Source organism: Hibiscus syriacus, unplaced genomic scaffold (genome assembly GCF_006381635.1).
Source record: "Hibiscus syriacus cultivar Baekdansim isolate YM2019G1 unplaced genomic scaffold, ASM638163v2 tig00110575_pilon, whole genome shotgun sequence".
NCBI lineage: Eukaryota > Viridiplantae > Streptophyta > Magnoliopsida > Malvales > Malvaceae > Hibiscus > Hibiscus syriacus.
In genome coordinates, this window is record NW_024062786.1 from 49,117 (window position 1) to 121,205 (window position 72,089).

Below are 72,089 nucleotides of genomic sequence, written 5' to 3' on the forward strand. Positions count from 1 at the left end.
TAAACGATTTTCTATAGTTATATAAAATATATTAATATAATATACATATATCATACAAACGTGAGATACCAGACTAAAACCATATACATATATCATTTAAGTTGTTTTAAACCAGTAAAGGCTTTGCTTTTACTTTTTTTCAAGTTGCATGGGGGAGACAGTAACATAGAGAAAGCTGCAAATGCTTTTGTCTACTGAGTCAGAAAGTTCTACAATCAACAAATACAAGCCATAGAAGCTCTTCCTTTGCACCTTTGTTTTGCTTTATATGGTTCAGAATTTTTCCCTTTTCTCGATTCAGACACAGAATTCACTTGCTGTACCTAAAGTTTACTTAAAACATTACGACCTTTTTTCAACTGTGCTCTCTTATAGCAAGAGCACGTGACCATGCAGATGGAGAAGAGTACCTGACCTGAATTTAAAGCAGCTGAAACTTTTTCATATATATTATATTGAAGAATCCATGCACTACTGCAAAGGGTCATTATTATTTATATAAAAATTGAAGAAGGGTGGACAAGCTGTGGTGGACAGACGCAGGATTTGACGTTTACGTGTTGTTTCTCTCCACCTATTTGACACAAATTTCAAGACTGTAAAGTGTTGAAATCTGGAGCTAGTTTCGTCCTCTCCGTTTGTCCACTCCGCTGTACAGTTTTGAAAGATGAAGAGAGAAAACAAAAACGATGGAAGCTTTGCTTTGATTTGCATGGCAGCATATCTTCCGGGCAACTCCCTCTAAATACAAAACAAAAATTCTGTTCAATCAAGCTGAAATCTCATTTTGCATGAACTAGAATTCCATTTATATAAATTTACTGGTTTTGTATTATATGGTTGGTATTTAAAGTGGAAATGTTAAAAGAATCATTACTGATTACTGTCATATATGGCACCTAGATTTCCCGCAATGACTTGATTATTAATTATGAGAGCAGTGTTTCATAAATAAAACACTGCAACAGAGAAACAGTAAATGGAGCAACAGGTGCAAGTTTCAGCAGTATGTACCATAACTTTCTTATACAGTATCCCTTCAGTTCTTCAGCATCAGAAATTTTCAAACTGGTTAACCTATCTATGGAAATATAGTGAGATTTTGAAATGAAAGAGATTGATGAAAGAAATGGGGGTGGCAGAACAACAGAAGGCATTAGTTGAAGGACCTGCATGCACTGTAGAATGATACTCATTTCGTTAAGTCTTTATCCTGACACCCTCAAAAGTAGTCTTTTTTTTTTTCAAAATCCACAACAATCATAACCTAATGAAAGCCACTATTATTTCTTACCAAAATGACAAGAGAGTAGTAATAGTTTTGCAAGGAGTGTAGCCCTTAGGCTATTTTGTTCTATATTTGCAAATTAAGATTGGTTCAAGTTCAAAATTTGAAATTATTATAAAGTTTTAACATAATCATTTATAAGAAAGAAAACAACCCAACGCTGAAAAGTTTTTCATATTAAATGTGTCTTCCATTATCGGGCAGATAAAAAACTCAACCACTCCATTCGCTTTTGAGTCCTTATTTATTTCGATTCCTTTCCACTTCAATAATTTATGTCATCATTGTATTATTATGGGTTGTACAACTCCATTTTAATTGGTTAAAGGGCTTTCTTGTCCAAATACCACTTAAAACAAAAATGTTTTTCATTTTAATACTTTTATTTAATTAATTCTTAAATTGGCATTTTTTTATCACATAGGCAAATGCGCATCTTGTAAAACACAACTTCTATATAAATGGTTAGATTGCATTAAATGAAAAGAAAACTATAACTATATAAAAATATATGATATCCTAAAAAAAAATGAAACACAATCAACGTATATCCCGGTATGGACCTAGACGGGGCGGTCACTCCTCTAAAATTTTAAAATTAAAATATGTTTTAGTTTTTTTTTCAATATATTTTTTGTTAAAAATCTTTTTTCGCTCCCTCTCCAGAAATTTTATAAGTTCAAGTTCGTCCTTAACATAAATTCCTACGTCCGTTGCTGCGTATGTCAAAAACATGTAATTGCACAAGCCAAGTCAAGCAATGGCAAGAACACATATGTTTTAACCTAATGTTCAATCACTCAATAAATATATATTTAAAAGTATATATTTAAACACTTAAAAAACCGCATATGTACACAATGTAAGATTTGAGAAGCTTATGAGGTTTTTCAAATCTCATAATAATTAGATATGCATGTTTTTAATTATTTAAATATAACTTTTTAAATATATAATTATTGGTTGATTTACCATAAAATTAATACATATATGTCTTTATTGTCATTCAAAATGCTTGTGTAATTATATATCTTAAATATGCATCGGGCTTATTAGTATATCATATTTTTCAAGGATTTAATTTTTTTTATTCAAAAGATAAATGCTATTTTTTAATGAAAGTTGAAAGGATATTATTATTTTAAATAATCTCAGGAATAACATTTTTAATTAAAAAACGTAAAAGAAAGCATCCGAAAGGAGAGGAGAGTAAATGAGAAAGATATAGATTAGAGTGCATGGGGTCGTGGTCAAATCTGTAACTGAGAAATCAGGTGTCGGGTCGAGTTATGTTTTGTCGTGGCTTTTTTTTCTTTCTTTAATTTAAGGTTGATTTTGCACTCTCTTTGTACTCACTTTAAATCCCCCCCTTTTTCACTCGGATCATTCTCAGCTCCACCACTCTCCCATATCTTTCTCTTTGTCTCTGCCTTAATCCCCCTAGAAGGCAGGCGAGACTCAAGGGGGGATAAGAAATAAGACAACCAGATTTGTGTTATTATTATTACAAAACACTTTGTTTGCAAACCAAAAGATTTAATGAGAGAAAAGGTCTCTTTTGAAGATGAGTTTTTTAAACCGGGATGGTACTAAAGGAGCTTCTTTTTGAGGGGAACGTTGTCTGGCCCGAGGACACTGGTTTCGATCCTTCTTTAATGGATTGAGTTTGTTTATTAGTGTTGTCGGACCAGGCTTCATTCCCCCTAATTATTGCTCCCATGTCGAACTCCGTTCCAAAGGCAACATGTAAAGGTTTGGTTATGATTATTATTATGGGCTCATGATGGAAGGTTCTGACCCTTTTGTATTTTTCATACTCCTGTTTTTTTTTCTGTAACGCTGTGTGTTTCCCTAACTATAATCCTTTATGGTTCATCATTAGGCAGATGTGTTCCCAAGCTGGTTTCAATTATCTGACCTGTCTGATTCTGCTGTTTTTTTCAGATCTGGGTTGAACTTTGGTAAATTATGGGTTTTTTTTTTCTTTCTGTTTAATTCATCCCTTTCAATCTTCTTTTCCCATCTTCTCTAGGGTTTCAGGTGGAGTGAGCTTGGCCTAGGTGAAGAACCAAAGTTGAATGGGAAAGGACTTGCCCTTTCTTTATAATCTGTTTTCAAAGACCGAAGATTTTTTGCAACGAGTCACTAAACTCGATTCTGTAATGATGATTTAAGAGGTGTGGCAAATGGCAAGGGAAGTGTCCGATTAAAAGGCTAAACCCTAGCTTTGCCAATACATCTTATCTAAAACCCTAAATTTGATCACCAAGATGTGTCCCTTTTAAGTGCTGAAATTTAGTAAAATGACTATCCTTAATTGTTCCATCTATTGCTTTCACCTCTCCTCGATGTTTTAGAGTGTCCAACAGTTTCTCCTCCGGGGATTGAGATGTATGCTTTACATATTTAGTTTTTATTGCAACACTGGTAAATGGTAATGATTTTTCTTGGCAGATAAATCATCTCCTTTAATCAGCAAGTACTATCAGATCAGTTGAAGGAGAAGGGACTTTTCCCCTATATCCCTTCTTCTTCCCCTATATCCCTTCTTCTTCAGTACATGCATACTAGGAAATAGTGATTAAACCGATGTTTTAAAAACTTAATATTGTTTACACATCTCGTGAAATCTTTAGAAGACCATAAGGCAACACATGACTCGAATTATAATATATGATCAATGTTGAATCTAAAAATATTTTTGAAGATAGTTACATATATATTAATAAATCAAAATAGACATATACAAATTAAATCTAAGAGTAAACACATATAATAATAATGATCGTATGCAATCTACCCCTGAATATGATACCCAAAACAAATGGCTTTTGTATTGAGGTTATATAACAACAATAAAGTTCCTAGCTTCTATGGTTTTTCTTAGTGGATTTTGATATGAATCCTTTTGCTGAGTCACTTTTTGCTTATTTACCTTTTCTTTCGTGTTGATTGAAAAGCCAGTCGTATGAAATGTTGTCTCCTAAAGAACTGGTTTTTGGGGAATTGGAACTTTTTTACCTCTGCAATACATAAAGTTAAATCCTTTCTACACTGCTTTTTCTACTCTAGTTTTTTAGTTTCCTTGGATGCTCTTGCGACCCAAAAGCCATAATTTTCCCTTGAATGATCGGTAAAACTGGATGTCTCTTGTTCCCATATATAATGGGGTAAGGGGAGGTAAGATAGTAGGCTGCTCCCAATACTAGATTGAGAGCAGCTTCCGTAGAAAACCTCCGAATTATGAAATGCTCTCCGTGAGACTCGATCCAACGACCTCAAAATTAAGAACTTTGTGTTCTACCAACTGATTTGCAATAAAGAAGGTGCATGTCCTGTGGGAATTTGGGTTTTCAATGATCAAAAGGATAACAAAGGTTCACACTTTAGTTTCCCCGTTCTTTCAAGTCATAAACCTGGCAAGAAAACCAATTAGCAAAGCTCATAAAGTTGCAGAATTCAGACTTCTGCAACTGCTGTCAAATGTCAACCTATCTTCTAGTTCTGCATACAAATCTAGATTGATGATACTTTGTCCTGAAAAAGATTTGGCTTTTTTCTTCTTACATTTGTCAACGTAGTTTGTAAAAAACAAACTACACAAAGGCTTAATTAGTGATTTAGTCATCCACTTCCTAGATATCCAACGTAGAAACAAAGGTTCACCATTGATTTTTGTAAATTATACGGCAGCTCTTCAGATAAAACTATCATGTACAAGCCGGAATTGATTTTACTTCCAAATAGTTGGCTTAGATTATAACAAACGAGTTTACCATCTTCAACAAAGAACCCTTGGTCTTTTTATTCTTCCTTCCAACATTTTTTTTAAAGAAACAAAGTATGGGCTAACATTGTTGTTGGATTTTATTTTTCTTGGTTGTTATACCGATGGATAAACGAGAAATGGAAAGAAAAGTTGAAAGAGCTTTCATTTACACCTTTCTCACCAACAAGCAATGGATGTGTCAAATGTTAGAAAAAAACGCGCACACATTAATTCGAGAATGATATAAAAACATAATAATGAATAAATATCATTATAAAATATCAAAAGTACAAAGTGACAAAGAGAATGAACGAGCTTACTCTTATCTTGAGATTGTTATCCGAAATAACAATTTAAGAAAAAATCAATTCTGAAAAAATAAACCGAAAAGATTAAACTTCTTAGAAGATAAGATAAAAATAAATACTCATTGTATTTTATCTATTGATCGGAAACAACTGAGGCCTGTCACTACACAGTTTCTTTAAGACAGATTTTCGGCCACTCATTTGGTGTTTGAGTTCGTTGGTCGTCTGTCTCCCAAGATACAACAACTAATGATCAGCTACAGTAGCACATCTGCACAGATCACGAATGATACTTGCCTTCGACTATCACTAGAAAAACTAAGGAAGAGAAAACTTTTTCAAGATAAGAATTCTTGAAAAACTGAGTTGTGATATATGTTAAGTTGTGTAAAACCTAACATGTTTACTCGCTATTTATAGGGGATTTTCAAGAGAGATTTAATCCAACCAAATATTTTTTAATATTCAAAATTAAACAGATATCAATATATTTTCATTTGAAATATTCAAAAGATAAAACTCATTTTACCATTCAAACTTAAATAAGTATTATTTTAATTTGAAATATACAAAAGTATATAATTATCTTTAACATTCAAAGTTAAAAAGGTAACAAATACCTTTTTAAGTTGACATATTCAAAGAGTAATTATCATACTAATATTCAAATTAAATAATATATTTAATTTGCAATGGTCAAAAGATAAACTCCTTTTACTATTCAAACTTAAACATATATTATTTTAATTTGAAATATAAAAAAGTATATAATCATCTTTTAATATTCAAAATTAAAAAGATAACAAATACCTTTTCAAATTGACTTATTAAAAGAGTAATTATCATACTAATATTCAAATTAAAAATTATCTTTCAATTTACAATAGTAAAAAAGGACTATGAATTTAATATAATTATTAATTTCATCAATTAAATTAACCATTTTTCCAACAATCCCCCACATGAATGAAATTGATAATTTAATCAAAACATTTTAGCACGATGTGGTGATAGCCTCTACGATTGATAGTTGCGTAAGATAGACATGTTTCCTCTTTTGAACATTCCCTTGTGACATTATATTTATTTTATTGGCTAAACAGTAGATACGATGTCCTTGAACTGTTCTGCCGTTTGTGTAAAAGATGACATACTTCACACAACTACCCATCTGACAAGAATTTAGTTTTTATGGGTATGTCCTTAAAGCCATGGACATCTGCTTGGTTCTGCACACAATAGTCCCCTTGAAGCGGCCACACTTCACTCTCACATATGTGACTTATGTTGCTCGATTCACTGAAGCACACAATGACATTAAAAGCTTTTTGCTTAGCTTATATCACATTGATCAATGTTTACATCATAGGAATGGACTTGGGATAAGAAACCCCCACATCGACTGTACACGTATTATGCAATTAGGTTGTCCCTTTGAACCTAGATCTTGGGATCTCCAGTCAACAAGGTAAGGTTTTCCTTCACATAACACCTTTAAATTTAATGGGCTTTAGTCACATTCCTTTAGATGTTTTCTCAACTTGATCTCGATTTAACCCTTAGGTTAGCGGATATGTATTGTTATCCTTTGATCTTACAAAATCAATAGAGATAACTCAATTTGAGATCAGTTGTCTATGGTATTATGGCAACGACGCATATGTCTCGACTTATTATTATTGTAATGCCCCGAATTTTAGGTTAGTAGTTTCGGTCAATCCAAAACCCATCAGTAGAGCCCATTAGATTTTCTAAGCCAATTCTTTTCACTAATTCTTAAGAGTATTGGGATTAGGTTGGCCAAATAGTTATAAGAAAGTGGTGTTTTTAAAAGTAAGTAAATAGGAGAAAGACCTAAAATGTAGTTTACCCTTTTTGCTAAATCTGAAAACTTTTCCCCTCTTTTTATATCATTTCATGTAACCAAACTCCCCATAATATCTCACCCACTCTTCTTCTTTCTTCCATTAGTTTTCATTTATTCTTCCTTTCAAGAGCCAAGTTTCAAGTATTCTAATAGTTTGTTGTGCCAAGGTAAGAATATTTTCCTCCATCCTTCAAGCTTTGTTTTAAGCTCCATTTTGTAAGTTTTAGAATTTGTTTTCAAAAATGGGTTTTATGGAAGTTAAGGGGATCCATGAATCCAAGCTTGGTTATAGTGTATTCAAGTTACCTAGAGCATTTTAAGCTTTAATCCAAGAGCTTAGTTAGTTTAGTAAACCCTTTTTCTTATCTTTGTTTAGTAAGTGAGGTGGGAGAAACTCAAAAGAAAGAGGGAAAGAGAAGTTGCCCCTTGGTTAACTTGAGAGAGTTTCTAGCAAGCAAGAAGCAAGGTAACACACTATCAACTCTTCCATACTCGAGTGATCATTAGAAATGAGTTCTAGCTTGAGAGTAAATTATGAAGCTTAATGTTATATGTTAATGGTAGATTAAATGATTTATGTTATAAAAAAATTAGCTAACCCTTATTCCCATATGTAATAGGGGTAAGGGGGAGGTATGATAGTAGGCTGCCCCCAACACCAGGTTGAGAGCAGCTTCCGTGGGAGACCTCCGAATTATGAATTGCCCACCGTGGGACTCGATCCCACGACCCCAAGGTTAAGAGCCTTGTGCTCTACCAACTGAGCTGGACAAACAATTCTGATTTATGTTATAAGCATGATATAAATCCTTATTTATGTTCATTGTAATCATATAAGACTTTAAAGAATGTTTGGGACCTCACTAGGGTCTTTGGGTTTGAAATATAGCATTTTTGTACGTATTTAATGTCTTATGCAAGTAGAGTATCGATACTATAGAGTCTTCTTGATTTGTAATATTTGTAGTATTCTCTTAATCTTTTTCTTACTTTGAACCTATTAAACGATTTCAGTGGTAAAAATGAATGTTGTTCTCTCTGGACATCTCGATTTCAAGCAACTGCTTCCTTAAATATGTGTTGTCAATGACAAAGAAAAATTTTAAACATATCCTATCTTGTAATCACCTCCTACTATTCAAATAAAAAGCTACATTGTTTTAAATTTTTATTTCTAGAATTGAGGAGTTGCCAAATGAAGCATAAAGATTGCTTTGATTCACATACATGATAATAATTTGTAATTTTAAGTAATTTAAACTAAAGCATGATATGAATTATGCATCCATTTCCTTGTATGTCAAACAAAATTATAGATAGACATCACATTCATGGCTAAAATGGAATACGAAGCATTCATATGAAGATAAGCCTTGAAAACATTTCTTCTTTTGTTTCGTTCCCTTTGATAGAGTTTTAGCCGTCGCTATTATTGATAATTCATGGCATTAATGGTGATGTTAATATAGCAAGTATGATTAGGGCCGTCCAACTTTTTGACATAACATTGAAATCCTACCTCAATCAGGTCCAATGATCAATCAATCATATTTAAATGGATAAAAACAATCACTAAATTATATTAAAATAATTTTTTGGTCACTGAATTTTTCAAATTTATAAAATAACCATTAAACTCACCATATTATATGATCACTACACATTATAAAATAGTGAAAATTTTAAGAAAAGTTTTGCAATAGTTTGATAAATTTAATGGCAATTTTGTAATAATTTGATAAAATATAATGATCATTTTATTGTTTCTAAAACTTTTATGACCAAATATATCATTCTACTATAGTTTAATCTCTTTCTATATTTTACCCTACTTAAATAGTACATGCATGGATGATTAATAGAACAGTAAATTCTTACTGTGTAACCAAAAATATCATTTGGTTTAACACAAATTCGAATCTAAATAATCCATCACAATACCCTAGAAAATAATAAACTTGGACAAGGGGACATATTATGGCCTTTAAATTGTTTCTGATTACAACAAATTTGTGCCAAGGTCAAATTGAAGGCCCATTGATTTCAGCAAGTTTTATTATAAAAGGGCAGTTAGGCGTTCGGATGGGATTGAAAAGGAAGTTGCATCTTCTAGTTATCGTGCACATTTGGATAATTGGATAACATAATTTTTAAACTTGATCCAAATTTGGTTCAATTTTCACTCTCACCCCTACTGGTTATTGTGCAAATAACTTGACCCCTGAGCTTTACTTTACCCCGACGGTAATCCCAAGCTCTCGGTTGCAGGGTCCAAGCAATTGTCCATCTAATCTAAAGCAAAAATTTTGGAAGCTAACATAATGTACAATTAAGTACACTATTAGTGAAAAGGAAGATTGGCTTTGGTTATTTTTTTAAGATCCACATCACTTAGCGAATCAAGAATCCAAACATCAACATAGAACGTACAGAATCGGTGAAGCAAAAGGGAAGGAAAATCCTTCAACAAGGTTTGTTGGATGGAGATAACGTTTACTCCAAGGCATCCCATTCTCGGGTGCAGAAATGAACAGATGGTGACTTTATTCACAACCCAAAGTAGAACAGTGGTACTCAAGTCATCCACTGAGGTGTCGAAGATCGTCCAAAATTGCCGAGTCCGCAGAGGAAGGTTGGCTTCAAGTCAAACATCCCTACAACAAATCAAAAAACAGAAAAATAAAATGGAGAGCCGACCACCACCGAATCAACGCAACCGCCCTAGCACAAGCCTTGATCCAGGGACCCTGAAGAGCAACGGCCATCTCATAACCATCAAAAGTCCACAAAGGTCTTCGACGCAGAGGAAAGAGAGACACCATAAAAACCATCCCCCAAAACCCACAACAAAAAGAAGGGAAAATCAAGTTCACGACGATGGCAGGATGGGGAGGCACACAATCTTCGTCGACCACTCGTCCACATGGAAATCCATCAATCCATCACAAAACAAGCCAAAGAGATCCAAAAAGAGGCAGCAGAGAGAGGTTGCAAAATCCAGAGGAGAGGTTATTTTGCCACGAGCGACAAAGGAGGAAAGGGGGCGGTCATCAGATGGAGACCAAACAGCCACCCACATAGGCTTAGATCTGGTTTTGGGTCAAGAAACTAGGGAGATGTCGAAGAATGGAACTAGCTTTGGCAATAACGTGTCTGGCTCAAATCCACTTACATATGCACGATAAGTAAACAAGGAACAAGCAAAAACCATATTCTCACTGTAAATTTTCCTCAACATCTCACTAACAATATTCACTTATGCACATTTTTTCCCCTAACGCAAAAATAATTTCTGAATTTTTTTTATCACAAGTCATTCTAAATACCATGAATTTTGTACGACTATATATCAAAGGCAATAGATTAATGATGCCTTGTATTTGAGCTACGAAGCGTCACACCATGTAAAAATTTTGTATATCCAAGTAAACTTAGCTTTCCATCTGAGGCTCTTATCCAGTCTTTGAGGAATGAATAAGCTGAAGGACCAATATTCAACTCCTGAAATCAAATCAAAAGAAGACAACTGTATAATAATAATAATATTATAAGACAGAACAAGGTAGTGAGATGCATGGAAGCAACATACCCTTGCCAATTCTTCAATTGAGATTACCCTGTTTCCCTCTTGTACGAAATGTTCAAAAGCAGTGGAGGCAATCTGCTCCCAACCTTCAACTGCTTCTAATTGATATGTGCTAATTGCAGCAGCACAAAACTCTTCAAAGTACATCTTCCTATGCAAGTGTCCCCAACTGGGCAGAAAGGCACCAATGGTGAGGAACTGAAATTCAGATGGCAAATGAAAATAAAACTAGGAGGGATGGGGACATTGTCTTGTGGGATTCCAAGAAAAAAACAACCGCTAAAAGGCAAATTTTTTTTTAGATAAATCTTGGGTAAATACAAGGTAGTATATGTTCAAAGACTTTCAACCATTTAACAATGAACGCTCATACCCCTAGTAGCATTTGCGGTGCTCAATCCCGGGACCTCAAGGGATAACAACAAATCCCTTAACCACTGAGGTCGGTTGATTCATGCCTAAAAGATGGAATTTTAAAAGTTTAAACATTTAACAATGCAATTTTAAATGAAAACCATTTTCTTCAACGCCAAATGACACGGATAGAATGTCTAACCAAAAAGACTAAGAGAGAAGAAAGCATAATATAAGTTTCTATCAAGGATATCTTGTACTAAAAGCCTTACATTATTAAGAATGTCAGGTACCCTTGATTCAACCATTGCGTCAGTGGCATTTCGAGCAAGTGCCTGAAAAATTGATAAGCTGACGTCATATATTTTATAGGTTATATAAAATACTAACAAAAAGGAAAACCAGTGCAATCAAAGATGAGGGTCAATTAAGTTAACATGAGATGCCATAGAACTGGACTGATGAGTTTTATAGGAGTCGATAACCATTTTAAAATTTTCAAGAGACACACTCCCATCTCTATTTGGTTCCAACAGCCTGAATTGTGCTCTGAGATAAACCAGCTGATCTTCAGTCAATGCTTTGAAAGAGCCTACGTTTGTAACAATTGCAGAAACACAAGTTACAGACTGACAGAAAGCAAAATACACGTGCATGCACACACATACAAACACACACATACATACATATATACTTCTACAAGCTTTACAAAGTTAAAAGCAATCATATTTATATGGATATCATGTTTAACTGCTTCAGGTGAAAAGATTCTCACAATTTCTCTTGCAGTCAAACATTCCAGCAAAATTAATGAAAGACTTGCATGGCATAAGAAATGCAAGAGTTTGTTTTTACCCAGGAAAGACAAAAACTTAACTTCTGCTGAAATGTTTCCAGTATAATGTAACACTGATCTTAATTAAGCTAAAGTGTTCGCCTGAAAACACCAATTATAAATTATAACTTCCACATGCATATGCCAATGCCATCCACAAAAAAGTTTACAGTTGAAAAAGATGTTTGACAGTTTTACATAATTGGATAGTAGAAAATCACAGTATCAATTCATCATAGCTATTTTCTATAATCATCTTAGCTTTAGCTAGGGTTTTTACAACTTGCTGCAAAGCATTTTTGGCAACCTAGAGTAAGAAATACCCTTGCAGATGTCCTAAGAAAGAGGTAAAGAGCTGGAAGCAGGGGGGGAAGCAAAGGTCCAAATGTTGATGTCAGTGTTTCTATCATGAAAAATAACCGAGAAAAAACATACCTTTAGAGCAGCACGTTTGAATGGTGTTGCATGCAAGTATGACTTGACTAACTTATAAACCAATATATCAAGAGGGACCAGACGACTGTCATCATGCAACCAAGGATGACCTGAAATATCATAGAAATGAATTAATTCATCTGATTTGTACCAATCCTACCAGCAAAAGTGATTGGCTACCCGGGAAAAATATAATTAATCAGTACCACAATAGGGTAAAATGTCATAAAAAGTGTATTAAATTCATCAGATATAGGCTAATCCTACTACCAAAAGTGACTAGTGTGTCAGAAAAATGTAATATACCATTTTCACAATGGGGTAAAATCTATCTGTTTACTATTTAAGTAAAAATTCCTCACTTACTTAGAGCTTGAACAGCAGTCATTCTTTTTCTGTAATCCTTGTTCAGGAGTCTCTTAACAAAATCTTTGGCCTCTGTTGAGACAGATGGCCAGGGCAAATCTTCAAAATTGGGATCAGATCTTAACACAGAGCGAAAAATTCCAGATTCAGTACGCGCCCAGAAAGGCCGGCTTCCGCATAACAAGATGTAGGTGATTACTCCGATGCTCCACATATCAGCTTCCAGACTATAAGATCTATGCAGAACTTCAGGAGCAACATAATAAGCACTTCCAACAATATCATTGAGCCTTTCATCTGTTACAAGCATATACGACACAAAAGTTAAATAAAGAAAACAGACTACTAGCTTTGGGTAGACATTCAGTATAATGATATGAGACCATCATATAATGAAGTGGGAAAAGGATATTGATAGACATCGAACATAACTTTATCCGCATCATATTAAATTATTTCTTAATTAGTAACCCATTAAACATGTACAGTTATACCTAAATGACAATTGTAATACCCCACAACATTTTGCTTCAATAGTGCTTAGGGATTTAAGGTTTTATATGTCTGAAAACAGCTTAATTTCTTCTCTAATTTACAGCCAAATCGAGGTGCTATTACATTACAGCAAATTTGCAGGTTTAAACTCAATTCTCCTATAAGAATCTAAGAACATTACTTATCTAGAAAGAAGCCAATAAAAAAAATAAGCAGTTGATTATCATCACTGATTATAGTCTTTCATTTGATAGCATTACAGGAGTAATGAGGTATGTTCTTTTGTGAACCAAGCTAAAGTTTAAGGTATGACCAGACATTACCTGGTCTAATGAAGTCAGAAAGACCAAAATCTATTAGTTTCATGTCAGCATCTTCACCACCAGAAGTGAAAAGGAAGTTCTGTAGCTCAAGCAAGAAAGTGTAGAATCAGAGATGTGATAAAAAGCTAGAATATATACTTTCTAGCTTCACAATCCATAAAAATTAAATGAAAAGGAAAAAACCTCTGGCTTTAAGTCCCGGTGCACAACTCCCTGAAGATGACAAAATGAAACCACACTTAAAATTTGTACAACTATAGCTTTTGCATCTTCCTCAGTGTACCTTCCTCCCCTGTAATAGAGAAATTTTCATCTCAGTGCCCCATATAACTAACTAGTCACATTAGGGACCTTTAATCTTCTTTATAATCATGTCAAATATTTTTTTTTGGGGGGGGAGGGTAGTGAACTAAATTGGGATAGGGCCTGTTTAATAGTCACAAACAATGACATTTATCTAACCTTCTATTTTCTACAAAGATAACAATATTGAAACACTATCTTTAAAAACTCAGACTAAATAACAGAAATTAAAAAAAAAACAACTTACCTCGCCAAAATTCTGTCCAATAACTCTCCACCTTCACACAATCTGATATGATACAGAGTTCCAAAACTGTCAGACCAAAATTTTAAAAATGCAATGCAATTTTTTATGATGCTGGAATTTGAACATCCCATGAATTTCTACAAAACAAATTTGGGCTGCTACTATTTTCTAAATTCAGCATGCAGGACAGCTCAAAATGTTATGAAAGTAAACCTATTAAAAATGGGAATGGAACTAACTTGAGTATAAAAAGAATAGTAATATGCAACTAGAAAAAATAATTCAAGATCAAGCGTTTTAACAAAATCGAGAGAAGACATACTCCATGACTATGTACACATTATTGGCATCCTCACATGCATCATAAAATTGGACCAGATGCTTATGTCCTGATAGTGCTTTTAATATTTTGACCTCCCTTCGAACATCTTCAATTGATATCGCTGTTGTCATCTGTCAAACAAACCTGGTTAAAACACAGCCATGCAATCAACAGTTCATACTTTATAATTTTTTCCTTCGAGGCAAAAGGGCATAGTCCATAGGGATACAGGACCTGGAATTTGACCCTAGTCCTATTAAAGACCCAACCCCAGTAAAGGGATGGGAGAAGTGACCAGGCCAAACCCTGTGGTCAATCAAACATATTTGATCTTTTTTTTAGAACTTAGCTGTGAAAAGGAAATCAAAAAGAGAAAGATAAACGAATTATATAGGAAAGTTAACTGCAAGTATAATGCACGCAAGAGAACAATTCTCTTCTTAAATTATGAGAATGAAGAAAACTGGAATGATCCTAAGTCAGAAATTTAGAAGAGTTACTTTGATACAAAATAAGGTAAAACAGGGTAGTCAGCAACAGACACAATCACCTGCAATGCCATTGTGTAGGCAGAAAATACCTGCTGATTTAGAGGATATGAAATGGATATTACACCAAAAATCTATCATTGAAGAAACAAAGTTTGCATTCCAACCTAATTCTATTGGGCTTGATGCGGCTACAATTTGCATTACCATTTTAGACTTTAGATGCAAAAGATCTCAAGTAGCCCCATATTATTGCTACACTAAAGGATCGTCAAATAAAGACAAATCCGCCTTTGTCGTCTTTCGGTCTTCCAGAATTATAATTGCGATCGCACTTCCTCCAAACCGACAAAAAAGATTCGGCTAATCAAAGCAAGAGGTATCCTTTAAACCTACGTATATCCTATACAGCTCATGTAATTTCCAAAATACCAATGATGATGATCATTCCATAATTAGTATAGCTTATGTAACTTATATTCTTCAACTAAGAACAACTCCGGCTAAGTTTACTTGAATCAAGAAGACAAACATCTATCTAATGTTCCGAATAGATATCAATACCATCATAACCAAAGGACCTTCTCTTAAGATATTTTAATGAAAACCAATTTAAGATAATACCTTCAAATGCATCAAGAAAATAATCTAAATATCTCAAGGATATATAAACTTAGCTAAAATTATTGAGCATAAATAGTGAAAAACGGAGAAATTAGGAGAAGAGGGAGCAGTGTACCTTAGCTTTTGAGATGATCTTAACAGCAACAGGTTGATCCTTGAGCTCACCCTTTTTAACTCTAGCAGAGCAAGTGTGGCCAAAATGTCCCCTCCCGACTTCTTTTCCAAGCTCATACTTAGCTCCAAATTTCTTTCCATAACCAAAGTTCTTATCTAACGCTTGCTCCTGCTCAGTTCCGCGATCCTCAGGGATCGGCCCTTCTTTCGGCTTACCGCCAAGCCGCTTAACCAGCGACGCCTTTATGTGTTTCGCCGGAGAAGGCGGCGGAAACGGCCGCCGGAAGAATCTACTTGGCGTCGAACCCTTTGAAGCCCTCGCCGGAGAAGGCGATACTCCAGGAGGAAGCGGACTTGCAGACACCCCGTGCGGGTACGGACTGGGCCATGGACTCTGGCTCGAAGACCTAGCTGGAGTCTTCTTCACTGAGTGAACATTAGCAGCGCCATTAGCCGATTGTACCGAGGTTTCGTCCCGATCAGCTGAAACCACCACTGTGGTCGTCGTCCCTTCTTTTCCTCCCGATTGATTAACTTTGCCGTAACACTGTCCCATCCTAAATTAAACCCCCCGATCACAAGAAAGTCAAAAGTCCACACATCGGACGCCTCCAGTAACCTTCCTCCGTTCCCTACCTGATCTGACAGCAGAAACGGAAGAGCGGCGAGAAAACGATAAAAGAAAAGAATGAAATAGAAATTCGAGTCAGGCAAACAGGGAAAAAAGTGAGACAAAGACAGAGAGAGAAGGGCTCAGGAAATGAAATTATAAAGAAATTTTAGTATTTAATGTTACACTGAAGATTAAATTAAAAAAAAAGGAAAATGTCATGATTATGTTTGAGACGTTAGATTTATAAAATCTTATTTAATTTTTTGTAAGGAAAACTGAAATCACAATTTTTTTCTTTTTAAAAAATTAACGAAAATAGGGGAAGTTTCTTTTTACTTTTTTCTCTGTTACCATTTTGTCTTTTGCCGTCATATTATTATATTTCATCAGGAAAAAAAAAGGGAGTTTTGATTCTATGCTTGTTCGAAACAACAGAAAGGGTATTTTCGGAGTTTTAGTGGGAAATGTTGGGATAAGTAAATTACTAAAAATGGCTGAAATCGACAGGTGGCTTGTTTGGGTTGGTGGAAGAGTATCCGCGTCGTGGTAAATTGTGGATTCGTAAAATATGGAAAGTGGTCCAAAGAGGGTATCAAGAGCTGACGCAACGCAGGCCGAAGGTTCGAAATACGCGACATTTTACTTCGGTTATAGTCGGATGAGAAATTTATAGTCCCATGTCACATTACCTTTATATTCAATTTCCTTTTCTAACCTTGAAATAAATTTCTCCTCCTAATTCAAAAGATTTAATTTTCTCGATTGACTTAAAACACAACGTAAGAATATCTTAAAGAAACATATATTCTAAGCAATATCCCAAATAATATAAAGAAATTGATCAACCACCTCCAATTATATCTATATTTTTAATGAGTTCGATCCTCATCAATTCCCCTTGAAAGAAACTAGAATCTTTCTTCCACTTCAAATAACACGATAAAAATTCTCTTATTCTTTTCTTATCAAGTGAAATATATAATGGCATTTCATATAATTTTTAAAATATAAACTAACATAGACCTACCCTCTGACCTTGCAGAAGCCTATTGCATCTCATTTCAATTAGTAACTCACCTAGCAAGTCTGCACACCCTCAAAACAGCTTTCCAAATACCCCTTAAAAATCACACCCAAAGAATAGATGATCTCTAGACTCACTTGCCACACCACAGAGACTGCAAACACCATCAGTGGTAATCCTCATTCGAACTGGTCTACCCCTTCTGACAAGCTTATCAAGAATAGCTAGTCAAACTATTATTGAATGTTGAGGTATGGTCAGGGAATCAAATCAACTTGTGCCATAACACCTTCTCATTCTTATCCTTCAGCTTATGAAATCCGCACGCAAGTGAGTAGCCCTTGAGAAGAGCACAACATCCTCCCACTAAGCTAAAACAGTTTCTTTAAAATCCAGCTTATGAAATTGTTATAAACAATTTGTCAATATTTCCATCCTCAAGGACATATGCCTTAAGCCCTAATAAGCTAGAATAAATTTGTTTTATTTAAGCAATAAACATCCTTAAGCCCTAAGTCTTAGGGTAACAAATTTTCTTCCAACTTACTTTTGTATCAGAAGTCGAAACATCTATTTCTTTTTTTTTTTTAAATATAGTATACACCTGTTTAATCCTTCTCAGCATAGATTTTGACACAATCAATTGTCTGTATTGTAGTATGAAGAGTTTAGGCAAGGATTCTAGAAGCAAGAGTTCTAGAATCACCTGTTGTACAGCTGTAAGTAAGTATGAGTGGTTAGGCGATTACGTAACTGCATGGGTGTGCATGTTAAATAGGGAATAATGAGAGGCTTCTTGTACAATCTATCTTGTATCCTTTTCATCAATAAAATACCACTGTGCTTCATAAAATCACAACATGGTATCATTCGCTATCAAGATTCTGGAGCTTTCTCTTTAAGCTGAGTGTTGCGCGTATTCTTACTGTTCTTGTTCTGCTAGCAATGACGTTGCATGAGTCGATCTCCGGCGAGACTGTGAGGAATGAGTCGTCTCTGTCCAAAGCGGAGAAGCTTTTTACAAACAAACATATTATAAATATTTTTCTTGGTTTGCTGCAAAATTGAAGGGCTTTAACAAATTTAATGGAGTAATAGGTTTTGTGCTTCCCCACCCTCGGTAAAAGCCGTTTATGTAACATCCCCACAAATTATATTTAAACCATAGTTTATAATACGGTTAATATTCAATACAATATAATATATTATTTTATGGAGTTAATTGTGTCATACATCCTCAAACTATGACTCTTATTTTAAAGTGGCCCTTAGTCTTTTAAACATTTTAAATTCATCCCAAAACTACAACCCTCATTCTAAATTAATCCCCAAACTTTTGAACACCCCAATAACTTCCCCCTAAATCATTCAAAAGTTTAGAGATAAAATTAAAACATTCAAAATGTTGGGGATCAATATAGAATGAGGGTTATAGTTTGAGGATGTATTTGAAATGTTCAAAAATGTTCAGACTAATTGAGAATGAGATTCATAATTTAGGGATGAAATTAAAAAGTTTAAAAGTTTAAGGAATAATATAGAACGAGCGTCATAGTTTGAGGACATATAGTACAAGTAACTCTATTTTATGTATTCATAATGAATTGATAATATTATATTATTATCTAATTAAAGGTGATGTTTTTAGAAAAATAATCATAAATTTTAAATATAAATTAGGAAATAAAAGATAAAAGAACATACGATTTATTGATTAATAAACATTAATGCAAAAAACATAAAATGTCAAAGAAATAAATGTTTGCTATGGGCATCATAAAATTGTCAGATTACACAATTAATTTTCGTTTCTGTTTTCAACCAAATTAAATGATTTAATTTCCGAAACACATCTTGTCATTAAGAAAAAACAAATGCCGTTTTTTCTTTTGTTTTTCTCTTAAATCACTAGAAAAACAAAAGCTTTCTAAATATTTAAATATATTTTACTTGTATAGATTTGATTCAAATTTAGATAATTTCAAAAAAAAAACATGAAATGGTATGTTTTCTATATAAATTTATTATTTTTTGTAAAAAAACAACTTTATTGCAATTAAAATTAAATTAAAAATTAATTGATCAAATGGGACAAAATATTAAATCCCTTAAGTAAAATCAAAAGTTCAAATTTAACATAAAATAAATGAGATTAGAAGAATAATTGATTTTTTATTATTTAATCTGAATTAATCAACCGATAAATAAAAATATTGATAATTAAATTAAAAAATAAATTTATAAATTCTTTAATAAATGTATATGTATAATATATGTTAAATTAAATAGTTGACAAATATTAAAATTCTAAGTTAATGAATATTTAAGTTTAAATTTTACATTTTAGAAATATTTTTTAAATTTTAATTTATTTTAAATTAAATTATTAATTAGAATAGACTTTACAATAATTCTAATAAAAAGAAAAGGTTGTTAATGTAAAGAGTGAGAATTGAGGTGGATGATTTATCCGGTGAGGAATTTGATATCGTATAAGTAATAAAAATTGAGTCATTATATATATATATATATATAGAAATCCTCTGTTGAGATATTTTTTTTATTAAAATTGGATGTATGAATTGAATCGGTTGAATTAATTAAAATAAAATATTAAGAATCGAAAAGGTCAAAAGAAAAAATAAGGAGGACCTAATAGCCTAAATTCTGACAGTGTGTTCCCCCATCTACACCAAACTTGAGCTTCTTCAACCTGCCCTTATAAACCCAAGATCCTCCCACCTATTTTCCATTCGATTTCAATAAAACAATTTAAATCAACCATGGATGACATAATAATCTCCCCATCTTCATCTTCTTCACTGGTTTATTTTTCCCAGGAAACTCCACTTTCAACTCTCCAGCAGAGGCTTCAACTTATGATCCACAGCCAGCAAGATTCGTGGGAGTATGCTGTATTTTGGCAGACACTGAATGATGATCTAGGCCGTTTTGTCTAGGCCGTTTGTTCTTGGCTTGGGGAGATGGTTATCTTCAATGCACCAAAGACACGTTTCCCAAGCTGAGTTCCAATATTGTTCACAATGGTCGAAGAAAGGTGATGAAGGGAATCCAAGCGCTCACTGGGGATAACCATGACATCGATATGATCGACGGAGCCTATATAACCGGTGTTGAATGGTTTTATATGATGTCGATGGCTCAGTCTTTCTCTGCCGGCGATGGGATTCCAGGCAAGGCTCTTGGTACTGGGTCTTTGGTTTGGTTAACGGGTGCTCATGAATTGCAGTTTTACAATTGTGAAAGAGCTCGAGAAGCAGAAATGCATGGCGTTGAAACACTGGTTTGTATACCAACGATCAGGGAAAACTGGGGTTTAGTGCAGCAAGTGAAATCCCTATTCGGATCCGATCTCAATAAACAATCAAATCCGAATCTAACCCGTGGTCCGATCCAGTTCCTTGATAGAAACATCTCTTTTGTAGATATCGGTATAATTGCCGGTGTTCAAGAAGAAGATGATGCAAGCCCAGATATTAAAACAAAGCAAGAAAACAACAATCAGACCAAGAAGCATTCATCAAAACTCGGGCAACCTTATGCTGATTCAGAGCATTCAGATTCTGATTTTCCATCACTTGCCATGAATAGCGTAGAGAAGAGAGCCCCAAAGAAACGAGGAAGAAAACCCGGGCTCGGAAAAGAGACACCGTTGAACCACGTGGAAGCCGAGAGGCAACGCCGTGAGAAGCTGAACCTCGGGTTCTACGCTCTCCGAGCTGTAATCCCGAACGTGTCTCGCATGGACAAAGCATCGCTCTTATCCGACTGTCTCGTACATCAACGAGTTAAAGACGAAGATCGAAGAACTAGAGTCACAGCTTCAGAGAAAGTGTAAGAAAGTGAAGGTAGAAATGGTGGATAACACTATGGATAACCAAAGCACCACCACCAGTTCCGAGGAACAAGCAACCAGGCCAAGCGATTCATCATCCGGAACTGGAACAGGTGGATCCGGTGGGTTTGATCTCGATGTCAAGATCATGGGAAATGACGCAATGATCAGGGTTCAATCAGAGAATGTGAACTATCCAGCTGCTAGAGTAGTGGGTGTCCTTCGAGACCTGGAATTCCAGCTCCATCATGCAAGCATGTCGTGTGTTAACGATCTAATGCTTCAGGATATCGTCGTTGGGGTTCCTGGTGGGCTGAGAAGCGACGAAGTCCTAAAGTCCGCTCTTATAAGCAGCCTAGATCAGCAGTAAGGTTTAATTAAGGCCACGAGTTATATCCATTTTCAATCTTGTCTGCTATGATTTGTTTTTATCTATGATAATTTTGTATTTTTGCTTCATTGTCGATGTATTTTTTTTAATAGTTTAGACACTTATAAGGATCAAATACAAGACTAATAAATCTATATAAAAAATTATCCCTCCATCAATAATTATTTATTAAAATATTTTGGAATATATTTCTCATAGAAAATATTTTATATATTCATATCCTAGCTGTGATAAAATCTAACGTATAATTAAGTGTTTAAATATAATAAAAGATAATTAGTAATTAGGCATGCTAAGCTTAGGAATAAAATATTTATCTAACTAATTTTACTTGTTAGCATATAAGCAATTTTCACACCTTTAAAATAAAATCGTTTTCGTTTTGAAAAAAAACGTTACGAGAACGTCGCCCATATTTGATTATTTACCAATTTGAATTGTGAATGTATCCTTTGAGAATGTAATATTGATGCTTGAATACAATAATGCAATCATGAATTTTGGCATAACTTTCTTTTCAAATGTACACTTGAATTTGAAAGCTAAAACAATGCCATCTTATTTGAGGAATAAGTTTATTACATTAATTTTAATTAAAAAATAAAATAAAATTGATAGAATGTATAAGTAACGAAAATAAAATATATTATTATATAAATTAAATACTTGATTGCTATGTCGATAATTCTGTTAACAATTAACGACGTGATTTGATTGGAACCAAAATAAAAGTAAAGTGACCTAATTGATGAAATTTGTAGTCTAGTTTTAAAATAGAATCAAACAATAATTTAATGGTGTTAGGGACAATTTAACCAAAAAGAAAATAACAATGGGAAAAGTAGAAAGGAAAGGAGATCAGTAACATTCATCCATGCAAAATGGAAAACTAAAGTTATTATGTACGTCGATTATTAATACGATCGTTTGTTGTAGTTTAATTATATGGATGCATAGATTTTATTTTAAGTTTTATTCGTAATTTTTCTTGAATTTAAAATTTTAAAACTATAATGTGGAAAATTTGTATTATTTTAAAACTACGTTAGCCTCATCTCATGGATCTCTGTTTGTAAATTGATCTCTCATGGTAGGTTCCACTTTCACAACCATGACCATGATTTACCCAGGTTTTTTTAGCACAAACATAACCAGAAAGCTTTTAATTGGGATCACAATTCGGATACAGGCAGCAGAAGCTTTAAATGTTATTACATAACATCCATGGGGATAGCCACCACAAGCTTTACGCTTTCCCCCTTTTACAACTAAAACTGTCCTTGTCTAACAAGCTGCTTTCGATTCATTGGCATGCCAAGAACCCCCCAGCAGAAGTTTGCCTAAAACTGTTAAAACTGAGAGCAATAAAGAAAACTGTCGGTCTATCGAAAGATTACCGGAGCAGTACAAGTATAGTAAGAGAGACCTACTATCAACATCCAGAGTATCGGATCAAAACAACTTAAGGGGGCAATCACTTTGCCTCGTCTGCTCCATCACCATGCCCACCAGCTGTGCTGCCCTGTCCATCAACACCGGCTTCAGCACCCTCTTGCTTGTTCCCACCACGTCCATCGTTTGGGCCCAAAGCTGAAGAGGGACCACCACTGCTACCACCACCAAGATTAGCCTCGGCTTGAATGGGATGCATGCCATTATTGGAATGCCCTCCAGGTCTGATTCCCATTTGAGCTTGCATAGCTGGTTGATGCTGCAGGTGTAGCTGCTGCTGCTGTGCATCCTGCATTTGATGCGGGCTGTTGAATTGAAACGGCATCTTCTGGGGGTACATACCGGGCTGCTGTGCCATTGCAGCAGCCTGAGGATGTTGCATAAAATATCCTCCTGATTGCATTGCAGGATGTGGTGCCATCTGTAATTGTTGGAAAAACATGTAAGCCAGTAGGGTACAGCGGATAGCTAGAAGAAACAATAGCACTCACTTGCGGAGGCATTGTGGGTGTTGTTTGTGGTTGTGCATCCGCAATTGCAGCTAAGTACATCAAATTTTTTTGCAGCTGAGCTTGATACCTAAAACATCAAATCTTAGATATATTTGCTGCCAAAATGTCACACACGTATGGTTTAACCAAATGTGCTTGAGTGAATATGCAAAACCAAACACATATATGGGAAGAAAAAAGACGGTGGTTTTATAGGGAGTAATATGAATACACTACAATCCAGTATTAACATTTAAACATATTGTCCCAATTTCCAAGCTTTATAGGTTGATAATCCTCCTCTCTGGCTTCTAAAATTCACCTCTTTGGTATCATCTTGATTGAATCTAAGCTAAATGAATACCTGAGAGAGGTGTGGAGATTAGGGAAATGGAACCTCACTGCATCAGCTGTGACACCACTCATATGCTAATAACCAACAAACATTAGACATGCAAGTAAAATAATTTTTTCCCATCACGTATCCTTGATAGCTTGTTCACAACAGAAAGTTGTAGCTTCTGCTAACCACAATAATTCAAGTTATCGACTTCTCAGGATGTAATTGAGTTATGCAAGGGCCAAAAGCAGACCAGTAACCCGCAATACCAATTGAGAGCAAATAACAATGAATGTACCACCAAGACAACTAGAAAAAACTTTAAATTACTTACTGTGCACATTCAGCGAGTTTTCCAAGATTCTGATTGTCCAAAATTGCCAAGATCAACTTCTTGTTCTCATCAAGGTACTGCAATAAGAATGGGAAAGAAAAAACCATAAGAACAACTTAACATCTCTACTATCACATATTGGATTCCTTGGCATCATGTGACAAAAAACAGTCAATATGTACAACAGATGATTATTTGGGCAGAGATATATACGGACTTCTCTAAAGCCATATATTACAACATCTCAAGGTTATGCGTTTACTGAAAGATTGTATGTATCAAAAAATTTTGCATTTGGGCACTTCTTAAATTTATTGAGGTTTTCCTGAATCTTGAATTTTCGAAAAGGATCTTAACCTAGGAAATGATGATAGCCCATTCAATAGGAAGTTTAAGCATGAAAAAGGATACTACAATCTCAAGGGTATAGAGCCCTCCAAATGTATTCCCTTCAATAGAACAAATGCTGGCTTTCAAGCTTTTAGATCAATCCACAACAGACATAGTGATCATCCATGAGAGTTAGCATATAAAGCTCACATCTTATACTCAGAAGCTTCTAAAAATTAGCCAACATCTTTACTAAATCAAGCACCGACCTTGTATCAAAAATCTATTAGAGTTTATTGAAACAGAACACAATATCAATACATTCTTTACTGATATAAATGTTTTAAGATTTACAGCACAATAATGCTTCTCCTTGAAAGGAATATTACCTTTCAAGGATTATAACAGATGATTCAAAGTGAAACAGGAAGATATCATCTATCATCCTATCTTGATCAAAATTCAAAACTAAAGAATTTCTGTAAGCGAGATGAAAATCAGCATAACTAGTGAGGCATAAGAATACACGAATTGCTTTTAGTTAGTTTAACTCAAGCAAGGACATGATGAGAGCCACTTGAACGACCTTAAGAAATCATCCCTATTGGCCTTTTATTAGGAACACACCATTCGAGCTTCTGCAGCAACAGCCATGCATTTGGAACCATGTAAACAGCTTAACTGGCCTTAAAACTCCATTTGGATGCCATTTCCAACCAAGGTAACCAAAAAGGAATTCGTAACAATTAAGTATTGAAAGTATTAATATGCCAGCAAACTATCAAGCAGATCAACCATTTTTTGTTTTCATATCAAAATTCCAAATAAGATGTTTCACTGCATTAATGATTTTTCTGGCAACATCGCAGATAAATTCCAAAAGATGTTATTTGAAGACTTAGATAAGCTCGAATAGATGTTAAAAGGCTGCTTGTAATTGACGTACACACTTAGTAAAAGACAGAAACCAAAGGGGGAAAATGATTCAGGAGACAAAATGGGGAGAATCACGTTGACACAAGTAATCAGGCTAATGATTCTCCTCCGCATCAAGCACAATCACTAGATGTGGCAGATGTATCTCACCTTTTAATCTGGCAAAAGTTTCTTGCTTGTGACAACAGATTTTATAACGGCAGACAGAAAATCAAATTGATCAACCATATCGTATACGACAAAAAGAGTTAAGATCAAATCCCCTGCATTACCAAGAACTTCCAATTTAATCAACCACATCGAACACGACAAAAAGAATAATTAGATCCCCGACATGAACGACAACTTCCCATTTAATCAACCATATCGTAAGCAACAAAAAGAACAATTAGATCCCCAACATGACCAACAACTTCCAATTTAATCAACCACATCGAACACGACAAAAAGAATAATTAAATCCCCTGCATCAGCAATAACTTCCATTTACCTCTCTATGCTATTGCAATCCATCACTGTTACCATAACTTCTTAAACCAACATCACATAACCCTCAACTTTCCTCAATCATTGTTCTGTTCCAATAACTATTAAAAGGCGCAAACAATAAGCACAACTATTCCCTCTCATAAACATACATGAAAACCAGATGCACCTAACTCTCAGCAAAGCCATAAGTTCAAAGTAGTAGCAGTACTACACACAGTATATCTATAAATGTAAATACATAAATACCTTCTGAATCTGTTCAGTAGTGATGTTGTTAGGTGGGAATGAAGGCATCATAGGAATCATTTGCGGTGGCTGCTGCATCTTGAGTGAGATTAACTTTACTTCAAGAAGAAACCCTAACCCTAATCACCTTCAAAAATATCCTGCAAAAAAAAAACCCACGAAAAGAAAAGAAAAAACAAGTTGAATATCCCCAAATATTAAACACTGTGAAAAGAAATAAAGGGTATGTACTATTTCTTAGGTTTTTTATTTACCTTGGTGAGTGTGAACGAGTTTCTCTACTGCCTTCTTTGATGTCTGAAGAGGGGTTTTACTTTCATTAGGTAGCGATGACGATGAATTTAAGAAGATGGAAGTGAACGTTACAAGGAACTGAAAGAGGAAATTACAAACAAAGAATTTTGTAACCGAGGAGAAAAAAAATCAAAAGACGTTAAATTTTGGTGTGTCGTTAAGACAAAAACCTCAGACTAGTTAGTTTATTGCTTTTTTGCACGGCTGCTTACGTCATCTTTTATAGGTTACTTTAGGCTTTGGTAGGACTGGAACCCCTTTTTCATTTTTAAAAATATAAGTAAAATAATGACGTCTTGTGTTAGTATTTTTTTAAAATAAATTTATTTTAATAGTTAAAATAATAGTTGTTGTTTTTAAAATTTATAAGTTCAAGCACTAGCGAACATAAGAGTGATTGAATATTTATTATTAAATAGTTGAGAATAATTAAAATAAATATTTTTTTATAGTCGTTTTAATTTAATAAAAAAAATTAAATTTTGAACATATGGAGTTTAAAAAAAATAATAGTGAGTTGGTGATAAAAAAAAATTAGACCCTACCTCACCAGGCGCGAGTGTATATTGTATAAGGTGTCCTACCTCTAATTCACCATATGCATGTGGGGACTTATGTAATAAATAATAATACTACATATATGCTAATGAAAAATTAAAACCTACCAATATTAGATTTTTTTTACATTACCATCACACACACACATATATATATAACTTTGCCAAACAACACGACATCAGTAGAAGCATAGGGTATACAACTAATATTTCAAAAGTCATTTTCGATTTGGTGGAGCAGTGGGTGTTGGCTTTATGCTTCACTTGATTTCCAGTGTAATAAGATGAGTATAAACTCATTTAATACATCTGCATTAAAGTGTCTTATAGTAATAGGAATAAATAGTTCAATGTTTTCATTTAATTATTAAAGAGTTAATAAGAATTAAATTGAACATTTACTAAGTATCTTATAGTAATAAATTTATATTATTTGATTAAATTTACTTGGAAAAAATGCTTAGGGGAGAGGAAAAGTCACGTAATTTAGGATTAGCTTGGACGGCGTTTGTTAACAACCTCAGCCGGAGAATATCTAGGAGAACCCTTCGGGAATTTTTCAATCACCATGGGAGGGTAAGGGTTATTAGAGTTTACATTCCTGCGGTTAATAACAAGCCCGGGTATAAGGATTCAACTTTCGCTTTCGTTCAGTTCTCTGGGGAGAAGGATCTTCTCAACGTCATAAGAAGGTTCGATTGGGTGAAAATTGATGGAAGGTGCATATCTGTGAGTAAAGCAAAGTACCAGAAAAGTTGGGAAGAGTTGGTTCCGCGGACGAAGGCTTTGTGAGGCCCTCATGGGGAAGGAGATAGAGGAAGGAAGTTAAGGAGAAGTCGTGGCTCATCTTTAGGCAGTCTGAGAGATAGAAGAACGTACAAAGAAGTCATTGAAGGCAACTTGGCATCGGAACAATTGAATAAGGAGGTAAGATCAACGGGGGAGGGTGGGACGGAAGTAGGTAGCAAGAAGAAGGATCCAAACTTATTCCTTCCTCTGGAGGAAGCCGATTGGATAAAAAATTCACTTACTGGTATAGTGAAGGCCACCTTTGAGCTTGAATTTGTCCAGAGAGCTATTCTCAGCGATGGAATAAACGTTAAGGTGGTGAGTTGGGGATACGCAAGGAACTCTTGCATCGTTATAACAGTTTAAGCGCTGTTACACGCTAATTATCCTTTCCTCTTAAAGAATTCCTCTGGTCTTCAATCATAAAAGTTATGGGAAAATCCCCGGGAATTTCCAAGAAGAATACTATCTAAATCGCTAAAGAAGGCCACCAGTCAGTTTGGATACTCAAGAAAATGCTTGAAACAGTTCGTCAAGGCATTTCAGGTGGCAGTAAGATCTTAAAAGGCTAACTTTCAATAATGGTGGAAAAGAAAGAAACTTCCACGTCTAGTTAGGTTTAAAGATGTTCCTTAACATATAAATGGGTAAAGCACGCATTTAGTACCCGCCGTTAAAAATTTAACGGACGGGGTGACGTTGCATTTTTAGTTATTTTTAATTTTTTATATTATTATTTATATTATCTTTAAATTAATTATTTTCAACTAATAAGGAGGTGAGTAGAAACAAAATTAAGCATAAACTCCTAAAGGAGAGCACATAACAAGAATTGAGCCTAGATGCACAAAGGGAAGAAGAAATGGTTTAACTGTATATTTAACTATACTAAACTGCCACTATAAAATGAAAGAAATTTGTTAGATCTATGATTCCAACTTAGAATATCTCACAAAATATTCAAACAATTTTAATTTAAATTTTTATAAGTTAAATAATAATTTTGGTACAATACATGTAATTTTTAAAATAAACTAATATTGATTTTATAAAATATATAGATAATTATTTAATTATTTTTTATTTTAAATTAAAATGATAAATTATTTAGTTTTAATTTTAATTTTTTTATATGTTAAACAATAATTTTGATATGTATTAAATTATTTCTTAATCTTATTTAGTAATTAAATGCTTTAATATTTTTTTAGATATTCTAAGTTAGAATCATAGATCCAACAAATTTCTTTCATTTTATAGTGATAGTTTAGAATGAGTTAAATATATAGTTTGGCATTCAGAATCAATAGTTTGTGCTAGCTCAAATGGTAAACCATTTCTCCTTCCCCTTGTGCACCCAGGTTAGATTCCTGCTATGCTCTCCTTTGAGAGTTTATGCTTAATTTTGTTTCTAATAAGGTGGTGATTTTAGTTGAAAGTGATTAATTTATAGATAATATAAAAAATTAAAAAATGCAACATCACCCCTCGTTAAATTTTTAACGGTGAGGTACTAAAATGAAATAAAAACCGAACTTTAGGTATAATTTTATAAAAATTAAAAGTTGAGATACTAAAATAGACCAAAAGTAAAACTTTAAGTACTAAATACGTAATTTACCCTATATAAATGAACCGATATGGATTTATGTTTCAAGAAATCAAATGCGAACGGTCTGCCAGTGTTCCTAAAATGGGAAATTTATTCATTAACCCTTTTAAAAGTTATAATTTTATATATTACTACATGGTAAAATGGTATTATAACCCTCTATTCTAAATGATAAAATTTTGTTTTAATCTTTAAAGTTGTAATTTTACAAGCTAATATAATTATAAAATCTTTTTAACTTTTATAAAGAATTATAATTCAATTTCAATCTAAAAGTTTTTGACTTCGCCCATAATATCAATATCATGACTTTTGTATATAATTTCAACCTAAAACTACAACAAAAATATTTTTATTTGTTCTGTAATAAAAATTTCAGATTCAAGTTCATTTTCTCGCCTCTTATTAAAAAGAAGGAAAAAAAAATGAAAATGTTTCATTAAAATTTGTAGACCAAAGAGGATAAGGGAAATATGGGAGGAGATAAGGGTGAAGGGTGACAAAGTTCCTTGGCACAATTGCTTTCCTCTCCACATTCCTAAACATAGTAGGATTGTTTGGATGACTCTCTTGGACAGATTTCCTACTAGTGATCGGCTTCAAAGAATGGGGATTGCTACTGATGGAAATTATGTTAATTGCAATGATGCATTGGAAACAAGGGACCACTTGTTCTTAGAGTGCCCCTTGGCTTCTTCTTTATGGGAGGTCATTTTGTTCCTTAACGGGTTGAAGAGAACTCCATTTTCATGAGAGAACATGTTAGTTTGGGCTTGTGGTGTTTGGAAAAGTAAATCTCTTTTTCATTATTATTTTGAAGCTTGCTTGGAACGCACATATTTATGCCTTGTGGGAGGAATGAAATCGAAGGGTGTTTCAAGGTTGCTCCAGAACTATTGAAGAGATTCTTAAAGCTATAAAGGAGATTGTAGGTATTCAACTAAGAGGAAGAATCATAAATAGACTTGATAATGTTAATATTACTCTTTTTAATTTTTAGGTATAGACTAACCGATCAATTGTTTTGTAAGTTTGATGTACATAGGGTTTTTGTGGATGATGATTGGTTTTTGTAGCATAACTTGCTTATGTGGATAATAAAATGAAATTATCAACAAAAAAAAAAATTGTAGATCAAACATAGGCGGCTGAAATATGAAATTGGCCCAAATAGCACAAAGAAAAAGGGACCGGTCCCCTAAATGAATTAGGAGAAGGGGAAAAATGAGCATGTGGACTACGTCTCTCGTACCTTACTTGTCCATGCGAACCAAATATCCACCTCCCACTGATTTTCCAATCAACGTCTCCGCCAGTTGCCGTTTACGCCGTCAGGCAGCCGCCTCCAACCCCAAGCAAGACGATGGAAAGGCGATAAGTGGGTCAGACGTGCTATGGGCTCTGCAGAGGGCAGCCGCCCAGAAGAAGAAAGCCAACAGGAAGAAGAAGGGTTTAACATCGTCCCCAGACAGTCAACGAGAAAAGGATAGCATTGATTACAGTGATGTTAGACCCTTTGAGATAAAGAGTGAGTGGAGCCCCAAGTTGGATGAACTGGAAAAGCGTCTTCAACAGCTCCAAGAGGAAGACACCGTTTGATTCAATCTTCTTTTCATTGTTTCATCGTTTTGTAATTTACGTGTTTGATTTTACCTTCAGTCAGTTACTAAAGTTTGGGTTTTCTTTGGGTCGGTGCTTTTATTAAAGTTGATTCCTGAAACTTGAAAGTCCAGTCACCAAATTGCATGATTTTCTTGTGTCGGTAGTGAGAATTTGGTTATTGTTCAATCAGTTATAAAATAAAACTCCTTGGGTCCAGCTTTTGGTATGTTAATCGTGCAATAAATGGCAAGACCCATCCAATTCAGCCATTAAAACAATTGGTTTTCATCTATGTTTTACTCGCCATGCTCTTGTCTTCTACCAGCAGAATTTTGTTGTTTTTTAATAGGGTCAAAAAAAGAGAAGACATGCAGGTAAAAGTAACAAAAGAAGAGGGAGACCGCGCCAAAATTTCAAGTTGAGATTTAACCCAAAACCAATCCAATCAGACCATATCCATGAAACAAAGAAACCTACAAGAAAATCGACCTTAAACATGGCCTGGCGCCTGTAGAGGTATAGCCCTTGAAAGCAAAAGCCAGCCTTTTATAAGTTAACAATAAAACAGTCCACGACGTACAACTAAACAATATTAATTCAAACTACCTTTACTAAAGACGACCTTTTTAATGTTTTATGTGGTGCTCCAGTTTCCCGATTCCGCCATTGTTTTCACTCTTTCTACTATATCGCTTTATGCTCCTTGATTTTGGGTTTTTGTTAAGGCGTCCCCGTTAAACTCAACCATTAACCAACAACGTCCACTGTTTCCGAGCAAAAGCTACAGTGCACGAACTAATAGGGTCTGTACCTTCTACTGCGGTTTCCATCAGCACCACCACTATTTCCACCTCGCCCTGCTGCTCCACCCGGACCATTGCTCCGATCACCTCTTCGAGGACGTGGGGCTGGCATCTGCACTCCAGGCTGTTGGCTGCCCAAATTCAACAACAGCAAAACCAGTTGTTGAAAATGTGTTGTTATCGGAGTAAAAATATTATAATTTTAACAAAACGAGGCAACTGACTTACAGGACATATCCTATTCGGCCATCTGGTAGAACCATGGGTACCATAGCCATATTTGTTGGCATCGGCCCTCTTCCATATATCACTGGCTGTTAATGTGTATGATTATGCATTAGTTTTACCATTATGAGAACTATATCTAAGCAAAAAGAAAATACAAATCAACCCGATTACCTGCGGAAAACTAGTAGCAGCACCAAATCCAGCACTTGCAGAGCCATATGTAGTAGCTCCAGTAAAACCACCATACCCAGGATGCTGAACATGGTTTGTATGAAGCCCGGCACCATAAGGGTATGCTGCATCGGTCTTCTTATCAGCCTGAGGTTTGGCAAGGACAACCTCCAAGACTTGGCCTACATTCAAGTCAGTCTAAATATTTTTAGGGGAAAAGAAATGATTATAGCATATCCTGATGAAATAAGTTTATTTAAATAAACCAACTCTAAGCAAATCCTGATATCAATGGAAGGTTGCATTTCCAGATATATTTCACAAGACAATATGCTTACAATGACACCGACTCTATTAGATCAATAATGAATTAATTTCTCATCTTCATTTGAATCCTCAATATATTGCATACAAAAAATTGTTATAACAGCAGTTGCAACACAGTAATTTCTAAAAGAATCAAGATGTAAGTACGACCGGACAAAACAATAAGAAAATATTGTGATATTTAAGTAATATTTTTCATCCTCAGACAATCAATCTCTTTACAAAAAAAATACTTATCATTAAACTTCTGTTTCCACCGAAAAATGTCAAAATTCAACTATTCAATCCTAAGTTTAAACTAAGAGATCCGATACTAATTCCAAAGGCCAAAATTATTTCGACCAATATTTACTAGCTTGCATTTGGTGCAGCATGTTACAGAGCTTATAAAAGTGGAGCTCTTACATCAAACACAAAATGATTTTCAAAAAGTTAAAGAGGAAAATGTCCACATGATGTTCCACAGACAAAGCAATGAAGACAGGAACTTCAACGCGTCTCATAAAAGACAGAATAAACTAAAAATTGAAGAAATGTATCCAACACCATTATGCAGAATTAAATGGCATGTAGGCACTAAAAAGTAGATTACATGAGAGAACCGCTTTTTTCCTTAAATAATTTGAAGGCAGCTTGCATGATTTAAGCAGTAGCCAGACCAATCAAACCTAAATTATTTTTCCAAAAAGTGTATGGGGTAATGCAAGAGAAAAATTACCATCTATTTCATACTTCTCTGTATCTTTGACAGCCTTCAAAGCACTCGACCTTTCAGCGTAATGTATAAACCCAAAATCCCGCTTACCGGCCTTGCCAGGTGGCATAACCACTTTTGTTACTTCCCCATGGCGCTGAAATACTTCCTTTAGTTTCTCCGTGGAAGTGTTATCGGGTATGTTTTTAACATAGAGTGCTTTCACCTAGTAAATTCAAAACATGTAGCATAGTACAAGAACCATAATATAAAGATTAGATCTTCGCTTCACGGAATGCTTAAAACAGAAGGTTACATACATCCAGTTATTCGCATTTACCAATTAATGATCTAAACAAGAGCTAACAAAGAGGGCGGGGGAGCCAAAATAAGAATCCCAATTGTGGTTCCTCCATGTGCCACTTCAAAATAAACTTCAAACTTACAATTACCTGAGAAGCAGCAGAATTTTCAGGTGTACTCTTCGGGTCAGCCCAGGTGACAGTAGGGTTATTGCCATCCAGCTTAAAATTTGCACTTGCCATTTTCTGCCTTGAATAATCAGCGCATGCATTGTTATAGTACAAGACAAAAGCAAAACCACGATTACGGCTTGAATTTTGGGGGTCCTGCAATTCACAAATTAAAATGGTAAATGGATTTTCAAATATTCACTGACCATAATCCAAGAGCATCATCTAGATCAAAATTCCACCTTTATTAATTCTATATTTTCAACTCCAGGACCAGCACTCTCAACGGCTTTTCTGAACTCATCCTCAGTCAAGTCCTTGGGAACATTACCGATAAATAATCTGGTCTTAGTTTCAGAGAAAGAACACCTTATAGTTTTACCCTGAAGAGATTATTGTTGATATTAAAAAGGAACATCAAACTACATGGTCAAAAGAAGCAATGGAGGGGAAGATTGCATCAGCAAGAAAACTAAAGCAAATACAAGGGACACAAAAAATACCCTGAACTCTTTACTGTGCAGCTCTTCAACAGCCTTTTCAGCAGCCTCTTTTGTTTTAAATGCCACAAATGTGTAACCCTTGCTTTCACCAGATTCCTTATCTTTAATCAACCGTATCTGCAAAATAAATTATTGTTAACGGTTAAAGCCCAAAATTAACCCCCCACCCCACCCCTAAAAAAAGGAGCTTCAAAATCACAAGCACAGAATTGTGACCTCAACAATTTCTCCTATCGGTTCACAAAGTTCCCTCAAGTATTCTTCTGAGGTATCCTTCGGAAGCCCTCCAATGAAAATCTCAGAGCCATTAGGAGGCAAGGCAAGAAGTTGAGCCCACTTCTCCTTTTCTTCTTCACTAATAGAAGCCATGGGGTTTTCTTCATCTTCCCCATGTTCCATTTCAATGTGGCTTCTTTCTACATCCAATGATTGATCTTTTCCATCCGCCTCAGATATTGAGTCCTCATACTCCTCTTCGTCATTTTGTTCCCCATTTTCATCGCCGCCACTTTCCACTCCGTCCTCCTCTACATGTTCTTCAACATCATCATCCTCTTCCTCCATGTAATTGTCATCAAGATCCACACGCTCATCAACTTCTGCATTCTCCGCCATGTCTGCTTCTTGTCCCTGTTCAGATTATTCGATAACTGTAATTGAAACCTTATTACATACATATCTATAGTGTTTATAAAAAACATGTTCAAGTGCATAGCAACAGTATATGAATATTCATAATATTCAAAATTATCCCGGCCCAAAAAATTAAGGAAAATAGAAAATGAATGAACAAATAAACAGCTGGAAAACTGCGCCAAGGAAAGAGATAATATGAAATTTGTTACTTCCATTTTTCAGCAACCAATAGAGCTGTAACTGACATTAAACTGAAGAGTAAAAAGAATCAAATTTCCCCCAGTAAATTCCAACAGCGAGAAGAAACTTTTTAGTAAAGAAGCTACGGGAAATCAATCTGTACTAAAATTAACTGAATTTGAAACAAGGGTAAAAGTGGGTTAACAAAGAAACCAATCCCTAATTCACATAATACCTAAAACCCAGAAGCTAAAATTCAATGCCAAAAATGTAAAACCCTACTGAAGAAAAGATCGCGACCTTTTATGTTCCCTTGTACGGACATGCAAACCACAACAAATTTTGACACTAAACTATTAGCAAATTAACGTCAACGATAAAATAGATGGAACTGTGAAATCTAATCAAGACGAAGGAAAAAAGATTAAGAATTAGGGCCAGTCAAAAGGACAATAGCAGAAAAACTATTACTAAAGAAAAAAAAAATAAAAGAGATTGAAATTTGGGCTTACCTCACCAATTGATAAAATATATTGACTTTGAGAGCTAAAAACTTGATGGCTTTTTATCCGGGTAATCAAAATTGAATTTCCCAAAATCCAACAAGAAGCAGGATATTCAGCCTCAAAGAAACTTTTCTGGGTATTGCATCAGATATCAATAGAAATAGAAAATGAATGGATGGGTTTTCTTTTTCTGGGGAAATGGCGAATGAAACTATAAATTTTGTTCGAAAGTTTTTGGCTCTACGGTGGTTGGCCTTGGCCCTTGTGAGTTTTATCATCCGACAGAGGCTAATGAGCAGCGTGTGATAAACTGTGATTCACCAATCACTTTTAACCATGTAACTAGGGAAGGGTAAGATTTCGCTGCGCGCGCTTCTGCTTTTACTCGACGAATCCCTTTTGGAAACATTTATATAATTGTCACGTGGGTATTTTGCTCATTTGTGCAATGAAATTACGATCAATAAGAGAATTATTGATAACTTTAATAGTAAAATTAACAGATTAGATAGATTTATTAATCATATTGAATAGATTTATTAATCATACTTTGAATAGATGTATTAATCATACTTTGAATTTTATTCCAACATCTATAAAAAAGGTTTTATCTAAAAGCTTATGTTTGAAAGAATCATATTCTCTGAACGTCTTAATTTATTGGGCGGAGAAATCAATCTAAAACCCTTAAACTGGCGAAGAACTAGTAGTTTTTAAAGGCAAGCTAGTGCAATATCGTATCTTGTTTACAAATTAAATGCCGTTCCCTCTCATTAATAAATCATAGTTATAAACTTTATGTAACTTTGATATAAAATTAGACATTTAAATATGTTTCAACCTACAAATTTATGTTGTTATAACAATAATAACATCGATTCAGTAAATGCTTAAAAGAAATCGTTGTTTATGTTGTTATAACAATAATAATATTAACTAAATAAATGGTTAAAAAATCGTTGTTGTTCCCAAAAGTTCACTGGTTCGAGTATATTGTCAAATGATTGAAAATATTTAGAATAGATAATATTTTATAATCACCTTAACTTAATAAAAAAGAATAAGTGACCTAAACTATTGAAAAAACATTGAATCATTTAATAGATATTGAGTGGGTTCATTTTGACTAGAAAGATTATAAAATTCCAGTATCTTTATGAATCTGTGAATTGATAAAGTCTGGCAACGTGCAATGGCATAAATCGGATCGAGCACATGCTCTTTTTCAAGTTTCAACCCCCTCGTCTTCATTATTAGGACTGTCAAGCGACTTTTTCGTGGTGCGGAGAGACGGTATCTTGCCAATCAACAGCACTAGCAGCTGCTTTGGAGATGAGAAATGGTAATATGTAGACATAAAAGCTGGATTTAATGTTGTGGGTCTATTTGGAATAGACAAAGATAAGGAGAGATGGAGGGGAACAAAAGTGAAGAACAAGAAGTGAATTTTACCAGTAACTTCCAACTGATTTTATCTGTACAATTTTTATTCAAGATGATCATCACATTTACCTCACTTGTACCTTCAATTTCAAACTAAAAATGGTGAAAGAAAAAAGAGAAACAAAAATTAACAATGAAACACACTTTGATCACCCAACCTCTATGAAAATGATGAAAGCAAACTAGGACAAGGATTACCTCAACCACCTTCTAAGATCGCTAGTTGAAGACGGGGAGATTTCACCGCCATGGCTCTCGGTGTAGCAAGAAGAAAAGTTAGATTGTTGTTCCAATCCAAGATGTGATCCGGTTACACTCTTAAAACTTGAACTCCTCAAATTGTGACCATAACCTCCATATCCCCTCCGAACACCATAAGGCTCCGGGACCGGAAACGATAGCCGTTTCCTCGCCGAACCGTTTCGGTCCCTCTCTGGTGTGTATGACCTTTGCCTTGGTGCACTTTCAGACCTTATTCTAGCCTTTGCAGACTCAGTTGCTACCATGTAATTAGGCAAGATTGCAGCATTGTTGCCACTACCACAAGCATGAGTATCAGCCCTGCCCGTGTAATGGTAATTAGACCTTAAGCTTGGTGTTTGAGATGAAACCGAGCTCCTATCTCCTCTAACGCAACGATGGCTGGCTGACAGAACTTGAACAGGACGGGTTTACCACGGAGAGGGTGTCATAGGAGCATGTTGAGCTCTATGCATAGGCGAACTAGGCCTTTGGTTATGATATTGAGCTTCATGTTGGTGATATTGGTTCAAATTAGTTCTTCTACAATTAGGTGCTAATTATGATATTGAGCCTTATGGTGTTCGTATCGATAACCATCTATGGCCCAAACAGGTTGGTCACAGAAACTTACATTTTGTCCGTAGGATTGTTGTCCGTGCGAGAACTATCATCTCCTGCAGCTACGTTTGTCACATTTTTCGATAGACTGCATTGTTCTTTAGCATGGCCATAGAGACCACATTCGAAACAAACTTGTTGTAATCCCTCATATTCCAACCTTTGTAAGGAGCCATCAATACGGATACACGACAGGAGTGGCTTATTTAGATCAACAAGTACTGCAAGTCTTGCAGATTTACCTCTCTCCCCCCATCAGTATTGTAGTCAATTTTAATCACTCTTTCAATGAATGAGGCAATATGACGAAACAACGCTTTGGTACAGTAGTTATATGGGAGACCAGGAAGTTGGATCCACACAATAACATGCGATGGGTGTTTCTCAGACATTTTAAATGACCAACTCCATGGTTGCATCGTCAAATAACTCCCATAAATCATCCAAGGTCCTTTAGTAAGGACTTTAGTAAAGTCCCTTTCATCAATGAAACGGACGAGAAATTAGTTATTATCAAGATCCACAAGTTGGATTTTCCCAACTAGCTTCCAAATCGCATAGATGCGTTTGGCCATAGTGTTGTAACCAATTGTCCTTCCAAGGAGGCGAATCATGATGATATTACACATATTTTTATCAATATGTTCATGAACCGGATCAGAGAAGCAAATTAATGGAACAGGCCCGGATCTATCCATGATAATGTCCTCTTCCAGAATAACCATTTCATCCTCGGAGAAGCCTACTACACTGCTTTTACCATTATTTATGTTGTTTCCTTCAACGACAATAGCAACATAGGAAAAACTAGTTTGACCACTGACTAGAGTTACCCACTTCATTGTTCGCATTATCTTGTGCCAGTTGAGCTTTAGGGCAGGATTGTTTGGTAGCCACCGTCCGACCAACAGTATCCATTGCTACAGCAGCTACGTTTTCACCATTTGCAGTCTCCCCTGACACTTCCTAGCCCATCGCTGCACGTCTAATCGAACCAGTGAGCCCTGTCTTTCCTTGACGGGTCCTATGTGAATACTCAGGGCCGTTTTTGGTGGTCAATCGCCGGAATACTCATATATGTTTTGTCCTATCGACACACTATGGTTTTATGTAGCTGGGAGAATATTAGGGTTTCTTATTATGGTCTATTTTTTAAAATGAATATTCAAATACTTTACGATCTTTAAAGATTTTAAAAGTAATTTTGAATTAGGGTTTAATTTTTATCATAGTTCAAAATTACTTTTAAAATCTTTAAAGGTGATAAAGTATTTAAACATTCTTTTTAAAATAATGGAGAGTTATCTTTAGAATAAATACTTTTATTTTTAATCATTTTTTAAAAGTAGTAATATGATTAAAGAATATTAAATCTTATAAGGAGCATAGACATGAACCTCGTTAAAAAACCTCTCTAACGTACATAGAGGAAAAAGAGTGTTCATGTCAATGCAAAAATAAAACAAACAACATATAGTGATCAATTATCCTTATTGTGCTCGATATATCTATAATTGTCAAGCCCTATAGAAACATTCAATTCTAAAAAGGATAACACTAAACATGTCAGCGTTTAAGCAATATAATGTTGAATATTCAAGAGCCAGCATTGTTGAAAATTAGTAGCAGCCGACGACTAAATTTTGTATATGGTGGGCTGCCTAATTTTGCTGAAAAATGGGTAGCAATTGTTGAAATGTAATAGGGTTAATTACACTTTAGCCATTGCACTGTAGGGTATTTTCAAAGATTAGTCCTTAAGCTTCAACTATAAATACCCTAGCTCATTTAGCTTCGAAATTTATCTCAAATAATTTCTTTCTCCCAATACTAGAGAGCTTTCTTGTGAGTAGTAAGTGTTTTGTAAACACCTGTAAATTTTCTCTTTAGTAAAAGATCTGCAGCAGTCCGGAGACGTATGCATAATTGGCTGAACTCCGTTATCAATTTCGAGTATTATTTTTTCGCTTTTATTTCGCATCCTCACTAATCTGGTTATAGGGAAATTACTTGTACTCGAGTTTATTTCCCAAAAACTGGTAATCAGAGCTTTTGGTTGTGAATTTTGTCAATTTTTTGCGAGGTTACTATTCATTACTATTTACATGAATAGTGAATTTCGTGAATAGTAAAAAAATTTATCGGCGATACGAATTTATCGACAGAGGTGTTCTAATACACGGTGGTTCGCAAGAATTGTCAAAAACGATCCAAACGAAGCCAGATTCGAGTGGGAGCGATGACTGCAAACGAAGGGAATGTGAAAATTGAAAAGTTCGATGGTGCGGACTTTGGCTTTTGGAAGATGCAAATTGAAGATTTTCTGTATCAGAAAAATCTATATCAACCTCTCTCAAGAAAATAACCAGAGGGCATGAAGAATGAAGACTGAGCTCTTCTCGACAGACAAGCCCTTGGAGTTATCCGACTGACGTTATCCTGCAATGTTGTTTTCAACATAGCAAAGGAAAAGACCACGGCGGGTCTTATGGCGGCTCTCTCCAATATGTATGAGAAGTCATCAGCCTCAAACAATGTTCACTTGATGAGGCGATTATTCAATTTACAGATGGCGGAAGGGGCATCAGTGGCTCAACACCTAAATAAACTCAACACAATCACAACCCAGTTGAGTTCCGTGGAAAATGAATTCGATGGTGAAGTTCGAGCTTTAATTCTCTTATCATCTCTACCAGACAGTTGGAATGCTACTGTTACAACAGTCAGTAGCTCATCGAGAAATAACAAATTGAAATTCGACGATGTTCGGGATCTGGTATTGAGCGAAGAAATTCGACGGAGAGAATCGGGTGAAGCATCAACCTCCTTAGTCTTGCACACGGAGTCCAGAGGGAGAACTTCATAAAGAAATTTAAATCGTGGCAGATCGAAATCCAGAATGGGCAAATCAAGAACAGAAAATAAAGATTTTACATGTTATAATTGTGGCAAGAAGGGTCACTTTAAAAGAGATTGTCGAGCACTAAAGAAAGACACTGACGCACAGGAATCTGCCAACATGACAAAGGAGACAAGTGATGCCATGATTCTAAGCGTCAAAATTCTGATTGAATCATGGATCTTGGATTCAGGGACATCTTTTCACTCCACCCCATGCCAAGAAATCATGGAGAACTATGTCAGTGATGATTTTGGGAAGGTTCGTCTAGCTGATGATGAAACCTTGAAGATCGTCGGAAAATGAGACATCCGACTAAAGTTGCCAAACCAGACCACCTGGACGCTGAAAGGAGTGAGACATATCCCTAGCCTGAAAAGAAATCTAATTTCTGTTGGACAGCTTGATGGAGAAGAATATAGTACAACCTTTTCAGGCTGTGAATGGAAGATTACCAAAGGAGCACTCATCATTGCTCGTGGTAAGAATACTGGTACTCTCTATATAACCTCAAATTTAGAGAATATCATTGCAGTAGCAGATGTTGATGGAAAATCAAACCTACGGCACCAAAGGCTTGGCCATATGAGTGAGAAAGGGATGAAGACACTTTTGTCAAAAGGGAAGCTGTCCGATCTAAAGAATGTAAATGTCGGACTATGCAAGGATTGCATCTTTGGCAAACAAAAGAAAGTAAGTTTTGCAAAGATTGACAAGACACCCAAGGCAGAAAAGTTATAGTTGGTTCATACTAATGTATGGGGACCATCTCCAGTTCCATCTCTTGCAGGCTCATTATATTATGTCACCTTCATCGATGATTCTATGAGGAAGGTGTGGGTTTATTTTCTGAAGAATAAATCAGAAGTCTTTGATACCTTCAGAAAATGGAAGGCCATGGTCGAAAAGGAGATTGGTTTGAAAGTCAAGCGGTTGAGGTCTGACAATGGAGGAGAGTACATAAACACTAGATTCAGAGATTTCTACGCAAACAATGAGATCAAGATGGAGACAACAGTTCCCATGACACCGCAGCAGAATGGCGTAGCAGAGCGCATGAACAAAACTCTGAATGAACATGCCAGAAGTATGAGGATACATGTCGGATTGCCCAAATTTCTATGGACTAAAATTATCAACACTGCAACTTACCTGATCAACCGTGGGCCCTCAGTTCCTTTGGATGGTGGAATACCAGAGGAAGTTTAGAGCAGAAAAGAAATAAACATTTCACACTTAAGAGTGTTTGGTTGTATTTATTATGCACACATAAATTCTGTTGAAAGAAGTAAACTTGACGCCAAGTCCAACAAATGTGTTTTTGTTGGTTATGGTGGTGATGATTTTGGTAACCGGTTTTGGGACTACGAAAATCAGAAGATTATTAGAAGTAGAGATGTCATTTTCAATGAGAAAGTGATGTACAAAGACAGATCAACCATAGAATCAAGCAGCTCTATTACCGAAGCTGAAACAAAGGAATTTACTGAGTTCGAGGAGATTTCTATAAATGATGTTCAGATTAATCTTGAAGCAGTTCAAGAAGAACCAGGCACACCAGAGCAGGGACGCTCCTTCAGAATTTCCAGTGTTATTCGACTTCTTTGCACTACTTGTTGCTAACTGATAATGGTGAACCAGAGTGTTATGATAAAGCAATGCATGTGGAGGATTCAGTCAAGTGGGAGTCTTCCATGAAAGATGAGATGAACTCGCTTATGTCAAATCAGACGTGAGAATTAGCTGAATTACCACCAGGCAAGAAAACGCTCCATAACAAGTGTATTTACATGATCAAAGAAGAGCACGATGGGAGCAAACGCTACAAAGCAAGATTGGTTGTCAAAGGTTTTCATCAAAAAGAAGGTATTGGCTACAATGAAATTTTCTCTCCAGTCGTGAAATTGTCTACAATTAGACTGGTGTTGAAAATTGTAGCTGCAGAAAATCTACATCTTTAGCAGTTAGATGTAAAGACAGCTTTTCTTCATGGTGATTTAGAGGAAGAAATCTATATGAAGCAGCCAGAAGGCTTCATAGAGGTAGACAAGAAAAACCTGGTATGCAGGTTGAAGAAGAGCTTGTATGGTTTAAAACAAGCTCCTAGACAGTGGTATAAGAAGTTTGATAGCTTCATGGGTAGCAATGGTTTTACCAGATGTCAAGCAGATCATTGTTTTTATATCAAGAAGTTCGACAACAACTTCATTATTTTATTGTTGTATGTTGATGAAATGCTTGTTGCAGGTTCAAACATGCAAGAGATTATAAACTTGAAGCAAAAATTATCGAAGCAGTTTGCAATGAAAGATCTGGGCGCTGCAAAGCAGATTCTTGGGATGAGGATCAAGAGAGACACAAAGTCGGGGACTTTGATGTTATCACAAGCTGAGTACATTAACAAAGTACTCTCTAGGTTCAACATGCAAGATGCTAAACCAGTAAGTACACCTTTAGGTGTTCATTTTAGACTCTTCAAAGAACAATCACCAAAGACAGAGGAAGAACATGCACACATGGTGAAGGTGCCATATGCTTCAGCAATTGGAAGTCTGATGTATGCCATGGTTTGTACCAGACCAGATATTGCTCATGCAGTGAGAGTTGTTAGCTGGTACATGAATAATCCAAGCAAGGTACACTGGGAAGCTGTCAAATGGATCCTTAGATATCTGCGGGGTACTACAAACAAAACACTTTGTTTCAAAGGTGGAGATACGATACTGATAGGCTATGTAGATGTTGACTTAGTCGAAAATGTTGACATCAGAAGAAGCACTACAGGGTATATCTATACTCTAGGACGAACCGCAGTGAGTTGAGTTTCTCAACTACAGAAGATAGTTACTCTCTCCACAACTGAAGCAGAATATTTCGCTGTTACGGAAGCCAGCAAGGAGATGGTTTGGCTCCAAAGTTTCTTGGAAGAGTTAGGCAAGAAACAAGAAAACAATGTCTTGTAATACGACAGTCAAAGTGTTATCCATCTAGCGAAGAATCTGTCTTTTTATTCCAGGACGAAGCACATACAATTGCGATATCATTTTATCCGGTCTCTTCTGGAATATGAGATTTTGAAACTTGAAAAGATTAGTGGAGCTCAAAATCCAGCAGACATGTTGACAAAGACGGTGACTACGGACAAACTAAAGTTGTGTTCAACTTCAATTGGCATACTAGAATAACAAGACCAGAAATGTTGTTGCATCGATCGAGGTGTGAAGACATATTAAAATCAGTCTTCAAGTAGGAGATTGTTGAATATTCAAGAGCCAGCATTGTTGAAAATTAGTAGCAGCCGGCGGCTAAATTTGGTCTATTGTGGGCTGCCTAATTTTGCTGAAAAATGGGCAGCAATTGTTGAAATGTAATAGTGTTGAATTATGTTTCGATATAACAAATTTAAGGCAAAATGTTTTTGGACTTGAATTGAATTTATTCAAAGTTTTAAAAAGGTTTCAAAAATAATTCAAAGTCCATTAAATTCGAATTTGAGCAAAAATGCTAAAGGGTGTCAAAGTGCATCTATGCACCCCTGCAGTGCATCTATACACCCTTACAGTGCATCCATGCACCTCTGCAGTGCATCCATGCACCTCTGCAGTGCATCCATGCACATGCCACTAGTGCATCCATGCACCTCTGCAGTGCATCCATGCACATGCCACTAGTGCATCCATGCACTCCATTTCGAATGCACTTAGTGCATCGATGCATCCTGTTGTGCATCTATGCACGAAGGCTGCAACGGCTAGTTTATTTGAATTTAATGAAGGGGTATCGATGCACCATAATAGTGCACCGATGCACCATGTTATGGGAAGCCTTTTTTAGTAAAAAAAAAATCCCCAAACGGCTCGAAAACATCCCCAACGGTTATATACGACATCAAACACATTTCAAGCTATAAATACAAGCTAAGGACAGTTGAAGAAAAGTGAGAACAACTATCCAAGCAATCAAACACAAGAGAATAGTTTTTCATTCTTATTTCATCTTTCTCTTGTAAATATTTTGTTCTTGTGAGCTCAATCTTGTAAACGCCTACCTTTGAGAGCTTTATTTGTTTACTTCTTTTATCTTTTTGTAAAGGGGAAATGTTCTAGCTTATCTCGTGTAAAAGCTAGGGAAATGTTCTAGTTTAGCCCAGAAAAACTAGGGAGTTTGTAAGGTTACTCTTTGTCCTCAAAAGAAAGAACAAATTAGTGAATTTGTTAGAAAATCCTTGGTGAGGAGCTAAGGTAGTAGACGTAGACTTTGGTTGAGAAAGTTGAACCACTATAAATCGTTGTGCAATTCTCTATCTTTCAATCTCCTTACTCCCTAATACAAAACCGTTCTGACCCCAATTTGCAAATCATTCCGGTTGTCGATTCGAGCTTCCAAAAATCCCAACAATTGGTATCAAAGCCTAACTCGTTAATAAGGTTTAACCACCTTGAGACGATCCTCGAAGAAGCTCTACTAATTCCCGATACAACCGAGAAGATGGCTTCCACCTCCGGCTCGTTCCACATGGAAGATTCCCTATCAACCGAAAAAACTCCATACTTCAATGGAGTCAACTTTTATCATTGGAAGAAATTAATGAAGGTATTCATCCAATCCAATGATCTTGATGCATGGGAGATAATCGAGAACGGCTACTCTTCTTCAAAGAAGAAGGAGAAGAAGAGGAGTGATAAAGAGCGGAAGAAAGCTTAACTTAATGCCAAGGCTATGCACATTGTAACACCCCCAACCCGTATCCGACCCGGATACGAGTCCGAAGTGTCACATTGACTTTTCAAACATTTATTCGTATAAAATAGTGAGTAATTTAAAAACTTTGATACATTTAACTTATTCAAAATGTTTACAAAATATATCAGAGTTCATACAATTTATATCTTTAGACTACATGCCAACTACACTCTATAACCAGTACATATATTTTCTGATCTGACATTTGGTAAGGAGAACTGACCTGTCTTGCTCCGCATTACTCTTTACTCTTCTTGAAACCTACGTGTGAAACAATCACACGCTAAGTCGAAGACTTAGTGAGGCATAACAACTTATAATGCACTTTATAACATATATCAATACATGCATGTTCTGTTCTATCATGTTATACCAATTCCATGCATTCTTCGTATCATATAAAATCATATCAGATTAATTACAGTAAATACATACATACACATAATTCATCATTAACATTTCATCATGTAATCACATACTTTTATGGTTAACCTTTTCAATCAAACACTATACACACCCAACATCATATCATTTCTATAACATTTATCATACCACTAACATATATTTGTTCATATCTCTGGATTAGCCCATGTGCATATGTGAGAACTATCGATATGTGAGTCTATAGAGGTTGTGCACTAATGTTGTCACCACAGCTCGTATAATTGCACCGAAGTGCCGCGTAGAATTGCACCGTAGTGCCATATAATAATGTCCATAAGGACCACATATTATTCCTTAAGAATCATATACATATACTAGGGATCAAGTATGTGTCTTTCAAGACTTCACACATGTTCCAAAGAATATACATATGTCCCGAAGGACCGCGTAGAATTGCACCGTAGTGCCATATAATAATGTCCATAAGGACCACATATTATTCCTTAAGAATCATATACATATACTAGGGATCAAGTATGTGTCTTTCAAGACTTCACACATGTTCCAAAGAATATACATATGTCTCGAAGGACCGCGTAGACCCTCGACTCTTGGCATGCCAACTATACCTGTAACACCCCCAACCCGTACCCGACCCGGATACGAGTCTGACGTGTCACATTGACTTTTCAAATCTTTGACTCTTACAGAAAATCCCGGGAATTTTTAAAACTTTCATTAAAACGAAATACATTAATTTACATAAGACCATAAAATACAAAATCGATCAGAGTATTCGTAATTAACACTTATTACATACCAACACTCTATACATAATCAAGTACATACTTTGTCAATTTACTTCTGATCTGATCTCTTAGTAGTATTGCTGCCTGTGCTACTTCTATTTCCACTCTTCCTGATTCTTGGTACCTACGTGTAAATCACTTACACGCTAAGTCATAGACTTAGTGAGGCAATAAATGAATATGCAACGATAAACTTATGAATGTTCATACTTACCATTGGATCATGACATTTCAATGTGCATTTATTTATCACATGATAACATATATAACCATATAATGCACATACGAAACTTACCTTCTTGTATCACTTTCACTGTAAATCGGTATTTTAATTGCATAGCCCATGTATCTTATTGAGATTAGAGGTATATGAGTGCATTGGGGTTGTGCACTAATGCTATCACCACAGCTCATATATATTCCCTCATGGGGCACCGAACCTTAGTTCAGTATTCGTCCCGTAGGACTCCTACATCCCGAAGGACTACGTCCCGAAGAACTACATCCCGAAGGACTACGTCCCGAAGGACTACATCCCGAAGGACTACATCCCGAAGGACTATATCCCGAAGGACTACATCCCGAAGGACTATTATACCCTCGACTCTTGGCATGCCAATTACACCTATAATTCTCATATCGTATACTATGGGCATTGTTCTTATATTTCATATGTTCATGTACTCATGTCATTTCTCTTGTGATCATGTAGCTCATGTCATTTCTCTTGTAATCATGTAGCTCATGTCACTTCATATCATATTCTCATATCACAGGTCATATCACATATCATATCACATAGCATATCACATGAACATATATATATATCTTATGCATGTATCACAATAATTATCATGTATGCATGTTCACAACTACTGTATTATAAAAATCAACATAGGGATTATACTTATCACAAGTCTTATTCCATTATAATATACATATAGTATGCACTTACCTTAGCTTTGCTTTGTTTCGATTCTAATCCTTTGATCGTTCCGGAATAAGCTTACTTTTAGTATCTACATAATCACACATGGATGTATATCAGTATTATAACTAATATACTCTAATTGTTCACTCTTTAGACTAAGAGAAAAGTCAATTTCATCTTTTAATGACAGTATGCATCGATGCACTACTGATGCATCGGTGCATCAAAGGTATTCGATGTAGTATTATTGTTGGGATGCATCGATGCACTCCTTATGCATCGATGCACCGATTGCATTCGATGTTTCACTATTAATGGGATGCATCGATGCACTACTTATGCATCGATGCACGAATTGCATTCGATGTCTTTATATTAAAATAGTGCATCGATGCACTACCAATGCATCGATGCACATTCATATAATTTCTGGGTTTTAACCTTGATGCATCGATGCACCATGAATGTGCATCGGTGCACTCTGCCCAGAATCCTCTTTTTGAACCCGAAAGTTCATTCATTTGGATTAAATCCTTCATGTTTAATCCCCTTTTTCATTCTTAACTCTAGTACACATCCTTAAACCTATTTATACTCATTTATTTTATCTTAAACCTTCAAATCCTATCATTCATATGTAATTCAAGAATTACATTAATAATTCAACATGTTTGAATTCCGTTTTTAACACTTCGTATATCTTAACTAGATTGATGACAAGTCAAATATAACTTTCAATTCTAGTTATGAACTCTATCCCAAGATTTCATTTAAGGACTTCAAATCTTAAATCTCTTCTAACTCAATCATCCTTTGATGTTAAGATAACTTAAGCTTTCCTTAAGCTTAGTTATCATCTAATAATCAAAACCCAATATTAAATTTAACAAGAAACTCAATAATCAGAAATCTTACCTTTGCTTTGGTTCACGCGTACAAGGAAGAAAGAAGAAGAAGATAAGTCTGGAAGCCTTTAGTTCTCTCCTTTTCAACCCACTTGTATATATATATCCTTATCCCCCTTGTTTAATTAATTGATCCTTGCAATGACTCTTTTGCCCTTCCATTCCTACTTCCTTTCAATTCAATCCTACACAATCATTTACATATATATATCTTTATACTATTCATTCATTCTATTTTAATCACCAAAATTTGAAACTTTTCAATTTAGTCACTAACCCGGTATTGAGGATGTTACAATTCTCTCCCCCTTAAGAAAATTCGTCCTCGAATTTTCATTATGTAAAGAGGTAGGGATACTTAATCCTCATGTCCTCTTCACGTTCCCATGTTGCTTCCTCTATTTTGTGATTTCTCCACAAGACTTTAACCAATGGAATAGTCTTGTTCCTTAATTGCTTGACTTCATGAGCTAATATTTGAACAGATTCTTCCTCACAAGTTAAATCTGGTCGAATCTCAATTTCTTCAATAGTAACAACATGAGATGGATCAGATCTATATTTCCTAAGCATTGAGACATGAAAAACATTGTGTATCTTTTCCATTTCAGGTGGCAAAACTAGCTGATATGCTACTGATCCTACCCTCCTAGTAATCTCATAAGGTCCAATGAACCGAGGACTCAATTTTCCTTTACGTCCAAACCTCAATATTTTCTTCCACGGAGACACTTTCAAGAACACTTTATCTCCGACTTGAAATTCAATTTCTTTCATTTTTAAATCGGCATACGATTTCTGTCTATCAGCTGCAGCTTTTAGATTATTCTGAATTACTTGAACTTTCTCTTCCGTATTCTGAATCAACTCAGGACCAATAACTTCTCGATCCTTAAGTTCATACCAGTTCAAGGGCGTACGACATTTTCTTCTGTAAAGAGCTTCATAGGGAGCCATTTTGATGCTTGACTGATAACTATTGTTGTATGCAAATTCAGCAAGTGGTAAATATTTTTCCCATGATCCTTTGAATTCAATGACACTCGCTCTAAGCATATCCTCCAGAATTTGGATAGTTCGCTCGGATTGACCATCAGTTTGAGGATAAAACGATGTACTGAAGTTTAACCGAGTTCCCAATGCTCCATGTAATGACTTCCAAAACCGTGATGTGAATCTAGGATCCCGATCAGAAACTATGGAAATAGGTATACCATGCAAACGTATAATCTCTCTTATATACAATTCAGCATACCTATCCATGGAGAAATCAGTTCGTACTGGAATAAAATGGGCTGACTTAGTCAATCTATCCACGATTACCCAGATTGAATCCTTTTTGTTCGGAGTTAAAGGCAAACCCGTCACAAAATCCATCGTTATTTTTTCCCATTTCCATTGAGGAATTGAAATTGGTTGTAACAATCCTGACGGAACTTGATGCTCAGCTTTGACTTGTTGACAAGTCAAACACTTTGATACAAATTCCGTAATGTCTTTCTTCATTCTCGGCCACCAATATCGACTCTTGAGATCCATATACATTTTGTTCCCTCCTGGATGCATTGTCAATGGGCTACAATGAGCTTCCGTCAACAAATCATTCTTTAATTCATCATCATCTGGAATTACTAATCTTTCTCGATAATACAAGTTCTCGTCAGACTTAATCTCATAATCCGTACCCTCTTCATTCTTTATCTGTTGTATCCTCTTTAAACACTTTTCATCTTTAACTTGCAATTCTTTAATTCGATTTAGCCATACTGGCTTGACAGTCAGTTCTGCACAAATTGCACCATCTCCTCTTAACGATAATCTAGCATCAAGAGCTCGCAAAGCTGCAAACGTCTTTCGACTCAAGGCATCAGCTACCACATTTGCCTTTCCAGGATGGAAATCAATCACCACATCATAATCTTTGAGAAATTCCACCCACCTTCTTTGTCTTAGATTCAACTCTTTCTGAGTCATCAAGTACTTTAAACTCTTGTGATCCGTATACAAGTAGCACTTTTCACCATACAAGTAGTGACGCCATATTTTGAGAGCGAACACTACTGCAGCCATCTCCAAATCGTGTGTCGGATAATTCTTCTCATGAGGTTTTAATTGCCTCGAAGCGTAGGCCACCACCTTGCCTTCTTGCATTAACACGCATCCCAAGCCATTATGAGACGTATCACTATACACTACAAAATCCTTGCCAGACTCAGATTGAACTAACACTGGAGCTTCTGTAAGAATCTTCTTTAACTTTTCAAAACTCTCTTGACATTCTCGAGTCCAAACAAATTTTATTTCCTTTTTCAACAGTTTAGTCAGGGGTAATGCTATAATCGAAAAGTTTTTAACAAACCTTCGATAATAACCAGCTAACCCCAGAAAACTTCTAACTTCTGATATATTCTTTGGAACTTCCCACTCCAGAATAGCTTTAATCTTTTGGGGATCCACTCGAACTCCTTCTGCCGAAATTACATGTCCAAGGAATGCCACTTCATTCAACCAGAATTCACATTTAGAAAATTTAGCATAAAGCTTTTTATCTCGTAATATCTGTAAGACAATCCTCAAATGCGAACTATGCTCTTCCTCTGACTTTGAATATATTAAAATATCATCAATGAACACCACAACAAACTGATCCAAATACGGTTGGAAAATTCTGTTCATTAAATCCATAAAAGCAGCTGGTGCATTCGTAACTCCAAACGGTATCACGATAAATTCATAGTGACCATATCTTGTTCTAAACGCCGTTTTTGAAATGTCTTTTTCTTGAATCTTTAATTGATGATAACCCGAACGTAAATCAATTTTTGAGAACACTGAAGCCTCCTTTAATTGATCAAATAAATCATCGATTCGGGGAAGTGGATACTTGTTCTTGATGGTTACTTTATTGAGTTGTCTGTAATCGATACAAAGACGCATGGATCCATCTTTCTTCTTAACAAATAAAACTGGAGCTCCCCAAGGTGATATACTTGGTCTAATAAACCCTTTGTCCAATAGCTCCTTTAATTGAATCTTTAATTCTTGCAATTCTTTTGGAGCCATTCTGTATGGTTCCATTGCAATGGACGCTGTTCCCGGTATTATCTCAATATGAAATTCTACCTCTCGGTCAGGAGGTAAACCTGGCAACTCTGCAGGAAATACATCGAGAAACTCTCTGACTATAGGTATCCCTTCAATCCCTTTCTCCTTGGTTCTAACATCCAGTACATTAGCAATAAACCCTTGACATCCCTGTAGCAGTAACTTCTTTGCAGTCATCACTGAAATCACATTTGCTAACGGATTCCATCTTTCACTAAATACAATAATTTCTACTCCTTCGGAACTTCTCAACATCACTCTTTTCAATCTATAATCGACATCAGCGTAATAACGATATAACCAATCCATACCCAATATTACTTCGAATTCATCAAAAGGTAATTCCATCAGATTAGCAGGGAATTCAATTCCCTGAATCCGTATGGGACACCCTCGGCTCACCATATTTACTCGGGCACTGTGCCCTAATGGATTCGTCACTATCACCTCCTTGCTAGTAATTTCTAACGGAATGTTCAATTCTTTCACTAACTTACTAGTAATGTATGAATATGTAGACCCGGGATCAATCAATACAATAACACCTTTGTCAAACAATAGAAAGGTACCTGTTATAATATCTGGGTCATCACCATCATCATTGGTCTTGAGGTTGTACACCCGAGCAGTGGAGTGTATCTCTTGTTGAGCAGAGGACTCTGACTGACTTCTTCCTCTGCCTCTACCTCTTCCCCTCTGGGTTACCGAAACATTCCTCTCAGGCTGTACAGGTTCACTAGTTGACATTGGACAGTCTCGAACGAAGTGTCCGGCATCTCCACATCTAAAGCAGACTCTAGAAATCATCCAGCATACCCCTAAATGATTCTTTCCATAATGCGGACATTGTCTGGCTTGACTCTGATTAGTTCTCCCAGCTCCCGATCCTGCTGATTGAGTTTGTTTGCCTCTCATCGGATTTGGTCCTCTAGCTGAGGATACCACTGACTCCGATTTTGCTTGAGGTCGAGAACCAGCATCTCTACCTCTTTTTGATGGTGCGGAACTCGAAGAAGCACCTGTTCTCTTGACTGTTTGAGTCCTTGAATTTTCAAATCTCTCATTCTGAGCTCTTTCCAAAGCTTTGGCACGATTGACTACCTCTTGAAATGAGGATAGATTCAATACAATCAACATCTCCTTCAACCGAGGACGTAATCCCTCTACGAACCACTCACAAGCATCATTCTCAGTAGGAACAAGCTCGGCAGCAAAACGACTCAACTTATTGAATTCACACTCGTACTCATATACAGTGTGATTCCATTATTTCAGATTCATGAACTCTTGCTTCATTTGACGAACAAATTGATCTCCGATGTACTTATGTTTGAATTCTTCTAAAAACAATGACCAATTTACTTGGGCGTTAGTCATCCTCAATGTAACATTAGTCCACCAGATCCTTGCTTGTCCTCTCAACAAGGAAATTACTCCATCTAGCTTATCAGCATCGGAACAATGAAGTCCCGTAAGCATGACCTTCACGTCATTAAGCCAAAGGTCCGCAGTAACAGGACCTTCATTAGCTTCCCCTTTAAACTCTGGAGCTCCCAATCCCTTCAACTCTTTCGCAACATTAATTTTTGGAGTTGAAATAACAGGAGGTTGGAAACGCGTCAATACCGCGTCTAACGTTCTAAAGAATATATCTTGATCATTGACAGGCATTCCAGAGGATGTCTGTTCTTCACTCTGCCTGGCCGGGGCAGGTGAATTACTGCTTTCAGCGGGTCTATCCTCTCCCGCTTCATTTCTAGATCTACCCTGTCCGGACATCTATAAACAATACAACCATATAGTTCTATTAGCAAAACAGCATACTTACTATTCCATCATATCAGAAGTTTCCACTATTTGTTGGCATGTATACCTTATAAGACACTCTAGACTTCAGTTTATGCCGAGAATCGACTAAACCGTCGCTCTGATACCATTAAATGTAACACCCCCAACCCGTACCCGACCCGGATACGAGTCCGACGTGTCACATTGACTTTTCAAATCTTTGACTCCTACAGAAAATCCCGGGAATTTTTAAAACTTTCATTAAAACGAAATACATTAATTTACATAAGACCATAAAATACAAAATCGATCAGAGTATTCGTAATTAACACTTATTACATACCAACACTCTATATATAATCAAGTACATACTTTGTCAATTTACTTCTGATCTGATCTCTTAGTAGTATTGCTGCTTGTGCTACTTCTATTTCCACTCTTCCTGATTCTTGGTACCTACGTGTAAATCACTTACACGCTAAGTCATAGACTTAGTGAGGCAATAAATGAATATGCAACGATAAACTTATGAATGTTCATACTTACCATTGGATCATGACATTTCAATGTGCATTTATTTATCACATGATAACATATATAACCATATAATGCACATACGAAACTTACCTTCTTGTATCACTTTCACTGTAAATTGGTATTTCAATTGCATAGCCCATGTATCTTATTGAGATTAGAGGTATATGAGTGCATTGGGGTTGTGCACTAATGCTGTCACCACAGCTCATATCTATTCCCTCATGGGGCACCGAACCTTAGTTCAGTATTCATCCCGTAGGACTCCTACATCCCGAAGGACTACGTCCCGAAGGACTACGTCCCGAAGGACTACATCCCGAAGGACTACATCCCAAAGGACTACATCCCGAAGGACTACGTCCCGAAGGACTACATCCCGAAGGACTATTATACCCTCGACTCTTGGCATGCCAATTACACCTATAATTCTCATATCGTATACTATGGGCATTATTCTTATATTTCATATGTTCATGTACTCATGTCATTTCTCTTGTGATCATGTAGCTCATGTCATTTCTCTTGTGATCATGTAGCTCATGTCACTTCATATCATATTCTCATATCACAGGTCATATCACATAGCATATCACATGAACATATATATATATATATCTTATGCATGTATCACAATAATTATCATGTATGCATGTTCACAACTACTGTATTATAAAAATCAACATAGGGATTAGACTTATCACAAGTCTTATTCCATTATAATATACATATAGTATGCACTTACCTTAGCTTTGCTTTGTTTCGATTCTAATCCTTTGATCGTTCCGGAATAAGCTTACTTTTTAGTATCTACATAATCACACATGGATGTATATCAGTATTATAACTAATATACTCTAATTGTTCACTCTTTAGACTAAGAGAAAAGTCAATTTCATCTTTTAATGACAGTATGCATCGATGCACTACTGATGCATCGGTGCATCAAAGGTATTCGATGTAGTATTATTGTTGGGATGCATCGATGCACTCCTTATGCATCGATGCACCGATTGCATTCGATGTTTCACTATTAATGGGATGCATCGATGCACTACTTATGCGTCGATGCACGAATTGCATTCGATGTCTTTATATTAAAATAGTGCATCGATGCACTACCAATGCATCGATGCACATTCATATAATTTCTGGGTTTTAACCTTGATGCATCGATGCACCATGAATGTGCATCGGTGCACTCTGCCCAGAATCCTCTTTTTGAACCCGAAAGTTCATTCATTTGGATTAAATCCTTCATGTTTAATCCCCTTTTTCATTCTTAACTCTAGTACACATCCTTAAACCTATTTATACTCATTTATTTCATCTTAAACCTTCAAATCCTATCATTCATATGTAATTCAAGAATTACATTAATAATTCAACATGTTTGAATTCCGTTTTTAACACTTCGTATATCTTAACTAGATTGATGACAAGTCAAATATAACTTTCAATTCTAGTTATGAACTATATCCCAAGATTTCATTTAAGGACTTCAAATCTTAAATCTCTTCTAACTCAATCATCCTTTGATGTTAAGATAACTTAAGCTTTCCTTAAGCTTAGTTATCATCTAATAATCAAAACCCAATATTAAATTTAACAAGAAACTCAATAATCAGAAATCTTACCTTTGCTTTGGTTCACGTGTACAAGGAAGAAAGAAGAAGAAGATAAGTCTGGAAGCCTTTAGTTCTCTCCTTTTCAACCCACTTGTATATATATATCCTTATCCCTTGTTTAATTAATTGATCCTTACAATGACTCTTTTGCCCTTCCATTCCTACTTCCTTTCAATTCAATCCTACACAATCATTTACATATATATCTTTATACTATTCATTCATTCTATTTTAATCACCAAAATTTGAAACTTTTCAATTTAGTCACTAACCCGGTATTGAGGATGTTACAATACCCCTAGCTCTAATGACACATAACATGGGCGTTATCATTTATTTCATTTCAAATATTCACATAAACTTGTAATTCACTTTCACATATCACATATCACATAGCTTCTTTTCATATTATCACGTAGTCACATAGTTCACTTACACGTAGATCGTTTCCATATAATTCACATGTCACATATATCATGTTTTCATATAATTTCTATAATTTCTCACCCAATCACATTTATTCATGTAAACATACTTATCATATATTGTTCACATAAGATCATATACTTCATATAACATATAGAAACACCTAGAACACTTTCACGTAGCTTATATCAATTTTCAGAGTCATTTCATATTACCTGATGACATATATCATATAGATATACAATAATTGATATCATATTATCTACCTTATACTCCATTTCTTTGTATTCCCTTTTTCATATCAGCATACATTTAAATATTCTTATATGTCCTATCAATATCCTATAAACTTACTCATATTCTCATATATCATATTTTAATATAATTTGTATAGTAATACTCTATAATTGTATCATATAATGATTTTACCCAAGTACTCCTTTATAAAGTTTATATTACATGTTCAATTAGTCTCATGCTATCTTATAAATAATTTCCATTTATTTTATATCATTTTCCTTTTCCACTCACATAAACCATCTATTTATTTAGTTCAATTTCTCATGACTTCCCCAATACTCTTTAATAAAACTTTGTAGCTCTTCACTATAATACATAAACCATAGTTTCCTTTAATTTATCAATCTTCCCTATATTACTTATGTATCCTTATTATGCCTTCGAATTCATACTATTCTCTTAGAGCCTCCTAACATTTCTCGTATAATCACTTATATCATATCATATAACTTATACTTGATTATCTTATTCACTCATGTTCATTTCATTTCTTATGACTCTATCATATAACTTATCTCATGTTCTTCCATTATTACATATTAAAGTCTTACATACATCATATAGCATATACAAAGCATATCATTATCTTTAGTCATGCATACATACAATCAATGTAATACAGATAATCACATATAATTATAACCACACATAATCATGTCCATGACTTCATGCATATTACTCTAGGAAATAGACTCATCGCAAGTCTTATTTCCATTAAACACTACATATCACTAGTATGCACTCACCTGGCCTCACTAGTCAATTTCAATCTCTTATCTTTCCCTTGATCGATCTTACTTGCCAAATGTTCCGGAATTGCTTTACGCGCAGAATCTACATAAATGTACATTTTGAGGCAATCATTAGATACCTACACCTTGTAATTGGATACTAGCAACTTAAACGAACTTATTAAATCAATATTCACATTTTTCCTTTAGGGGGAATCGGTTCCCTACTATGGGGGTATCGATTCCCTCATGACATTCTGGAAATGTTGTTCGTTTGAAGGGGTATCGGTTCCCCTTGAATGGGTACCGATTCCCCTTGCCCAGAAATCATATTTTCAACCCGAAAATTACTTCATTTCCTCTCAAACACTTCATATATCATCCATTTTTCATTCTTAACTCTAGTACACATACTTAAACCAATCTATATTCATTTATTTCATCTTAAACCTCAAAATCCTATCTTCCATATGAGATTCAAGAATCATACCAAATTTTCAATGTGTTCTAATTCTAACACTTCATACTTCTTAATTAGATTGATGACAAGTCAAATTCATCCATAAAACTTCAACAACCATACCATATCAAAATTTCATCTTAAAACTCATATTGCAAATTCCTTCATAATTCATTTATCTTATTGTTTAAATCCCATATAAGCTTTCCTTAAGCTTATTTAATACCCAAAGAATCAAAACTAAGCTTAAAACTCAAGAATTAACCAACTGAAATTAAACTTACCTTTGCCTTGCTCTCCCACGTATGAAGAAGAAGAAAGGAGAAGAGAACTCTGGATGTTTCTCCCATTTCCCACGTTTATATTACCTTTAAAAGAAATATAAAAATCTTTCTGGTCAAATGACCATTTAACCCTTAATTTCCTTTAATAATTACTAATTAACCTTCATCATATATATCCAATAATCATTGAACTATTTCATTCTTATACTCTAGTCACCAAATTCTAAAACTTTACAATTTGGTCACTAACTCGGTATTGAGGATGTTACACACATGTTGTTTTGTGTATTTGGTCATGAAATCTATGAAGGGGTTTCTTCATGTTCAAATGCCAAGGAGCTTTGGAATAAGCTCGAGGAAATCCATGGAAACAAGAAAGAAGAACCAACAAAGGTGGTGTCTCTAATGGCTCGTGAAGAGCTCGAGGTATATTTTAACTCAAATGAATTTAATTCATATAAGTTTGATGAATTACAAGATGCTTTTAATAGGTTATATTCGGAGTTTGAGACCATGAACTCCAAATATAAGAAAATGATTTCAAAATTTAAAATCGAAAATGATTTTCTTTTGAAAACAAAAATAGATTTTGAAAGCCAAAATGAAATTTTGAAAAAGGATTTAGAGCTTTCAAAAATAAAAATTGAAAGTTTTGAAAAAGAAAATTTTGATTTAAAAGTTAAGCTTGAATGCTTAACAAAAGAAAAAGAAATCATTTTAAATAATTCATTTAGTTCAATAATGACAATATGCTCACATTGTCATTATCATGGTCATAAGGAACATACTTGTCCTTTGAAGAAAGAAAATCGTTTTAAAATTAGACAAGTATGAATTCCAAAAGGAACAAAGGGCATTGAACCTAACGTCCAAGGATCTAAAGCAATTTGGATACCAAAATCAAAATAAATGTCTCTTGTAGGTGTGTGGGAGCAATGGTGATGATATTCAAGATGTTCTAGCCACACATGAAAAAGGAATGTGTAACATCTAAGCTTAATGTTTTTAATTTTGGTTATTTGGTTGCTCATTTGATTTTAAGCATGCATGAGTTTTGGTTTTAAATGATTATGCATCATCGTTTTAATCCCATGTATGTTGAAAAATGATTATGATGAACATTTTAAAGTTATATTAATTTTTAAGAATTTTTAGTTCATCATAATAAAATTTTGGTCAAAATTGTTTTTAATGCAAATGATATCTCTCTAACAATTGATATCAAATTTTCAAATACTTTGATTTTACAAATTTTAAATTTTTGACCTAAACTTGAATGTTTATGCATGTGGTTTAAATGAAAATGATATCTCTCTAACAATTGATATCAAAATTTTTCAAATGTATAACATTTTTATAAAACTTTATGCATATGTACTTAATTTTAACAATTGGTATCAAATTTAAACAATTGGTATTGCATAAAGTATTTTAGACTTGGATATATTGAATTTCATGTATTACTAACATGTTTGTTATTCTTTGTTGAAATTCAATTTTGTTTAAGTGTCATGATCCTAAAAGCTTAATTTTGTTTGGAATGCATTTATTGAGAGGGAGTTTTGATTTTTCAAATGATTTTTAAAATTTCAAAATTACTACTTACTCTCCAAAGTTATTTTGAACTTCAAAGATTGAATTATTTTTATATAACAAAAAGGGGGAGAAGTTTGGTTTGAAAAATTCAATTTCTTAATGAAAATGGGGGAGCTTAACATTTTCGTATATTTTCAAACAATTGGTAACAGTTGATATCATTTTGTTAACAATTGGTATCTTTTTCATTAAACATTTTATTAAGGGGGAGTTTTGCCAAAAATAATTTTTCAAATGTTTTGTTATATCAAAAAGGGGGAGATTGTTGAATTATGTTTCGATATAACAAATTTAAGGCAAAATGTTTTTGGACTTGAATTGAATTTATTCAAAGTTTTAAAAAGGTTTCAAAAATAATTCAAAGTCCATTAAATTCGAATTTGAGCAAAAATGCTAAAGGGTGTCAAAGTGCATCCATGCACCCCTACAGTGCATCCATGCACCTCTGCAGTGTATCCATGCATCTGCCGCTAGTGCATTGATGCACCATACAGTGCATCCATGCACTCCATTTCGAATGAACTTAGTGCATCGATGCATCCTGATGTGCATCCATGCATGAAGGCTGCAATGGCTAGTAACAGCTAGTTTATTTGAATTTAATGAAGGGGTATCGATGCACCATGATAGTGCACCGATGCACCATGTTATGGGCAGCCTTTTTAAGTAGAAAAATCATCCCCAAACGGCTCCAAAACATCCCCAACGGTTATATACGACATCAAACACATTTCAAACTATAAATACAAGCTAAGGACACTTGAAGAAAAGTGAGAACAACTATCCAAGCAATCAAACACAAGAGAAGAGTTTTTCATTCTTATTTCATCTTTCTCTTGTAAATATTTTGTTCTTGTAAGCTCAATCTTGTAAAGGTTTATTTGTTTACTTCTTTTATCCTTTTGTAAAGGGGAAATGTTCTAGCTAATCTCGTGTAAAAGCTAGGGAAAAGTTCTAGTTTAACCCGGGAAAAGTTCTAGTTTAGCTCAGAAAAACTAGGGAGTTTGTAAGGTTACTCTTTGTCCTCAAAAGAAAGAACAAATTAGTGAATTTGTTGAAAAATCCTTTGTGAGGAGCTAAGGTAGTGGACGTAGACTTTGGTTGAGAAAGTCGAACAACTATAAATCGTTGTGCAATTATCTATCTTTCAATCTCCTTACTCCCTAAATACAAAACCGTTCCGACCCCTCTTTGCAAACTGTTCCGGTTGTCGATTCGAGCTTTCGAAAATCTTGACAAATAGGGTTAATTACACTTTAGTCATTGCACTGTAGGGTATTTTCAAAGATTAGTCCTTAAGCTTCAACTATAAATACCCTAGCTCATTTAGCTTCAAAATTATTCCAAATCATTTCTTTCTCCTAATACTAGAGATCTTTCTTGTGAGTAGTGAGTGTTTTGTAAACACCTGTAAATTTTCTCTTTAGTAAAAGATCTGCAGCAGTTCAGAGACGTAGGCACAATTGGCTGAACTCCGTTATCAATTTCGGGTATTATTTTTCTATTTTTATTTCGTATTCTCACTAATCTGATTATAGGAAAATTACTTATACTCGGGTTTATTTCCCAACATATAATACCTCAAAACACATTCAAAAATTGACTCATCAAAAACACCACCCGAGAAAACCAAAAGAAAAACTATCAGCATAACACTCATGGATTATCCCAATCAACGCACTACTAAAGTGGAAGCTCTATCTTTGAACATTTTCCACATACCAAACCTCCGATTGGTTGTTTCTCTTACCATGTTGAACTAGGACATGAGCTTCCTGACTCTTTTCTCTGTGCACGAAACATACATCCACAAAAAGCGCTAGACACAACTCCTTACATTTTAGAATTAAAGTAGATAAATGAGGGGGAGCGGAACTTGTATTTTTTATTCAATTAACCATCAAACAACAATCTGACTCGATAATCAAATTAAATTCATTTAACCACCTAGATTGGGAGAACATATCGTAAGCTTTCAATATCGCCTTCATTTCAACCTCCATGGGGTCTCAGGGCCCAATAGATTTTGAGAAATGCATAAGCTTACCTCCTTTATCTCGAAGGAACCCAACAATACTTGCAAAACCAAAATTCCCCTAAACAGAAGTGTCTGCATTAAACTTTTCCTTCCCCACAGAAGGTGCATCCCACGAACCAGGCATCGGCCTAATTTTTGTGTCGACATGAATAAATACAACTTGAGGACACCGGATGAACTCAGCAATGGACGAAATCGATTATGGCCAAATGCATTTAATAGAACCCAATCCTTAAAAGAGCAAGATCAAAAATCTACATCGTGTCAAATTGCTTGTTTTTAAAAACCACCTCATTACGAGCTAACCAAATGGTCCATATGATAACCGAGAACGCTACGCGCCAAAGAGGTTTCAGGGAGGGTTTTATTGGCATATTCATCCATAAGAACATAGTTTTTTTCTGACCCTGGGATCACGATTTGAACATTCCAAAGACGAGCCCAAGCTAGCCAAACTTTCCAAGATACTTCACAATGACATAGTAAATGGCTAACGGATTCGACGTTATTGGAGTACAAGATACAGTTGGTATTCTCAAGAGATCGCACTCCCCGCTTTGATAATTCAAACTTGACTGAAATTCTATTTTGGACTGCTTTCCACAAGAACGAGTCTACTTTAGGCAGAGTCAAACCCGACCATATTATCTTCCACAGATTATCCAGAAAGCATCCGACAGATGAGATTGATTCACAATAAGTCTTCAGCTTGTATACACCATTTGAAGAGCCAAACCACTGCAAACAGTCCTTACTAGCTGCATTTCTAGAAGCATTTGAAATACATTGTAAAAATTATTCCAACATTCTTTCTCCCAATCGAACAGTCACGTACGGAGTTTAATTTTCCACTGCCAAAGACCAATCTAGAGTCTTCCAAACTCACATACTTTACCTTCTTTTTTTACAGCAAACTCATACATGCGGGGGAAGGAGATCTTGAGGGGGTTGGGACCAGTCCAATTATCTGACCAAAAATCGATCGATTGCCCATCACCCAGGGTAAGATGGAGATTTCGAGTGAAACCATCGTCTAGATTGAGTAATGGCCTTGTAATATTACTCCAAATCCAAGACCTATGCCTAGCAGTGGCAAAGGGGGGCAGTAAACTTCCCGACTCAAACCCATATTTTGCATCCACCACTCTTCTCTATAGGGAGGAAGGATCGTTCCCATACCTCCAAAGCCATTTTTTTTAGAAGAAAGCGATTTCGGATATCAACGTCGAAGAAGCCGAGACCACCATGTTCTTTAGGCTTTGCAATCTTCTCCCATTTTATCCAATGAATCGACTTAACGTCTGATGATCCCCAAATGAAATTATCTACCATCTTATTCAAATTTGACGCAATAGCCGCAGGAAGTTTAAAGAGGGACATGCAGTATACTGGCAAATTGACCAAAACCGATTTAACCAATGACAGTCGACCTCCAAATGACAACATATTGCTTTTCTATCCGTCTAATCTTGCTTGGATTATTAATGATGGGTTGCCACATAGCCTTTGAATTACGTCGAAAACCCAGTGGAAGTCCTAGATAATGTGTAGGGAGGGAATCGACCCCACACTTGATAGAAGCCGCCCACGTTGAGAGGAGAATGTTACATAAGTTGACGCCATACACTTTTGTCTTTTTTACATTCAATTTCAGCCCGGAAGCGACCTCGAAAACTCTTAGCAATCTCTTAATGTTTAAAACATAAGATTCAGAAGCATCTAGGAAAACTAGGAGGTTATCCTCAAACTGTAAGTGCAACACCTCTATGCCCCCACCACGACCCCACCTTCACTCCTTTTATAACACCAGTAGCATAAGCTTTACGAATTAGAGCTGATAGAGCTTCAGCTACAATGTTGAATAAAAATGGTGATAATGAGCACCCTTGCCTTAAACCTCTGCTCATACCAAACAACCCAGAAGAAAATCCATTTATAAGAACGGAAGTTGAAGGAGTAGATATGTATAACTGAATCCAATTCCGCCATCTTGATCCAAAACCCATCTTCTTGAGGATGAGGTCCAAAAACGACCAATTGATCGTATCATACGCCTTCTTAAAATCTGATTTAATTATCACGGCTTCACGATTATTGCACTTTAGGGAATCGATGACCTTATTAGCAATTAAAGCACAATCAACGATCTGTTTGCCTGCTGAGAAGGCGAATTGAGTTTCACCAACGACCTCATTAATACATCTCGCTAATATTTTAGAAAGAACTCGCGTAAGGATTTTATAGAGACTCTCCACTAGGCTAATAGGCTTGAAATCTTCGATGTCAACCGGCGAGGATACCTTTGGTATGAGTGTTACAAGAGAATGATTAAAGGATTTGTCGAAGATTAGTCCCTGATAGAAATTCTCGAAGAACACCATCACCTCGCTTTTAAGAACACGATACCCCTTCGCTGAATTTATAGCTTCCCACACTTCATCGGGCGAGAAGGGCATTTCTAAAGCATTGGCCGAATCATTACTCAAGCACCTTAGGTCCACCTCAAACTCATTTACTGGTAACGTTACATGGTCGTTGTAAAACTTACAAAAATGTTCTTCAAAAACTAATGATATCAGCTTAGGCTTTGTGAATACTTGGTTGTCCACTCGAATCTTGGAAATGTGATTGGCCCTTTGTCTCATGGTCGCGATCACGTGGAAGAACTTCGTATTTGTCTCATTCTTTAAACCATTTTAAACGCGATTTTCGCATCCAATCTCGCTTTCCTGTGTTAGCCCATAGAGATGCTTTTAGAGAAGCTAGTTCTTGCATAATGGTCGCCAAAGCCTCATATTGTATGAGGTCAGACTCTAATTTCGAGATCTTATCTTCCAATTCAACAACGGGCACCAATTGAAGAACTGAAAGTTTTGTACTAGAATTTTGAAGCCTTTTTAATTTCCCTTAACAGATTAGTAACACCAATCCCTTTATGATCAGCAGGGGATTTTTTTACAACCTCTCTGTACTCGGGAACCTCAGCCCAATAATTAAAGAGCTTTGGCTAATTTTAGGAAACAAAGATATGAAGGTCGGAGAGATTAGAAACCGATCCAATCTACTGGAAGACGTGATTCAGCTTCCCCTGAACCACGTAAAAGGGCAACCAGATAGGGGCAGATCAACCAAATTATTATGCTGGATGAAATCCTTGAAGACTTGAGCAGCTTGAGAATTTATAGGTGCTCCGAACTTTTCGTCGCTTGACTTAACCTGGTTGAAGTCTCCGCCCGCTACAATTGGAATGTTCAATGAAACTAATAAACTTGATAGCATATTTAAAAAATCTCTTCTTTCCCCAGCATCATTAGGCGCGTATACATTTAGAAGAGCACACCGTATATCCTTATCACACAATGAACCAATCGTTAGAATGAATCTGTTACAAACAATGCTGCTTTCAATTCGAAAAAACTCGGATCCCACATTGAAATTAGTCCCCGGTAGCCCCATCCGAGGGAAAGAACAACATGTTACCAGAGGGTGAACCCCAAAATTTATTTAACAACCTTGGTCTGATCTCATTGAGTTTCAATTCTTGTATAAAAACCACTCGCGCGCGCCTTGTTGGTTTTAATAACTCTCCTGACAGCCCTTTGTTTCTCGGCTCTTCCAAGCCCTCTTTATTTTTAATCATCTTAAATTAATAAAAAATATTTAAAATCAAAATGTTTTCTAAAATTTAATTTTTTTTAAAGAAACAGATATAAAATTATCAACAACATCTCATTTATATTTGATATTTTTTCAATAATTATATCTTTTAACATATGTCTATGATGAGGATTTAAATTTTCTGTAATATTTCTATAATAAAATATCCTTCTTAAAAAGCACCTACTTTTTAATGTTATCATATTTTTAATATTTCGAACTCGAGAGATCAAAAGCATCGTTACTAAAAGTGTTTTTAATCTGATCTATTCCTATTATTGTTGGATTTTGAAAAATGTTTTCTTACAAGTATCTTGAAAACATATATCAACTTATAATGAAATATTTTGAATTATAAAAAATATTTATAATCAAAAATTAAATATATAATTAAAATATTTTTTTGAACTATTGACATAAAAACTAACAATTTAAAATCACAAGGACCATACAACAAAAAATTAAATAAACTTAACCAAAACTTAAATAAGAATAGATACAAACTGATCCGATCATATTGAAAAATGAATCGCCAAAGATGATCAAACTAGTGAAAGATCACCGATAAAACCGCAAATCAAAGCTAATCGACGCGAAAAAAAACTATTCACGAACGCAAACCGAATATCCAAATCCAATCTAACAGTACAAAGTAGGGAAGATTAACATGATAACTAGGAAGGGAATGAGACCTGAACCTAACGGGTTCCAATCCGACCCAGCCAGGTCGTTTTTTTAAATGGATTTGGGTCGGGTCAAGTTGAGTTTTTTAGAAAATATGTTCAGGTCAAAGCAAGTTTGGGTTTAGGGTGAAAAATATTCGATCCAACCGAACCCGAAAAATAATGTAAATTTACATTATATATATAGGGATAATTGCAATAATAACCCTCTATATATTATTTTAGATAAATTACACATTTAATATCTAAACTTTCAATTTTTGATTTATTATAATGCTTAACGGGTTCCAATCCGACCCAGCCGGGTCGTTTTTTTAAATGGATTTGGGTCGGGTCAAGTTGAGTTTTTTAGAAAATATGTTCAGGTCAAAGCAAGTTTGGGTTTAGGGTGAAAAATATTCGATCCAACCGAACCCGAAAAATAATGTAAATTTACATTATATATATAGGGATAATTGCAATAATAACCCTCTATATATTATTTTAGATAAATTACACATTTAATATCTAAACTTTCAATTTTTGATTTATTATAATGCTTAAATTTTCAAAAAAAATTAAAATATACCTAACAGTTTTTGTTTCATTTTAGTACCTCGCCGTTAAAAACTTAAATGTGATGCATTTTTATGGGTAAATTGCATCATTCATCACTCAACTATCTTCTCACTCCTATTTTGGTACTACAGTTTAAAAATGTTCAATTTAACTACTCAACTTTCAAAATGCTCTTATTTTAATAACTCTAATTTATTTTACTAATATTTTTGAGATGTGAATTTTATTTTATTTTATTAATATATATTTAAAAATAAAAAATAAATTTGAAAGTTAGAGTGAGTAAATTAGGAGAAATTTGAAAGTTGAGTAAATTAGGAGCAATTTGAAAGTTAAGTAATTAAATTAAAAAAAATTAAACTTTAGTGACCAAAATAGGAGTGAGAAAATAGTTGGATGATGAAATATGTAATTTACTCATAAAAAGGTGTCACATGCAAATGATTCATTAAGTTTTTAACAGCGATGTACTAAAACAAAACAAAAATTAAAATTTAGATTTTGTTTTGAAAAAAATGAAAGTTTAGGTACTAAAACAGACCAAAATTTATTGTTTAGGTTTTAAATGCATAGTTTACCCTATTATTTTTTCAATTAGATCTCTATTTTATTGAATAAAAATAATATTTTTATAAATATATTTATTTCAGGTCGATTTGGGCTTGGGTTTGTTCTCAAAACTCAAGTCGGGTTTGAGTCAGGTGAAGTCACCCCTAAATTCAAATCAAGTCAAATTTCGGGTCAAAGGTATATATTTTCGTGTCGAGTCAGGTTGATCGAAAATCCGACTGGACTCATATGCATCCCTAATGATAAAAAATAAACATCATTTTTATCAGTTGCAGTGATATCAAATTAATCCTTAAAAAATATAAATGAAAAACAATGTTTAAATGATAAAAAAATGTATTAAAAGATATAAGAAAATGTGTCATAAAGATATATGAAAACGTGTTATAAAACATAATTATAAAATTTAAAAACAAGAAAATATAAATAAAGATACAATATAAAAATAAAAAATAAAAAAAAATACCAATAATCAAAAACCACATTACAATTAATGCTATCATCTATCAATAAAGATAGAAGGAACTATGAACGACGCACCACAAATGAGAGAAACTAGAGAGACTAAGGTTTATGAATTGGTCTTAGGCCTAATCTACTAAATGGGCCTAATAGTCCAGAGTTCGGAAACTTGAATCCCAGCAAGCAAAGATGGATGGTATTTATTAATTTTAGTTCTATTAAATTCGTTCATATGTTTTCCCTATAATTTTAAATATTTTACGAACAATATGATTAAAAAATCAGAATGTGATTATTAATAAATTAATTTTAGAAAAAAAATGATAAATACTCAATTGAATAGTAGTTAAAATCAAGTACGGATCAATTACAGAGGCAACAAGAGATTACAAAAACATGAAAGAAGGTTATGTGATTGGCATCCAATGAATTGGAGTCGAGTCGGAGATATCAAGCAAGAGTAACCTTCACTGGATACTTATCAATTTCACCCTTCCACGGGTTACCCCTAGACTCATCCAAGGGAGTGGGCCTTAGAGCTTTCCAAACAGCACTGTTACACTTAAAACCCGACCCGAATGCAATCTGCCACACCCGGTCTCCACCCGAGACCCTACCTTTGTTCTCCGTATAAGCCAACTCATACCACAGGGAGCTACTCGAAGTATTTCCAAATCTATGCAGAGTCATCCTTGAAGGCTCCATATGCCAATCGGTTAGCTGCAAATTCTTCTGTATTTCATCCAAAACCGCCCTTCCACCCGCATGGATGCAGAAATGCTCAAAAGCAAGATTGAAATCAGGTATGTAAGGCTTAACTTTGCCCTTCAAAACCTTCCTTCGAACAAGGGTAACGAAGAACTTGAACTGCTCTTTCAGTGGTAAAACAAGTGGACCCAAAGTGGTGATATTGGTTTTCAATGCCTCTGCGGCCACAGCCATTAATTCACGAGCCAATGAAACCCCCTTTTTCATCCTCTCTTTGGTAAACGCAGTTGTAATGTTTATCATCCGCGCCCTTGTGGGTTCGAACCAAGTGAAGGAGCTGGTACTTGGAACGAGCCTTGACTCGTGCCTTGTTCGACAACAGCACGGCGGCTCCGCCCATGCGGAATATGCAATTGCATAGCAACATGGACCTGTCATTACCGAAATACCAATTCAGGGTAATGTTCTCGGTGCTTACCACTACGGCATTCAAGTTAGGATTTGTTCGAAGGAGGTTTTGAGCGAGCTCGATTGATATAAGCCCTGCGCTGCACCCCATCCCTCCAAGATTGTAGCTCTTGATATCTGTGCGTAGCTTGTAGTGGTTGACTATCATGGCTGAGAGAGAGGGGGATGGATTAAACAAGCTGCAATTCACGATGAGGATGTCAACATCTTCCGGTTTGATTCCGGTTTTCTCAAAAAGAGAGTCGAGTGCTCCGAACATGACGGCTTCAGCTTCAGCTCGAGCTTCTTCCATGCATAGATTTGGCGGACTCGATGTTATTCCTCGAGGGAAATACGTCTCATCGCCTAAACCGGACCTAGTTGATATCCTTCTCTGCAATTGAAGCGTGTCCTCCGTGAAAGCTCCGCTGTCTTCCGTCATCTTGAGGAACGAGTAGACTGACAGTTTACGATCATCTTCGGGTTTGTAACAAGCGAAGTCAACGAGGTAAACAGGCCTGGACCGCTTGGCAAATTAGAGACCAAGGAGAAAGGATACAAGAAGTGAACCAGCCAGTCTTGTAGAAACATCAACTCCCTCGAGCCGAAGGGCTTGGTTGGTCCATAACTCCGAAACCCAGTCCCATTTTAGGCCCGTGAACTGAACTAGAGTCGAAATGGAAAGTGGTATGATTAAAGCAAACATGAGTACCATCGCCGGGTTGTATGAATAACCATAGCCTAACTTCACGTACTTAAGCTTCACAGATTGCAAGAAATCCGGCAGTCTCCGCCGGATTTTGATGACAGCGGAGGTGGAGTCTGTGAATGCCATTTCCGCCGTCAGCCGCTCCTTATCCATCTCTATGCTATCCCCATCCATATCGTCTCTATAATCAGTAATCACTCACTTTTCGAGGGGTCTTAAGGAATATGAAGTTCTCTGTATGAAACCCGATGAATGGGAAATCTAGGCCACCAGAGTTATTATATAGCAATGTCGATAACAAGAACTAAAAAAATGGGTAGTTCCGAGATGAGAGATAGGTCAACCACCGTGTCAAATAACAAGAAAATAGATCTCTTTGGAGCAAGCACATAAGCCTAATGCCTGTTGTCAGCATGTGAGATTCAACCGAGGTTTCTTCCTAGATACCTCGAAAGAGTTTTTTTTTGACGATTCCATGTTTTTCCCCGTATGCTTGTGGGTTATTGCCCATAAATTAATAACGGTAGTTGTTAACGTAAACGGGGTAAACAAACAGAGTAGTAAACTATGGGTGAAGTATGGATAGAGGGGATGGACATGGATACTTTTTTAAAAAAAAATTTATGTTTTTATTCTTAAAATTTTATAAATGGTACCTCAATAATTTTATTCATTAATATAAAATCATACTTAGATGTCGTAATGAAATTGTATAGTTGTGAGGTGGATCGGTAGGTGACTGGCAATGTGAGAACAGTAACTAGAGGGGTCAAATAAGGTTGCCATGCTAAGCCAAATGACAGGCGACTGACCTGTGTAGAAACTGATGGGTTTGGTCTTCTTGACAAACATTTATTTGCCACGTGTTCGTTCAGTATCAAAACAAGTAGTCTAACGCTTCCAAAATTGTTCCTATTTTCCTACATTGAATATGACTTTTGTGGATGAATTGAACGCTTGAACTTTTGTGAAAAGCATTTAAACAGTCATTTCTGAAAGGGAGCTAACCCAAAAATAGCTATGGTTACTGTACACATAAAATTTATGTGGCCCAAGCTCATTTATTCCGTCACTAAACCTAAATCCAAAACACAACCAAACCCATCATGATCCAAACTCGAGTCCACCATAGTCTGAACAGATCCAATCTATCCAGACTTTTAAAACCTAATCATATCCGACCCAAAATTAAACTCAAGACTTCCAGAGCATATATATATATAATCAACTGGGAAGTTATACAGTGCAGCAGGCTTAAAAACGGCTAAAATAAGGTGTTATCAATTTTATTATCGTTTAAATAATAAAATCGGTAAAAATTACTTAAATTTTTTCAGTGATTACCTAAAATATTATGTTAATCCGGTCATTTTTTAAGCCTAATAATGTTTCCGGTATTTTTTTTCGAAAATCCAATAAAAAACACTCAATAATAACAAAACTGGTAGCGTCTAATAATGTTTCCTGTAATTTTTACCGGTTTTATTATTTAACACAATAATAAAACCGGTACCGCTTTATTTTAACCGTTTTTTAGTCTGTCGCACCTGAACTATCCCCTAATCAACTTCATAGATTTTGGAGTACTCTTTTTAATAACACGGAGGTTAAAATCAAAACCAAATTAATGAAATTTGAGATCCAACCGTCGTAATCCATGTTTGCTAATTAACTTATGCAAATCCAAATGACAATATGATTTTATAAAGAAGGGAGGGAAAATAAAACCAAATATAATAATAATAAAAAAATTATTTTAATAAATAAAAATAACATTGCAATAATAAAATAATACCCAATTAACTCATTTAAAGCACCCTGAACTTGTAACTAGGAATCGGCATGAGTCGAGTTTGCATCGAGTTTCGACTAATCCGAAAATTTTCATCCTTCACCCGACCCAAAAAATATATACTCTTCACCCAACCCGAAATCGACTCGACCTTTTGAGATAAAATCTGAACCCGATCTGACCCGACCCGAAATAATAAAAAAAATATTATTTTTATTCAATAAAAACATATATTTAATTGAAAAAAATATATATAGAGGGATACTATTGTAATTATTCCTAAATATATAAGGTAAAATTATATATTTTTTGGGTTGGGTCTGGTATTTTTCACCCTAAACTTGAATCTGATCTAACCTGAACATCACCTTTAAAAAAATCTGACCCGACCAGACTCGAACCCAAATTTTTTAAAAAAAAACCTGATTGGATAGTGTCAGGTCGGATCAACTCAAATCAGAATCCGTCGGGTTCGGATCTTATGCTCATCCCTACTTGTAACCCAAGTAACTCCTCTTAAGCATGTATATTAACGATAAATATATGGAAATTAAACGAATTTAATTGTGAAAGGGAGTGTTGTTACTCTTAAAAATCTCGAATATAAATAATTATATTTATAGGGTGTGTACCCGTTTTCAATGGGTAATAAATATTTTAAACATATATTGTATTGTAATTACTCTGTACTGCTCGAAAAATATAAAAATTATATGAGCAAATTAAATAAATAAAAAAATTGAGAATTGGTATAGTTTTGTATAGAAAATAAATGTTTTTTATTAATGATAGAGGGCGCCCATGGGTAAACTTGAAATATAAAATTTATTTTTTATAATATTTTATAATTAATTTAAATAAAAATATTTTAAAAATAGTAAATCTGTATTCAAATCAAGCCGGCCTGATCTATATCAAATCCTAAATTAAGATGAATCATTTGATCCATAACAGATCTAATTAAATGCAAGAAAAAGAATTGTTCGAAATTTTGAGTATGTTTGTTTTATGTAAAACATTTTAATTTTTTTTTATTT

At 35.2% G+C, this 72,089-nt stretch overlaps 2 protein-coding genes and 4 pseudogenes across 4 annotated transcripts; 1 reads left to right on the top strand and 5 right to left on the bottom strand.

Annotated features, from left to right (window-relative positions):
• Positions 1–10,426: 10,426 nt before the first annotated feature.
• On the bottom strand, positions 10,427–16,485 carry LOC120133042 (annotated as a pseudogene).
• A 3,659-nt stretch (positions 16,486–20,144) lies between these two features.
• Positions 20,145–21,641, top strand: LOC120133040 (annotated as a pseudogene).
• A 1,441-nt stretch (positions 21,642–23,082) lies between these two features.
• LOC120133041 (GRF1-interacting factor 2-like) lies at positions 23,083–26,623 on the bottom strand. The gene is made up of 5 exons (XM_039149701.1): positions 26,481–26,623; positions 26,227–26,366; positions 24,226–24,302; positions 23,552–23,639; positions 23,083–23,481 (listed from the first exon to the last, which is right to left on the bottom strand). The coding sequence occupies exons 2-5, from the start codon at positions 26,302–26,304 to the stop codon at positions 23,083–23,085; spliced, it is 642 nt and encodes a 213-aa protein (XP_039005632.1). The 5' UTR covers positions 26,305–26,366; positions 26,481–26,623.
• A 5,085-nt stretch (positions 26,624–31,708) lies between these two features.
• On the bottom strand, positions 31,709–35,758 carry LOC120133047 (heterogeneous nuclear ribonucleoprotein Q-like). 3 transcript variants are annotated; one of them, XM_039149706.1, is made up of 9 exons: positions 35,608–35,758; positions 34,496–34,929; positions 34,280–34,396; positions 34,019–34,159; positions 33,756–33,932; positions 33,328–33,529; positions 32,283–32,464; positions 32,112–32,197; positions 31,876–32,014 (listed from the first exon to the last, which is right to left on the bottom strand). In XM_039149706.1, exons 2-9 carry the CDS (start codon positions 34,892–34,894, stop codon positions 31,876–31,878), a joined length of 1,443 nt encoding a protein of 480 aa, XP_039005637.1. In that variant the 5' UTR covers positions 34,895–34,929; positions 35,608–35,758. The 3 variants fall into 3 exon arrangements, with proteins under 3 accessions (XP_039005638.1, XP_039005637.1, XP_039005636.1); XM_039149705.1 differs by having other exon boundaries at positions 34,496–34,909; positions 35,608–35,757; XM_039149707.1 differs by lacking the exon at positions 35,608–35,758 and having other exon boundaries at positions 31,709–32,014; positions 34,496–34,894.
• Positions 35,759–37,238: 1,480 nt separating this feature from the next.
• LOC120133030 lies at positions 37,239–37,760 on the bottom strand (annotated as a pseudogene).
• A 30,066-nt stretch (positions 37,761–67,826) lies between these two features.
• On the bottom strand, positions 67,827–69,580 carry LOC120133016 (annotated as a pseudogene).
• Positions 69,581–72,089: the final 2,509 nt, after the last annotated feature.

What these genes read in the sequence shown, in the direction of transcription:
- LOC120133041 (XM_039149701.1), bottom strand. Translation starts at nt 26,304, where the DNA reads ATGCAGCAGCCACCGCAAATGATTCCTATGATGCCTTCATTCCCACCT. An exon ending in AAACTCGCTGAATGTGCACA is followed by an intron (nt 23,640 to 24,225) that starts GTAAGTAATTTA and finishes TTGATGTTTTAG; the next exon opens with GTATCAAGCTCAGCTGCAAA. An exon ending in CACCCACAATGCCTCCGCAA is followed by an intron (nt 23,482 to 23,551) that starts GTGAGTGCTATT and finishes CAACAATTACAG; the next exon opens with ATGGCACCACATCCTGCAAT.
- LOC120133047 (XM_039149707.1), bottom strand. Translation starts at nt 34,894, where the DNA reads ATGGCGGAGAATGCAGAAGTTGATGAGCGTGTGGATCTTGATGACAAT. An exon ending in TGCACAGTAAAGAGTTCAGG is followed by an intron (nt 34,160 to 34,279) that starts GTATTTTTTGTG and finishes TAATCTCTTCAG; the next exon opens with GGTAAAACTATAAGGTGTTC. An exon ending in AAAATATAGAATTAATAAAG is followed by an intron (nt 33,933 to 34,018) that starts GTGGAATTTTGA and finishes TGTGAATTGCAG; the next exon opens with GACCCCCAAAATTCAAGCCG.